The sequence below is a fragment of the Gigantopelta aegis genome, chromosome 4, assembly GCF_016097555.1.
Source record: "Gigantopelta aegis isolate Gae_Host chromosome 4, Gae_host_genome, whole genome shotgun sequence".
NCBI classification, from domain to species: domain Eukaryota; kingdom Metazoa; phylum Mollusca; class Gastropoda; order Neomphalida; family Peltospiridae; genus Gigantopelta; species Gigantopelta aegis.
This window is the reverse complement of record NC_054702.1, coordinates 61,021,849-61,093,937: the sequence shown is the minus strand read 5'-3', so window position 1 is coordinate 61,093,937 and position 72,089 is coordinate 61,021,849. Positions and strand designations below refer to the sequence as shown.

General features: G+C 35.8%; 4 protein-coding genes across 4 annotated transcripts in view; 2 read left to right on the top strand and 2 right to left on the bottom strand.

Annotated features, from left to right (window-relative positions):
* The window catches only part of LOC121372157, an 8,392-nt gene extending 4,646 nt beyond the window's left edge, over nt 1-3,746 (bottom strand). Inside the window, exons 1-2 of the mRNA XM_041498430.1 lie at nt 3,421-3,746; nt 3,030-3,132 (exon numbers count right to left, since the gene is read on the bottom strand). Coding sequence (XP_041354364.1) covers nt 3,030-3,132; nt 3,421-3,622 — 305 coding nt within the window. The 5' untranslated portion in view covers nt 3,623-3,746. The remainder of the gene's footprint in view (nt 1-3,029; nt 3,133-3,420) is intronic.
* A 12,959-nt stretch (nt 3,747-16,705) lies between these two features.
* On the bottom strand, nt 16,706-40,553 carry LOC121372156 (guanine nucleotide exchange factor for Rab-3A-like). The gene is made up of 11 exons (XM_041498429.1): nt 40,429-40,553; nt 29,289-30,065; nt 27,992-28,175; nt 26,490-26,585; nt 24,724-24,801; nt 22,677-22,907; nt 21,486-21,614; nt 21,036-21,115; nt 19,029-19,128; nt 18,562-18,628; nt 16,706-17,786 (listed from the first exon to the last, which is right to left on the bottom strand). The coding sequence occupies exons 2-11, from the start codon at nt 30,023-30,025 to the stop codon at nt 17,716-17,718; spliced, it is 1,773 nt and encodes a 590-aa protein (XP_041354363.1). The 5' UTR covers nt 30,026-30,065; nt 40,429-40,553; the 3' UTR covers nt 16,706-17,715.
* A 361-nt stretch (nt 40,554-40,914) lies between these two features.
* On the top strand, nt 40,915-47,639 carry LOC121372155 (5-methylcytosine rRNA methyltransferase NSUN4-like). The gene is made up of 6 exons (XM_041498428.1): nt 40,915-41,089; nt 42,582-43,176; nt 44,082-44,213; nt 44,671-44,807; nt 45,512-45,636; nt 47,291-47,639. The coding sequence occupies exons 1-6, from the start codon at nt 40,997-40,999 to the stop codon at nt 47,565-47,567; spliced, it is 1,359 nt and encodes a 452-aa protein (XP_041354362.1). The 5' UTR covers nt 40,915-40,996; the 3' UTR covers nt 47,568-47,639.
* Nucleotides 47,640-49,566: 1,927 nt separating this feature from the next.
* LOC121372154 (probable ATP-dependent RNA helicase DDX10) lies at nt 49,567-65,912 on the top strand. Its single transcript, XM_041498427.1, has 14 exons — nt 49,567-49,740; nt 52,434-52,494; nt 52,902-53,032; nt 54,138-54,296; nt 54,752-54,872; nt 56,126-56,240; nt 56,635-56,731; nt 57,534-57,638; nt 59,067-59,229; nt 59,776-59,860; nt 61,742-61,843; nt 62,682-62,769; nt 63,597-63,685; nt 64,632-65,912. The coding sequence occupies exons 1-14, from the start codon at nt 49,573-49,575 to the stop codon at nt 65,884-65,886; spliced, it is 2,739 nt and encodes a 912-aa protein (XP_041354361.1). The 5' UTR covers nt 49,567-49,572; the 3' UTR covers nt 65,887-65,912.
* Nucleotides 65,913-72,089: the final 6,177 nt, after the last annotated feature.

Here is a 72,089-nt window from a genome sequence, read left to right as displayed (position 1 = left end):
TACTTTTACTCTAGAAAAGACTTTCAAATTATCTTACAACAAACGTGAACGTTCCTCAGAACACTCACACGTAAATCTTAAATAGAAAAGGTGTTTTGTTAGACGGGATATGCTTGGCCAACATTTGTTAGCTTACTTCACTGGTTATATAGACCCAGTGTAGGATAACAACATAATGGCCTGTGAAGGAAAGTATGGCAGAGTTTTAGTATTAGTTTAAATAGATTAATATTAGAATAGTTTTCAGCATGAACTTATAATAATTAATAAAATAACGTAATTAATCATAATCACTGACGTATAGTAGTAGGCTACGCTTGTAAACCGAATTAATGGTCACTTGCATATACGGTGTGCAGGTCAGTGTTAAAAATGTTTGTGTTATATCACCCAAGTTAATGGGAGAAACATTGAGTTATTAGAATGATCAACGCTACAAGACCTTAATCAACGTTATTGTACCAGTCATTGTAGAATGATAATTACCTGTTAACACATTTGTTTTTTTAAAAAAACACCACTGTTCATACTTGCCTAGTGCGGTTGGTAACCAAAGTGGATTGTCCTTTTGCACGTAACATTTCCCAGGGGTGTTGTTACCAGAATGATGTGTGTTTGTGTTGTGTATGCTGTGGATGTGTGTTTGTCCCGGTGTGTGGTGTGTACTCGCAAAACTACCTTCCGTGGGCTTATAAAATAAGCATGGAAAAAAGTGAACTTACACCAACAACCACTGAATACTCGAAACCGTTACCGGAGACTCCAGCTACATAGACCAATTTTTCATTGATGGATCTGTCCCGGGTTGGGTTTCCTGGCTATCCAGATGCAGAATCCCGAGACAGACATACTCGGAACCTTTCGTGGCATAGAGCATGGACGATGTGCAATACACACACACTGGTTGGGATGTGCGAGAGAGACAGAGAGAAAGCGAGAAAGAGAGAGAGAGAGAGAGAGAGAGAGAGAGAGAGAGGAGAGAGAGAGAGAGAGAGAGAGAGAGAGAGAGAGGAGAGAGAGAGAGGAGAGAGAGAGAGAGAGAGAGAGAGAGAATTAAAGAGACAGAGAAAATAGAACACATACACACCCAACCAAAGAAAAGAACAAGAAGAAAAGATATATATATATTATATATATATATATATATATATATATCTATATATATATACTATAATATATATATATATATATATTATAATATATATTATATATATATATATATAATAGTGACTGATAATACATAATGAATACATTTTCTTGTTATACATGGTGTTCATAGATGTCCTAGTCTTTTTGGTAGTACAAACTGGATTTTACTTCCAATACTTTTGTACGTAAGGAATAGATATAATATTAGGAAGTAAAATGAAGTTTGAGCTACAACAAACAGTATCACGACCAGAAACACATTGATTATACAGACACTTATTTTCTAAATAAGAAAATGTATATAATATGCAATTTTACTATTTAAAAAGACTTAACCACAAATATCTTACAATGGCAATAAACTCACGAACGTTCCTAAGAACACGTCACAACAAAAGAATTTAGAAAGCAATAAGGTGTATCACTTTTGTTAGCCTGGAATATGTTTTGGCTACATATTTGTTGCGAAATATTACTTGACTGGGTGCATTTATTATATTATGCAGTGGTAAATGAATATCAATATACGCCTTTTATCTATATCACTGTATGTATGTCTTTTACAGTGTGACGTTTAGCATATAATTATCAAAACTAACCCAAACATATAATAAAGAGAACTCATGTTGACATTTTGCGCCAAACATAAACCATGTAGGCTACACATTTATCAGAAATGAGAGCATCTCTCATTATAAATACACAGTGCATACAACATACCTATTTTCAAAAGTAAATCATGTAAATCGTTAAAGAGTAATAGTATTAGTATTTGCATTAATATGAGTATTAACATTAGTAATAGTATTAGTAATGGTAATAGTAATAATATCAATAATAATAATAAATAAATAATAATAATAATAATAATATTAATAATAATAGTAGTAGTAGTAGTAGTAGCAGCAGTAGCAGTAGTAGTAGTAGCAGTACTGGTGTGAAAGAACATTTTCATATGTCATACATGCATACATAAAGTGTAAATATTGTTTTTTGTTTTGGGTTTTTTCACATGTTAAATGAGGTGAAATATAATAATTATTACAACAAGCAATTAAAGTTTAAAGTTTGTTTTGTTTAACAACACCACTAGAGCATATTGATTTATTAATCACCGGCTAAACATTTGGTAATTTTGATATATAGTTTTATTAGAGAGGAAACCGGCGACATTTTTTTCCGTTAGTAGCAAGGGATCTTTTATATGCATCATCCTACAGACAGGATAGCACATATCACGGCCTTTGATATACCAGTCATGGTGCACTGGCTGGAACGAGAAATAGCCCAATGGGCCCACCGACGGGGATCGATCCCAGACCGACCGTGCATCAAGCGGACGCTTTACCACTGGGTTACGTCCCGCCCCACGAGCAAATAATGCAAGAGTAACGAGACTGTTATCGTAACATGTTACCGAGTAACAGAACTTTTAAGGACTAAAATTACATATTAAATACATTTTTGTCTTATTTAGCAGTCTTTTAGTTGTCAAAACTGTATTTTTCTACCACTACATACGATTTTACCTCCCAGGTGTACGTACAAAAATGTACTTTTGGAGATAAACTTAAATTTTGGCATACTATTCCGTTTTCGTTTAAAAATATAAAATTACTCTTAGATGTATTTACGTAAAGCTTCATTCATTACAGTATAAACAAACTAAATAAAACGTTTACAAACCCGCACCCCAACCCGACCCCCCCCCCCAAAAAAAAAAACCCCAACAAAAACCCCCAAACAAAACAACAACAAACAACAACCCCCCCAACCCCCCTCCCCCCAAAAAAACAAAAACAAAAAACAAACCCACATAACCAATCAAACAAATCAACCATTAAAAGAAACAATAACAAACCGAAAAAAATAATACAAACCTGTACCAGAAGAATCCAGCTACAACTACAAGGGCAGCAACAACAATAACAGCGATCACACTACCTACGATAGCTCCAACGTTATATCCTGATGCTGCAGGTGCTATTATAAAAAGAAATCGATTACATTTAAAACGATACACTTAATAAAAACTACCTGACAAAATCAGAAAGGAAAATAATATTAAACGACACGCCAACGCGTTGTTTAAAAGTACAATCCTAAGTGTATAGCCATTGTAGCATGTTTTCGGCCAATGTAGCCTTTTTAGTTATTAAAATTTTAATAATCTAGCTTAGACTGAGAATAGCTGTATATTATTCATTCCATTTCTGGATATTTTAATGTAGCCTATATATAAATTTTGCTAACAATAATTTTAAAACATACCTTCATTTGTTGTTTCAGCAAAACACGAGTAGTGGACTACTGAATAGCTAGATATTTTCTTAGTACCTCCATTGACGATGCGCGTAGTCCGCGGAGCAGCGAAAATGCATTGACGTCTGTCAGAACATTTCCGAGTCAAATTTAGCATATGGCTGGTATTGTATAAAACAAACAAATCAGATGTCTTTAGAGAACAACACATATTGTAAGTGGTTTGACAAAGTACTCCCGTCCAACAGCGATCGTTATTCTTTATACCGAACGAAGCATTCAATATTTTTATGTGAACAGAGTTGCCATGGCAAGTCAAATTGTGAGAATTACACAATGGATCCGATCCGTAGCACGCTTTGGACGTTTTCACATCTTGGGAGACAGGATCTGATAATATACAGCAAAAAAAGAAAGAAAAAAGAAATGTTTTATTTAACGACACACTCAACGCATTGTATTTACGGTTATATGGCGTCAGGCATATGGTTAAGGACCACATAGATATTGAGAGAGGTAACCCGCTGTCGCCACTTCATGGGCTACTCTTTTCGATTAGCAGCAAGGGATCTTTTATATGCACCATCACACAGACAGGGTAGTACATACCACGGCCTTTGATATACCAGTCGTGGTGCACTGGCTGGAACGAGAAATAGCCCAATGGGCCCACCGACGGATATACAGCAAATGCATATGTAACAGAAACATTTTGCATGCGTATGTATGTATGACGACCCCCACCCTCTCTCCCTCTCTTCCCTCCCTCCCCCTCTCTCTCTCTCTCTCTCTCTCTCTCTCTCTCCTCTCTCTCTCTCTCCTCTCTCTCTCTCTCTCTCTCTCTCTCTCTCTCTCTCTCTCTCTCTCTCTCTCTCTCTCTCTCTCTCTCTCTCTCTATATATATATATATATATATATACTCGATGAAAAAAATCCTGTGCATCAAATGATTGCATATAGAATATAATTTACTTGAAATCTGGTTATAAAAATTTTAGTAACTGAACGTGTAATCACTCCCGTCGATATTCCAACGGTGTCCTGTCAATTGCACAAACTATTCATACTTTGTGATCACACTTGCATTACTAGCATTCTTGGTCACGTGCTCCTGTTTGACGTCATTTTTCTTATCATTGGACTTTAAAACTATTGTATGGATTCTCATCACTCAGAAAAATATTTTTGTTGGTATCCGATCGTCGTCAGTGTGATGCCACGCCTCCCAGACTCCTTCGAACGATGGGTATGATTGAGGTTATAACAGCACAAACGCTGTTGCTAGTAATTTTGGTATTCATTGGTGTTCATCAGAACACTATGCAATATCTGCGGAGATGTTCTCGACAGTTTAGGGATACTAGGGATCTTCCATGTTTAGGGAGTCGACACGTGACGCCACGTCAGCAAATCGTCAGTATTAAGCGAGTGCACATATGGAATGATTTGGAAATGATACGTTTAACATCCTAATGCATCTCTAAGTTAAGGCCAATCAGTGGAAGAACTGAAAGCAACCGTTTAGGTGATAACAAAGTACGACCATGACCGTACATCAGTACATCACCGCACCATGCATTGTGTAGACAGTACTTCACGTTCAGAAGGCAGGAGAGGATCACCGTACTTTTAACAGATAAATAGTACATCTATGTAAATCACAATATTTATAAATTTAAAAAAATATAAGTCCTACTGAAATTTTAATGATGCACAGGAACTTTTTTCCGTGAGTATATATATATATATATATATATATATATATATATATATATACAAATAAACAACTTAAGATAAAACAAAACGGAACGGATTTGTAAACATTTTCTATCACACGCCACTGTGAAATATTTGTATATGAATATTCATACAGATCTTTGCAGATCTAATATATCTGAACAAACTAAATGCATAATTAAATGTCTGACATTTAGCTACTGTCCTGAGTTTGTTTCCATTGTAAGATGTTTCCGACTACTATAGCCTTCCAAAAAACTAAAATTACACATTAAATATATTTTCCCTGTAATTTTGTATGCACGAAAAATTATGTATTAGGAAGGAAGGAAATGTTTTATTTAACGACGCACTCAACACATTTTATTTACGGTTATATGGCGTCGAACATATGGTTACGGACAACATAGCCATTGATAGAGGAAACCCGCTGTCGCCATTTCATGGGCTACTCTTTTTGATTAGCAACGAGGGATCTTTTATATGCACCATCCCACAGACAGGATAACACATACCAAAATATAGCAGTCGTGGTGCACTGGCTGGGGCGAGAAATAGCCCAATGGGCCCATTGATGGGAATCGATCCTAAACCGATCGCGCATCAACCGATCGCTTTACCACTAGGCTACGTCTCGCCCCTATGTATTATGAAGTAAAATACAGTTTGAGCTACTAAACATCAGGACAAGAAACATGGTGGTGTGTTAATGTGCTTTCTAAACAAGATAATTTGTATTTGTCTGTTTAGTCATTAAAATACAGTGGCAGCTGAAAAGGTGCAGTCTCTCAAAGTCTAGTTTAAATATGTATCTTTTGTTTACCGTAAACAAATAAGAATATTGTAAGAATATAAACCGTGTTTGTAATTAGGAACATTATTTTAGTGAAAAATATTATGAACAGATAGAAGAATGTGAAAGAGTGAGACAGAGAGAAAGAGGCAGACACCCAGAGGAAACTGACGGTATAACAGTTTGTTTCAAACTCAAAAGAAGTGAGACCAGCAATTAATATCGTTTCATGAATTTTATATTGTAATACTGTTCGTTTCAATCTTCAAAGGAAAATGTACTCAACCTTTATGAAGTTTTATATTGTAATAACCACCTCAATGGTGAAAATGTCATTACTAAGAAAACCTTTAGAGGGCCGTGGGGGCGGAAGTGTTTTGTCGTTCTCGTTACACATGGACAGTCAAAACGTGAGACGTCCTAGTCACACAATAATGTGTACGTTTTAGTAAACAAGGCACAGAGTCTGAAAGCTAAACACCTGCTCTTGACATCGTTATTTGTATGACCATATTAACCCAGTGTCAACTAGGAATAAAACGACGCCTCCTCAGCTTAAAAATAAAAAAGTACAGTTATTCACATCCGCATTGTACATCAAGCCCTACTGTATTTATTTAACGCTGTATGCACGAGGAGACAAGAATTGAAGTTGATATTCAATACAAGTTGATATTCAATACAATACTAACTACATTCAAAAAGCCAATACATCGAGAAAGGAAGTGTGTCGTTTCGTTGCATCGTCAAGTGTAGTTTATATACCAAGGCGAGTTAAGCAAGATAATGTTTATGTAAATTAAGTTTAAAACAAAAACCAATTTAAGTTAAGCAATAACATATTCAATACAATACTACACTGGTAGGTATTCATCCCAGTCGAGGCATATATCCAGATCGAAAAAGTGAAGTATGGGTAGGTTAATCACTTGCATCGTCAAGTGATAGTTTATATACCAAGGCCATGGTTTGTGAGTTAAGCGCAAATAAAAGATAATGCTGCCTGATGTGAATTAAGATTAAACAAATCTGTGTATTTACATTAAAGCAATGTGTTGAGGCATTATTTTTCTTAAGATAACTGATCCCATATGACCTGCGTAACGGCCTCGGTGTTGTAGTGGTTAAGCCATCGAACATAAGGCTGGTAGGTACTGGGTTCGCTCCTACCCAGAGCGAGTTTAACGACTCAATGGGTAGGTGTAAGGGCACTATACCGACTTTTCTCTCAATAACAAACTAACCGCTAACCCAGTTATCGATAGTTCATGTTGAACTCGGAGCATTTAACTTCCCATATTATAGATATTCAACAATATTGTATTATGTTAATAATATATATATCAAGATATTATTATTACTCTTTCCATATAATGTATATGTGATGATATTTTGACATTGTACGGTCATGATCTCAAGGCACCCCAACCTTGGCATGGCCATATTGCTCTGGGGACAATAAAAAAAAAAAAAAAAAAAAAAAAAAAAAAAAAGTTCTTGTTACGGAGATGCGTGCCCAGGACAGTGTGCTTGAACCTAATTGGATGCAAGTACGAAGAATAACTATAAATGGATTAATATGACATATAAAAATACATCCAGTTGGTAAATATCGTGCAGAGCTTGAGCTCCATACTTTAAATGTTAAACAATTTGTTTTGTTTAACAACACCACTGAAGCATATTGATTACTTGTAATTTATCATCGGCTAATGGATGTCAAACATTTGGTAATTCTGACACGTAGTCATCAGAGGAAACCCGCTAAATTTTTCCTAATGCAGAAAACGATCTTTTATATGCACTTTCCCACAGACAGGCAAACACATACCACGGCCTTTGTCCAGTTGTGGTGCACTGGTTAGAACGAGAAAAACCCAGTCAGTTGAATGGATCAACCGAGGTGGTTCGAAATTACAATTTACGATATTACCATCAGTGTTTCTAAATTTGGAATGGATACCATGTATGTTGATATTTTGGCTGAATATTCTTCACAAAGTAAAACAATACCGATTCTGTTGAAAAGTTTAATAAATTAAGCATTAAAAATATGTTCTTTTCAGTTGCAAACGACCTGTGTACATGCACATGCAAAGTTGTTACAAACCATTCCTAAACCCACGTGACAAATATTATAATGCACATCAGATAAACAAGTGGATTTTTATTTATTTTTGTATGTACAGGTATGAATAAACATGAAATCCAGTGTTAAAAAAAAAATATCATATATATATATATACATGCCAGTAACGTATAGAAAATATAAGCAATATAATACATACATGGTATATAACGTACATAGGAGCCGATATAAAATATTATTTTTTTTTACAATTACAATAATATTTATAAAACAAAAGCAAAGAATGTTACAATATTGGTACATAAAGTTCAACAGGAGTCGATGATATCTGTTTTATATCAATACGATTTTACATAACTGACAGAAAGTCATCGATGAAACCACCATAGTTCTGAGTTCGCCAAACCCTAGGGAGTAGCATCTGAGTTCGCCAAACCCTAGGGAGTAGCATCAAACACGATATTAATAATTGGGAAGACTGTCTAAACTATTAGGGTGAGGTTCAACTAGAACACCCACGCAAGTGTTGTGGACAAGTTATGAAATGCAAATATATTCTGATGGAAATAAATAAGGGATCACACAAATAGTAACCACAACCAAAAACCTCAATCCATTAATCTGAAGTTGACTGTGTTACTGATATTCAATACCACATTACAACTTTGTATGAAATACATTATGCATTACGCTAGTAGTCTACAATTCAATGTGTTCCCTTATTCCTTGTCAAACAGTATATATAAAATACATAACATTTAACTCGTGCTGCACACTTTATGGTAATACGAAAGTGTGTCTCTTTATCTACTGCCAATAAGGACATTGTATTGTGTTGGGTGCACAGCCAAGTAGGAATCGGGGGGTAATGAAAGGGAAGTTTCAACTCTCATCTGTTTTGTGGTTTGTCTCGTGTCAGGATTGGTGTGCCGTAACACTATTGTATACATTAACCAATATATATTTTCAAGTTGGCTAATTATTTGAACAGTGTAGTTGCAAACAAGGGTCATTCTGTGAAGCAGGTCTTGGGAGTGGCAGTCCTCTAACATGCATGATACATTCATTTATTCTGAAGGAGGATCCTCCACCTCAGTTTGAACATTGTGAGTGTACTTTGACGGTTCAGCACGTTGTTGAAATACAATCATCTTACGCAAACAAGAAAATATTGATATAAATCAACATTATTCAATGTATTAAGGTCACATAATTTTACAGGTGTTCGGTAAACATGCTGGGCATAATTGTTATGATATGGGCAAAAGGTATCAGGTATAATGTAGGCCCTCTGGATGAATAGGCAAAATGTCCATGGTCCAATGTCTAGGTTAAATTCTATGATCGATTCTTACGGGAAAAACTACTACACCGTATAAGCCAGCTTACTATGGATGAAGAAACATAAATATTCACTTGCGAATTGTATGAACATTGAGCAAGGGCATGCTCATGTACAATGTTGTTTGATTTGTTTTGTTTTTGATGATTTTTTTTTTTTTATATACTACATGCACTGTCCTTGTTCTTGTTTCTTTGTAATTCATACCATATTGAACTAGTATGACTTTTAATATATGTTTTGAACAATAAATTAACAGAAACAATATATTCAATGCACTTAATGGTCTCAAAATTAATGAAAACACATCTGCTGTCTGGTCTTTGTACATGATAAACATAATTGGCAAGAAAATACTGTTGGCAATGAAAATGACACATATACACCTTTGATTAACTTTAATAACAAGCTGCTTGCAGATATATTCTCTTTATAATTTATGTTCTATTGTATGTTCCATACATGTTCCATTATAATCTCTACTTATGTTTATTTTACACCTTGGCATGCATTTGTTATATTTTGTTATAAAAATACATATAACACTGATGAGCTGTAATTGCTTAGTTAAATAAAGAATTGAGCAATAAAGTAAAAGTTTGTTTTGTTTAACGACACCATTAGGGCACACTGATTTATTAATCATTGGCTACTAGATGTCAAACATTTGGTAATTTTGTCGTTATAGTCTTAGAGAGGAAGCCCACTACATGTTTCTATTAGCAGCAAGGGATATTTTTATATGCACCATCCTACAGACAGGATAGCACATTCCACAGCCTTTGATATACAGTTGTGATGCACTGACTGGAATAAGAAATAGCCAAATGGGCCCACCGACAGGCATCAATCCTAGACCAACTGTGCATCAGACGAGAACTTTACCACTTGTCTATGTCCCATCCCAGAACTGAGCAGTAACTAAACAACTATAGTCTGTTCCATTCTCGTACAAAAAGAATTTAATTTGTATTTAATTTCAGTTTGGTTTGATATAAGAAGAAAAGTAAAAGTATTTTAGAAATAAGAAAAAACACAATCTTTGTGTGCAATTTAGAAAACAATTGGCTCAGAAATAAACAACTTGTGGTAAATTCCATAGAATGAAAAAAGGCATTCCCTGTGGGAAGGGCTATACATGTAAGTACTATTTCAGGACCGCAGGGAACATTTTGTGTGGTGAGAAACAGCAACAAGCAACTATTAACCTAAGTAAGGAGAGGAAAACTGGAATGTGATACCAATTTAAAAAATCATGCTGAAATTATCTTCAAAAAGTGGAAATTTCTATACTACAGTTACATAATATTAATTTTTCAGACCAAATGAAGTCTACTTTGTGAAAATTATTTATGCAAATAAACTGAAATCAGATTTTAAAAAAAATACATTCATCAACAAATGCTCGTTAATCCTGACCTTAGTAATACAGCTACTCTCACAGGATTTGATAAGGAAAAAAAAACACACATCAAGTTGGGCAACTAATAAATTGGACCCAATATCTCCTCTCTCTATATATAATATAAAGTAGCTATGTATTACCAACAAATTAACAGATTAAAACATAATCTGCAAGTAACATTAAAAAGGTTTGGTACCTGCACATAAATACCAAATGGAGAAACATAATGACATGTTAACCAGAATATACAAGTGAATCTACAGTTCATCTATAACTTGTGTGTTGTCTATATACACTTGTGCCAGTTTAATCATGCTATAATAATAATTATATTATTATGTTCACCTTTAAATTCACAAGTGTAGGAAATGCCAATTACATATTCATATACTCAAATACTGAAACAGACAATGTTCTCTAGTATCAAAATACACATGTAAAATATTTTACAAACAAAAATGAAAAAAAAAATACAACATTAATATCAGCTACAGGTTTTCAATACAACTTAAATACAAATTCATACACAAATAAAGGACAAATATATAATATTTAACATCCATACCACATAAGTTATTATAAACTAAAAATAAAAATGACAAAGTTCTATCAATTGCTTTTAAAATCAAATAGAATCTCTCAATAAAAAGAAAGACAAGGATACTATTATACAACAAATATTTTAACCATAAAATTAATCTCAATTTCAAAGAAAATTAAGCTTTCACTGTAGTATGGCTATCAGTTATTTTGTCATTGTTTAATGGCACCACTAATTTATTAACCATTGGCTATTGGGTGTCAAACATGTAGTCATTTTTTATTCTTAGTCTTAGAGGAAACCTGATACATTTCCCCCACATCCTTTGATAAACCAGTTGTGGTGTACTAGTTGTCATCAGAGGATGGGTTCACTGAGTTGGTTTGACACAAGCACCTCAGGTAAGCCCTCTACCGACGACTGTGCTGGATCCTGCCCTGTATGACTATTATAATCAAAGCATGTTTTAAAACGTGAGTGGCTATAGGCAAGGGGATATTTAGGTGATATGGTGTTCTGGCAATTTATGCCAAGCGACATATTTTGTAAATTGAAAATCCACTTGTATACAGAGTTTTTATCATATCTACTTTGAAAGGCAAGGACTATGACTGCATTTTTATCAACAAATAGCATGTCATTAGCTTCTCTCCTAGTCTTGCTGCCGAAATATTCAGTAGAAATTGTAAACAAAATAATGAACTGTTAAGATACATGTATGTGACTGTATAAATGAATGCCATACATGTAGATTTAGAGTTACTGTCAGGGTTAGGATTACACTTAGGGTTATCTACAAAAGGTTCCCTTAGGGAATGAATTATCAATCAAATCTTTGTACATTTTATTCCAATCCATCAAGTAAAAATACAGAATCTACATGTGGTCATGGAGTATATGGTGTAAAGAAAAAACATTTACAGTAAGAAACGAATATTAATGACAAGATGTTCATATATATAAAGACCAATAACCTATTAATTTTGGTTCTTTTAAGGACTATGCTTCAAGGAGTTGTACCCCTTTAATATCTAGTCCTGGGTAGTTTTGATAAAAATAATTTCCATCTTAAAACATACACACCCACAAAACAAAAATGTGTCAGTTCACTGTTAAAAGAAATCCTCATGGGAGTTTTAACTCCTGTTTTAAGACATTACCAGAGAGAACACACACATACAAACACACACACACACACACAACACACACACACACAATTTAAAAATTGACAGGAAACAGGTAAAAAAAGCATTCTGAAATAACATAGAAAGTAAATATACACAATACCTCAAACAAGCATATAGACAAGCATATGCAATGAAATTATTTGTAAATACTGTGTAGTATGCAATACCTGATATTTACAATTGGGAAACAAAATCCCATAAAAACAAAAATAAAACATACAACCCCCCTCAAAAAAACAAAAGCCCTTTACAAATAGGAATGTCTTCACAGACAATTAAATTTAAAAATGAAAAAAAAAAAAAAAATCTGTGATTTTATTTAGTTTTTTGTGACTGAGCGTATGGGTTAGCTAGTGCAACCAATGGATAGTGGAATATTTTAACCTTTTTGTCTGTGCTAGCATGATGTTATAGACTGAGCCTTTTCATGGCGTCAAACTACTAGTGGTATGTAGCTGTCTTATCCACTATGTAATTGATTGATGGTGCACCATGCGCTGTCAAGCTACGTAAGAGTTAATAGTATAACTTTTCATTGTGTCCAGACATTTATAGACTCTACACACAGATTCTAATCTTCTATATTTATAAAACTTGTTCAATAAGATTTGATATTATCATACATTTAGTACACCAGATTTTTTTCTTTGATATTTTTATCACACAGTACCATTTGTGACAATAGCTGATGTGTTTTTTTGTGCTCTCATTTTTATTACTATTTAATTCTTGCACCTCTAGCTTAAATTTTATTCTGAAATATGCTTAATATAATACTAAACTATTGTTACCATTCTTGCTGATAAATTGTGTATAAAAATGTAATGGAAAGGAGTTAATATAGGCGACTGCCTATTCGCCAATCCCAACCAAAAAATTGGAAATTAATATTGTTTTAAAAAAATTAAAGTTAAATAATTTTTAATACAAATGCATTTTAGTATTTTCATAATATATACATTATAATTCTGTTATTTATTAAATTAAATTAAATTTTTTTCTTTTTTTTTATTAGCAAACTTTCATATATGCAAAATGGCACACATTTAAAGTGGTAATTTTCCTTCTTAAGATAGGACAAAAATTATAATGTAACAAAATGAATTAAAATAATTGTATGCTATATCAATTTAAATTTTAATGTGTTGATGAAAAAAAACTAAATAAATCCCATTAAAAAAAAAAAACCCACTAAAAACACCCATTACTTTATTTTAATTTTTGTGCTGTTATAATAAATAACTTACAAGGTATGTCAATCATATAATATAAAAAAATATATATTTAAAAAATAATTATACATCATATGAGATATATAATATCTCATGTATTAGGTACATTTACATCAAACATCACAAACCATAAAAGGTGGTATATCTGGAAATCCAGTAAAAACGGTGTTTCTTTATTAATTACACAAATGATCTTAACAGAATACTGAAACCAACATCTTTAAGGTCAATAGAGAAAACAAACATTCAAAGGACAAGAACAAGACATGATTTGTAATGTAGTAGATGACATCATACAACACTAAGTCAAGATATGAACTAAAAGTAATTAACATTCATTATACCATAATTTTGTTGTACATAACCAATAATGATGCTGTGGCTAACACATTTGCTTTTTTCTTTTTTTTTTTTTTTTTTTTTTCCAAAGGCCTCTGGCTGAACCATTAAAATATATGGACAATATTTTGTGTTAAATTACAGTCCAAACTCATATTTCACAGCCATCAGTCCTGAGATGTTATTTTACTATTGTCCCAAAACCTCCTGGTTTGTTGGCAAATAATCCAGGGTCCATATTTTCGAAGCTATATTAGTGCTACAAAATCATAAAACCATCATAAGCTACATGTATGACATCACTATGGCATGTGCTGTTGTGACATCACAGACTGCGATGGTTTTTCAGAAATGGTCGCAGGTACTGTATCCAATTTTTAAAAACAATTTTCACTGCATAGTTGTCTGCTTTTTTGAAAAGCATATTTAAGTTTATTCTGTCATGAATATTAGAAAAGATTAACCTCCCACATTCAAATTTCTAAAACAGTATAAAACATACAGTTCTCAATCCGTTTCCAACCACCCAGTATTTAAAGTGCTACTGTATTTTTTGTTTTTTTTTGTTTAGGAATTTCCCAGAACCAGTGGGAACCCTGCTCTCATACATTTTAACTCATTAGTATTTAATAATCAATATTTACAGTATTTAAGATCATAGTATATATATATATATATATATATATATTTCTTAAAAATAACATTGTGGAGAATGAAAACAATGAAGCATGTGACCAGCACATGCATAATAATATTAGTGAATCTTAAAAAAAAAAAAGCTTAAAAGATCTGTATAATATCCACATTATCACAGGTTTTCTGAAGAATTCAGAATCAATTTAAATTACTAAAACATTCACAAACAATCTTATTAACATTCAGTCTAATAAATATTTGGACTAGCGATAACTGTCATATATTTCTCAATCTGATTAAAATCAGCTCCACTGGGTCTTTAATTTCCACACTATAGTATAGGCCAATGGAGCCGATTTTAATCAGATTGATATTTCTCATGGCATCACCAATATTATTGATTACTGAAGAGAATACCAACATAAAATGTATGCGAGATCACTCTTAAATTTGACAATAGAAAGTCATGTAATGACAAACCAATAACATAACAATGAACTAGTAAACTAATAAACAGTAATCTCTCAAATCAAATTCCAGTAACATTATTCAATTCACTTACTAATACTAATTGAAACTAAATATCTTTGTGTTAAAAACCATCCTTTTAAAAAACAGTCAAAAGTTAACAAAATTTATATATTTTTTATCTTACAGTGTATGTTACAGACTTCATTCAGAGTACCTAAATTTAATAATGCAAGCCAAAACATGTATAATTCAATTTAAATTATATCTGTATGTTTTGAAGAATGAATATTTTTTTTTTTTTTTTTTTTTTTAAAGATATATCAGGATGAAAACGACATTATTTATTCATAATTGTGGCAAAGTAATTTATGACTGCAGGATTGTTATCAGCACAAACTGGTAAAAATCTTTGTTCAAATATACATCTCAAACAATGAAACGATCCTCAAAATGTAAGTCCACTTGGGCTTTAGGTCTAGGTTAAATAAACGTTAGTCGTATAATAGCAACTGGTATGGATCGTACTTTAGATACGACATTCTACACAAAGTAATAAAAAAAGGCAGTGATCCTTTTATACATATTATGTTGACATGTATGCCATCAACTGAACATAAAGGTAACACCATTTTCAGGAAATTTGCCACCTGATTAGTACAATGTATATAATATTATTTTCACATAAATTAATAGTAACAGTATTTTCAAACTGTTTCTGATTTAAATAATACATAAATAACGAAGTAGGGTTTTTGTTGCATGAAAATTAAGAAATAAATTTGTAAATTATTTTATTATAAAACATAAGTTTTAAAGACATTTCAAGGTCATACAGGACACATGCTCAAAACCAAGAGGCCCATGGGCCTAAACAGTCCGACACCCATTTTCTTGGAGGTTCAGATGACAAAATTCATGATTTTGTTTCTGAACGGGTCAAGGAAGCTTCCTACCAAATATAGCTGGAGACAGTGTCATTTTTATGAAATTAAAGTTTAAATGCATTTATCTAGTATACAATTCTATGAACTTCACAAACAGGGGACCCAACATTAATGGCATTCACAACTTTGATAAACGATCTAATGACCGTTATATATACGAAGACTATTCTATTATAGCATTGAGTAGAGAATTAGTTTTTTTAATTAGTTTTAACTTTATCGCTTTCAGGCCCCACTCCTCAGGCCCCTAGTGCATCAGAATGACCAAATTCAGAAATGTGTTTCTTCATGTGCAAAGGAAGAGCAAGAGAAGAAAGAAAGAAATGTTTTATTTAACGACACACTCAACACATTTTATTTACGGTTATATGGCGTCAGACATATGGTTAAGGACCACACAGATTTTGAGAGGAAACCCGCTGTCACCACTTCATGGGCTACTCTTTCCGATTAGCAGCAAGGGATCTTTTATTTGCGCTTACCACAGACAGGATAGCGCAAACCATGGCCTTTGTTGAACCAGTTATGGATCACTGGTCGGTGCAAGTGGTTTACACCTACCCATTGAGCCTTGCAGAGCACTCACTCAGGGTTTGGAGTCGGTATCTGGATTCAAAATCCCATGCCTCGACTGGGATCCGAACCCAGTACCTACCAGCCTGTTGACCGATGGCCTAACCACGACACCACAGAGGCCGGTTAGCAAGAGAAGAGTTATAAACATTGGGTTCATTTTCCCCCCTTTTGTGCTATGCTCCTTAAGGGACTTACTAAATGAACAATTTTCTTTCTGAATGGTTATTTGAAGTTATGTTTTTATTGCAATACTGTGACACTATATTACACCACAGACTGACATACTCATAGAAATTTTGAAGGACGAACTCCAGTGAATGGTCGCTAAAATATTTTCCATGTGTCTACCCCTGTTAAACAAACGGTAAAAATATCCAACAAAGCAATGAAACAATCCAGCCAGAATAACAAGAAATATATTGATCCAAGAGAGTGCAAAAAGGGGCATAAGGCAATATTGTCAACTGCTGGAGTTGTATTCAGAAACAAAAAAACAAAATTATTCTTCAAGATTAAAAAATGTAATTTTAAATTCAATGCCTACATATTTGTCATGAAAATAGTGTTACACGTATGTTACAAATTCATTGTGGTATGTTTTGACTTACACAAGAAGAGAAGATAAATGTGAATATAAGATTATTTTATCTTACAAAATATACTCTGTATATACAAATGATAATACTGAGTGAAATGTTCGTTGCACTCACTGTTCTGTTGTGTACTGTGAACCACAAAACAACAATGTAACATAACGCAATAATATTGCATCAGCTACTAAATGTATCTACCATTGCACAATCATCACAATCTAGTGGTTCTTCACAGTAGTAAGAAAGAAAAACAAAGAGTAAACATCCTCACACATATACATATTAAAAAACAAACTTCACCCATATACACAAAATATATTTGACTTCTGTTTAAAAATATTCAATGTGTGTGACTAAAATGAGACCTATGAAATCTAGAAAGACCTGTGGATGACAACTATGCCAGTCTATGGCTAACTTTATGCTAATCCAAGTCTAGTTAAAGCCATCTGTCGACGCAGTCGAACAATCTCAATAAATGCTTCTTTATCTATAATTGAAAACAAATAAAAATGCATTAATCATGATCAATAAAAAACAGGCATTTACTAACACAGCACAGCCACTTTAAAATCAAAAGATAAAAAAATACCCTAATTGGTTTTTTAAATACTAAACATGACTAAAAAAACTGGCTACTTGCCAGATGTAATTCAAGAGAATGAATGAATGAATGTTTAACGACACCCCAGCATGAAAAATACATCGGCTATTGGGTGACTACGGTAATGCAAACAAATAAGGTGATGATCAACATCATTATAAAAATTCAAGAATTAAATAAAAACAGTGTAAAGAACTGTGCAAAAATACAAATATCACAGATAGATACTGACTTTTACTCAAAATTTCAATTTGTGCTGTATTGGCCATTCTCAAAGAGAATGTTACACCCCTGCACCACGGAGAGGTTACAGCACGGGCAGGGGTAATTCAAGAGAGAAAGATATATCTACTGACATTGCACATTTTTTTTAGACAACATGGTAAATACAAACAAGTGTGATTTACACATGATTTAAAGAAGTGTAGTTAACTTCATAAACTAAATAAAGTTTCTTTTATACACACTTTGCCATACAGAAGAAAAATTCACAGCCTTTGGGCATAGACTGGTATCATGGTATAAGTTGCCTCCCTTAGCATAACAACATAAACAATGTCTATAATTTGTACAAGCCAAAGTATCACCTGACAGACAGAAAGAAATTGACTATGACATTCACCTTCTTAATTATATAAATATGAATAAACAAATAGCATACCTTCTGTTTTGACGAGTCCCTGACGAATATATCGAATATATGTGTAAAAATCACACACAGATGCTATCTGAAACACAAAAAATAGTCAAGTTATTGCAAGCTTCAGAGGTCGTTACACAATTTTAAAACATTAAACAGTAGTTGCTAAGGAAGTTTTAATTCACTACAAATATCGCCAATCAAGATTTTGAAAACAAAATGTTCCCTGGATCATTAACAGTTGCATTGGAAATATCTTTAAAAAATGGCATTGTCCCAAAAACATATCTAATACATTTTGTATCAAACTATATCTATTTTAGTTTAAAACATTAATAAATTGATTTATTTTTAACTTTTAACATAATATTAACCTTGCAACAACTACATTAACTGATATGACCATAAAATAAAAGCATCATGACAATCATGTACAAACTAAGAAAAACACTGTAGTTGATATTAATAATGATATTAATAATACTGACCCTATTGCGACACATCTGAGATATAGAGTACCAGTTCTGACCATCGTCCAGTCGGATTCGATAGTTACACAGTTTGTGTGTCTCTGTCAGCAAGCATTTTCTAAAATAAATCAAGTTACAACAGTTAACTAAAAAAAAATAAAAAAAAAATAAAGAAAAATCAAACACAAAATAACTGGAAGCAGGACATAATTTCATGAGAACAGTTGTTATGTTCGTGTGTCGGTTACGCAATTTTAAAATCACAAGAACCTGCCAATCGGTTACGTGGTGAACAATTACATTCTAATATTAGAAGTACCATATATCAGTAATGAAAATCAGTTTATGTTTTAAATACATTTGAAACATTATGATTGTAGCACAGAACCGTAGTTCAAGTGTTTTAGGATTAGGTAAACCTAACACATCAGTTACGAGAACTGTATTCACATAGCCGAACAATCGGTTACCTAAATAAAACTCACGTGAATTGACTTCCAGTTACCTAAGATTTTGAAATATTGTCTCCTGGGAAGCAGAGGACACATTGGAAGATTTTAGCCATCCCATTGGCTGTTGGGATATTTGGACCAAACTAACATCTCCAGGGGAATATGACATTGTTTGAGGTCAGGTTAAGTAGAAAACAAATATTGATGTTCAGAGTTTCTGTTGAAGAAATAACCTGTTATCAATCCTTCAAGTTTGAAAATACCAGTGAGTGATGAATCACCAGAGATGTCAGCCCTAGTTGGAGTGTTATAGGAATCCAGGCCTTCAAAAATAGGAATTCCCCCCCCCCCCAAAATAGGAACGTTATCAGTGATGGCTCAGGAGCACGTTTTTCGACATTTTGGTAAAGTCAAGTTCAAGGCTGTACCCAATCGGCAAACATCGAGGCTGTTGGGAAGACCGATTGCTAGACTGGTTTATTCTATATCGCCATGCTTGCTATGCTCGCTATTCGGAATCCTAAGTTTAAAGAACAAGGCAGGAAACCAATCTATGATTGTTGACGGTGAAGAGGGGAAAAGTTCCATTTCTCCGGTGTTAATATTTGTGCCTTCCAAAATATGATCCGACACCAAATACACGAAATTATGATTTTCTTTCTAAAAATTGGAATTTTGAACAAGACAATCGTGATAGCATAATCTATGCTTTAAATTTGTAATGATTCTGCCAAATTCGTAATGGTTGGCATCTCTAAATCACTCTCCATATAAGCTTCAGGTGAGTGATTCACATTCCATCAGGAAAATCTTGAGTAACGTTTCCACATATTGACAAAAAACCCACAAAAATGCCCACCCCCCCCCAACCTGACAGTTTTGAACAGCACTCATTGAAGAATCACTGAATCAGTATAATGTGTTACACTTTGTTCTATTGTGTTATAGAAGTGCTTACCTGTAACTTTAAAAAAGGTATAAAAAATATACAAACTTTGAAAAATAATACATATATTACCGTGAAAACATTGACTATATTTATGACTTAACATACTTTAAGTTAAAGTTATCGCAAAAATATACAGATGGTAAGCACAAGGGTTTGCTTATTGTTAAACAAAACAATGAAAATGTGGAAATAGCCATGCATGACGCAATAAGGAAGTTTGGCTCAGTAAAAGGTGGGTTTTAAAAGGTGTGGGGTTATATAAATTTATTGCATACTTTTACCAAGCGCAGTGCAACTTAAACCTAGTGATGATGCACAAAACTGGATGTGAAAACAATATGGTTTATTTGGAGACTGGTGAGGAATTTCTTTTCTTTTGAAAGTTCAGATAACAAAAGTATCATTGTGCTTAAAAATGAAGTGAAACATAATATCAATGCACAGAATGAAGCTGAGGAGAACATTTCAGATAAATGAATTTTGTTGTAACTTTATTTACATTTAAATTAATGATTTTCAGTGTATCAGTAAATATTTATCAGAATCTTCCAATGTTCAACTATCCACGAGAAACTGCACTGAAATTAGAATGATTACAAATAACAATTAAACTGTTATACGTACCGTGGGTAAGAATTCTGAACTGGAATAGGCTCTATTGTCAGAGAATTGTTATCCACACACACTTTGACCCTTTCAGACAACTACAGAAGAAAAAAGGTATCATTGAACAATTAATGGGATTTTTTTTCTGAAGTGTGGCATTCTTACACACCTGTAAACATACAATGAAAATAAAAAAGAAACCAAGATAACATATTTAAAATAAACTTCTCACAATATTTTAAATTAAATAATTCATTAAGCATAAATTTAATTGTAACTGTCTAATGAACTGATATTTGTTACAAGCTTTTTTCTTCAAAATTATGGATTTCTGAGCTTCCAATGGATTAAGAAGTAATAATTGTTTTACAAAGTGCTATATTTTCATCTTTAAACCAGTAAAATATTATGCACCCTACTGATTAGTTTTATTTTTAAAAGCCTAGTTCTTACTGAAATAATGCAAACCTTTTTATTTGAGAAATTAAGACAGGGGTAAATATCTTCCACTTTTACTCTCTGTACGAATACGTTAGATGTTTCCAAATCTTCATTGTGTCGCCATCGCAGAAATTCATCATAGCATACAGTGTCAAACTAAAGACAGAAAGAAAATATAGATAGTACCACTGAACATTATAGTATCAAAATAACAACGTATGTCAAAGTTTGTTTGTTTGTCTTGCTTAACGACACCACTAGAGCAACTGATTAATTAATCATCGGCCATTGGATGTCAAATATTTGATAATTCTAACAAAAGGTCATCAGAGGAAATCCACTACATTTGTTCTAATGCAGCAAGGGACCTTTAATATGCACTTTCCCACAAACAGGAAAGTACATACCACAGCCTTTGACCAGCTGTAGTGCACTGGTTGGAATGAGAAAAAAACCCAATCAGCTGAATGGATCCATCGAGGTGGTTTGATCATGCAACACAAGAACCTCAAGTGACTACTCAACTGACTGAGCTCAAAAGTAAATAATTTATTAATAATCAGTTATTTACTAATTTACTAAATTTGTAATCAAAATATACATTTTTTATTTTTACCAAAATATTTTTAAAACTTATTTTTGTGCATAAGGTTCAAGTATGCTGTCCTGGGTACACACCATGGCTATATGGGCTGTCTGTCCAAAACAGTAGGTTTAACTTAGTGGTTAGTTAGACAAATGTTGAGGTAGTGGCTTTTTACCAACTAAGCTGTTAAAATGCACTGGGAGATGGGTGGGAGATGGTACCTGGGTGCAAACCCAGTAACTACCAGTCTCAAGTCCGATGGCTTAACCACTACCCTAAAGAGGCCAGTGAAAACTTTTATTACCTCAGTTGATTACTTAAAAAAACTAACTCCGCTGCAACTGCACATTCAAGAATGCAATTACTGAACTTTTTAAAAGATTATTTTAGGGATCAAAACAGTAGCCTGCAAAATGCAAAAAAACAAAACCTTAGTTTATTGTTTAGACCTAGAAGGTGAAATAGAAATTTTTCAGCTAAAAACCACAAAAAAATCACAGGTCACTTTATGAGAACTGGATGTACATATAATATATAATATATCCCACAATGCTTTAAAATACATCTCAGATTAAAATGCCTAGAATATTGCTCTCTAACATATTTATTTTAATGCACTGAAAGGAAAATACCTCTTTACAGGTGACTGGTTCTTTCCCTTGCTGTGCCTCTGCCTGCTGCCTTGATTCCTTGGTGAACTCATGGTGACTAGTTGAACGTCGGTGGGTTTTCCAGAAAGGTTTCGACGATTTCTTTTCTTTGCCGTCTGCTATCTGTGGGTGGAGGTGCTTGTTCGGTGAGCTTGGTGTGGAGGTCAGGACCAGCTGTTTCAGTGCCTCGACCTCGGCTTGGAGGACCTCAATCTGAATTAATGACAATGGTCAAAACTAGTTTTAAAAATGTATCAGTAGACCATCATAAAACACTCAGAACTTTAGCATAGTCTCCAGACTTTTAAAGGGACATACCCTAGTTTTTAAACACTGCAGCATATTTTTCACTATTAGAGCTGTTTATGATCACTGAAATCAAACACTACTTAAATTTTATTGTTTAGATTATCCATTTTCATACAACCGAAGTGTTTCTGGTCATCCTGGTGTTTCTAATACCACAAAATGCATTTTTCATATTATTAAAAATGCACATGCGTCTGAAAAGTAACGGTTATGGAGTTGCGTTTTAATCTATTTTTAAGGGTATTTCGACGTCACATACTCTTGCTTCACTCTGTTGTATCCAAATTTGTTACAGGTTTGTAAATTGTCCATTTATACGGGTTGAAACTAGGGTCTAGGTGAAAAATATGCCTTAGTGTTTAAAAACTAGGGTATGTCCCTTTAATGTTAAATAAGAATAGGACTACAGTACTAGCTCCTCAAGTGAATGTGACCCCAACAAGAAGAGCTTACCATAAATTCAACAGTCTTCCCTTCAGTACATTTGACCATTCAAAGGCATTATTGTACCAAATTCAGGTGAGTTTTCAACTAACTAATTAAAATAAAATATACTCAAAACAATTAAGAGCCAGTAGACTTTTTATTAATTCTTTGTTAAGTGTCATATTGTTTCAGCAGGTTTTGATACAGATGACTTCAAAATATTGTTTCACATGTTTTTTTAAAATATGGTAACAAAAACAAATACAGCTTCTTCCAATGTAAGGTGTTGACTTCGTGGTATGTTAAAAAATGAATGGCTTAAACAACAATTTCGAGTTTAAAAACTGGTGTCATCAACAGAATTACAGTGATGTATGTTTGTTCATGAGAATTTTTGTTCAGATGGTATAAATGCTGCCCTTGAATTAAGTTGAGAACGAAAAGTCCGGTCTCGTATCGGTTTACGACTTGGCATTTTCCCATAAGGCCAGTATTTTTTAATTTTTAGGTTTACGAACAAGAACTTTTGTGCACAAAGGTAGGAGGAAGGAAAAAAACAAAAAGAAAAAATGTTTGGTGTTTATCAGTAGGGTTGATTTTTTTTTTTTCTCACTGTTACCTTACAAAATGCGCCACAATAGACTAGAATGGTAACTTTTTTTTTCTTTAGAGCTATTTGTGGAAGTCGGCAGCAAAAAAATAAAAAATAAAAGTGAACTATACAACTTTAAAAAATAATTATTTGAGCAAAATTTACGTCGGCGGGTTCAGAAACCGAATAATTAAAAAAATCGTGGCCTAACCAATGTGTCGTTTGCGTATAAGTTTTTATTAACTATTCATGGTATTTACAGAAGTTGGTGACAGAAGTTAATGTAACAAATAATACCAAATGAAATAGGACGTTCCTTTTTTTTTTATGGTGCTAAACAAATTCTTACTTACACCATTTTAATTGCATTTATTTATTATTTCTATGGATTTTTATCTTATGGGAATTAAATAGGTTTTACTAGTAACTAAATATCCAAACACACTGAAATTTACCGATAGAAAATTTTAATATTAAGTACGATCCTGTAGTATGATTCATTCATCCAATATTTAGTACAATCCATTCTGATAAGCAACGTATTTTGCCATCTAGTTGAAATTTTGAAACAGTAACTGAATTGATTACAAATGAGAAATACCATGTAATTTACTAATTGGTTATGCTGCCTACAACTTATTTCGAGGGCTGTAAATCTTCATAGTAATGGCAAACAATGTAACAAGGTCTGACTGCAGATACCTGTTGTGTTGCTTCTTGAAGCAATTTTTCAGTATGGATCCTCTTCACATTTGCATCCTGGACCATTTTATTAGCCTCCTACAAAGAATTATTTATTATTAAATAAACCCAGACTGATACATAAAATTTTCATTACAAATGTATGGATTTCACATAAAACTAATTTATACTTTTTAACATACATGTACATCCTGAAAAGCAAACCACAAGCAGAATATACACCAATATATACTCTTCAAAAAAAGAAACGCAAAAGGGTACAAATGGGTTATAACTCCGATTTTATGTTTCCTACCGGTTCATGCTTTGTGAATATAAGGTCATTGCATGTCCCAAACACATTCCCACGGTTACATTCGATAAAACGCAGCTACTGTACAATAAAGTTCCAAAATGTGAATATTCGCAAAAACGCAGCCACGTGCAAACCATGTCACCACTGCACGTGCGTTGTCTGCGCGTGCAACATGAACACCGACAGTATAAAAGTGCAGGGTGTTCGCTTGCCTGGCCTCTGTATCTGGCCGACAGTTGACAATCCAGGACATGCCACGTCTCAGTGAACCGCAGAGAAACAATGCCATCGGCCGACTAGACGGAGGCGAATCCAGAACGGCCGTTGCCAGGGCATTCCATGTGTCCGCAAGCACCATCTCCAGACTGTGGGACCGTTACCAGCAACATGGATCAACACGTGACCTTCCTAGATCCGGTCAACCACGGGTCACTACCCCCGGGCAGGACCGCTACATCCGGGTACGCCACCTTCGGGAACGATTGACTACTGCCACCTCCACAGCCGCAGCAATACCAGGTTTGTGCAGGATATTCGACCAGACCGTACGGAACCGCCTACGTGAGGTAGGAATTCGTGCCAGACGTCCAGTTCGAGGTGTCATCTTAACACCACAACACCGTCGACTCCGACTGCAGTGGTGCCAGATTCATCGACAATGGCCTCAACTGCGATGGAGACAGGTGTGGTTCAGTGACGAGTCCCGATTTCTGCTCCGACGTCATGATGGAAGATGTCGCGTGTATAGGCGTTGTGGTGAACGTTATGCGGCAAACTGCGTGCAGGAAGTGGACAGATTCGGCGGGGGTAGTGTCATGGTGTGGGCAGCCATCTCACACACTGGCAGAACTGACCTGGTCCACGTGCAGGGCAACCTGAATGCACAGGGCTACATTGACCAGATCCTCCGGCCACACATCGTTCCACTTATGGCCAACGCCAACGCAGTGTTCCAACATGACAATGCCAGGCCTCACACAGCACGTCTCACAACGGCTTTCCTACAGAACAACAACATTAATGTCCTTCCTTGGCCATCGACATCACCGGATTTGAACCCAATTGAGCATCTATGGGACGAGTTGGACCGACGCCTCCGACAGCGACAACCACAGCCCCAGACCCTGCCCGAGCTGGCAGCAGCCTTGCAGGCCGAGTGGGCCAACATCCCCCGCGACGTCATCCGTACTCTGGTTGCTTCAATGGGCAGGCGGTGCCAGGCAGTTGTCAACACACGCGGAGGCCACACCCGGTATTGACTCCAGATGACCTTGACCTTGGTGGTGTGTCCTATCACTTACTCACAATGGACTAGAGTGAATTGTGAACAATCCTGCAACATTTGGTAATTATCGGACTCACCATTCAATAATTAAATCAATTCTCCAAATGTTACGACAATGTGGTTTTGCGTTTCTTCTTTTGAAGAGTATATAATATAAACCTGCACCTACGAACATGAAAAGCTTACCTCAAACAGTGATGCAGTCAAATCATCCAGTTCTTGTTCCATCTGGTAACGAACCTTCGACAATTTCCCAACTTCTTCGTCTTTGAGTCGCAGATCCTATATATTAAGTAAATCAATAAAAATGCCATGAAAGACAATTAGAACAAACAACTCCAAACAAACAACTAAAACAAAAGTAGCACTTTAAATATTCAGTACCATGAACAGGGGAAATCAGGGATGAAAGTTAACATGAAAACCATGGTTGCCAGCAGGGCCAGTTGAAGAAAAAAGTTACTGGCCTTTCTCACATTCCAATTATCACAATGAAATTTAACTCCACAGCCAAATTCAAAACTAGAATGTTCTTTGTCAAATAAGAATCATGTGTTGACCATATATAGTCTGTTTGCGTAAAAAAAAACCCCAATAATAAATAAATGAATAAAGTTAAAATTCATATAAAAACATGTTAAGTTTTAAACTCATACCAACTGAAAAAAAATAAAGGAAAAAAAATCCATTATGAATTAAAAACAAATTTCCCCACAAATTACATTAAATTATATACAGATTAAATCTCATTTTTAATACAGGGGTGAAGACAAAATGCTAGAATAGCCAAGGTATGCAGCTTAACTTGCATTGTCTCTGAAGTAAAATATTGTGCAGTACAAAGAGACTAAAGGTAGAACTGCGTGTGTTTTAATAAAGTAATCTGGGAGTGGCAGTCACACGTGTGTGCTTTAGTTGGATATTGTAAATGCTACAGAAGTAGGCTATTAATAAAATAAATACCGAAAGAAAAGTAAATCTGTCAAAAAAATCAAAACAAACATTTTACCAAAATATACAATGTACTTTTGTCACATTCGAATCAGTTGATGGTCGCCCAATCTTTGTAAACTTCTTAGTCGCCCTTAGCTAATTTTCAACCCTGGGAAATAATTGTTGTTTTTTGTTTTTACGTATGTTCTTCCTTGTCAAATAAATAATAACAAATATGAGATATATTTTACATTGTGTAGATACATATGACTGAATTACATGTGTATATGCATGGACGTTTACCTGTATGCTCTATCCTTGAAATTGACAGTAAATTCCACTCAAATAAAATGCTTTTTCATAATCAGTTTTACTATCACCTTTTGTTTGCCATCTTATTTTTGATAGTATTCCAGATATACAAAGAATTCCTACTTCAGGAACAACAATATAAATCATAAGATTTTATCCATATCTGTCTCAAGTCTTCCATTTTGATGTTTATGATGTTTCACGATGTGTAATAATAATAAGGATCATTTCTAGACTAATTTCTAGAATTGCTTATCAGTTTATAACATTTGCTTCCAGATTAAAACTTGAGAACCAAACATTGTTTTCCAATCCACAGAATGAATTTTAAGCCTTGATACTGTGATACAAGGACGGGTCCACACTGGGAGGTGCATCTAACCACCACGTGTGAACTTTGTTAAATGTATGACGCCGACTTGAGATTTCTATTTTGTTCTTACTGTCTGGGCCTTGTCCAGCTCCTCCTGCAGTCTCTGGTAGGCATGCTCCTTAATCTCTGCCATCGACTGACTTCTCCTCCTGGCGTCCATGATTGCGTCTGTCTCAGAGTTGGAATGTTTCAGCCTATGACGATTACAAGACTTTCGCAACTCCACCTGAATGTCGGCGTCCTCAGCAGAAGAGCTATGTGTAGAGTAATCAGATCTTTTGTTAAAGAAAATCATTAACAATATGTAATGTAGGTCTGACTCGCCAACACGTTTTCTTGTTGTTTTAGTTGATACGCTATTACAAAGAACAGCTGTATGTACTACGTACAGGTTTATCAAATGCTGTATTACTTTACAAAGTGGAATAATTTGCATGGTTTATTCAGAACAGGCATCAAAATACATTTAAGTAGTTACCATACACTATGAGCCTATAACCTATACTCATTAGTCTGTAGGTTATATCACAAATTATTAAGTTTATAATTCCCATTATCATCCCTTTGAAAATACTGTGTATGCTGATACTTTGTTATTCATTCATATTACTGTTTTCATTTTACTATTACGTGTGAGTATAATTTATATTTAAACACACACGATTACAAAATTTAGGTTGTAGTGTCGTTGTTAAACAAATATTTGTGGAGAACAATTTTTATTATTTTTTGTTTTTGTTCTGTTTCACAACACCACTAGAGCACATTGATTTATTAATCATCGGCTATTGGATGTCAAACATATGGTAATTTTGACAGTCGTAGAGATGAAACCGGCTACATGTTTCTGTTAGTAGCACGGGATCCTTTATATGCACCATCCCACAGATAGAATAGCACATACCACGGCCTTTGATATACCAGTTGTGGTGCACTGGCTGGAACGAGAAATAGCCCAATGGGCCCACCGACGGGGATCAATCCCAAACCGACCGCACATCAAGAGAGCACTTTACCACTGGGCTACATGTGGAGAACAAAGTACGATTCTTGACTTTTTAACATGTTACCTACTGATAACTTGAAGGGGTGTTTTTGACATTTCAATGCCTGTCAGAATTACCACAGTTCAGACTTCTGTTTTTAAAACCCCCCAGAAAAGTGAATAATCACACTCCGCATAAAGACATATTGGGGTGAAAATGCACACTTCAAAGTAATCAGTTTGAGTAGAAACATGCAGAGTTTCAGTCAACTCATATTAAATTGATGGGCATTCAGTGTAGTTGTGCCCCTCAAAGAGATTGAAGTCTCATCTATCTGGTTACAAATAAACACATTAAACAAGTTAAAATAGTCATACTTACGTAGTCACACTTTCCAAAGAACTTGATGTCTGACATCCATTTGTCATATCAGTGTTACGAGAATGCTCCTGGACAGTACCAGTCAACTGCAGCCCAATCTGAATTCCTACTGTACCTAAACTGACGGTCTTCTCGAGACCTGACTTAATCCCAACACTTTCTGTGGCCGGAGGGGCATCTTTCTGAGCAAAATTTGCTGGTGCGCTGGAATGTGAAATGGATGACATCACTGTTTGTGGCTGTGGACTGGACCTGGACTGCGGAAAGGACTGTGCCTGTGGACTGGACCTGGACTGTGCCTGTGGACTGGACCTGGACTGTGCCTGTGGACTGGACTTGGACAGTTGCTGATCTTCTGATTGTGCTCCTTCGGGTAGTGGCCGGACTTGGATGTTGGTCTTGTTCATGGAACAAGATCGAGGCTGAGATTCCTCCTGACCGGGAGTTTTCCCTGCAGGATGCTGCCTCTCTTGTGAGTTATACAAAGACACAGAACTGACTGAATCAAGTCCAACTCCAGGCTGCCTCTGTCCCATGTCGATGAGGCCAATACCAGAGTCAAGACTATCGGCATCAGCTCGATCTGCAGTTGTCTGTTCATCTTCGCTGCTTCGGCATGGTGATGGGTGCACAACACTGACATTGGCAATGTGCCGATATGATGACCCTTCAATTGACTGCTTGTTTACTAGACACTGGTGAACATCATCCTCTGAGGTTTTCTTCTTCTCAGACATTGCTGTAACTGTTAACTAGTGCTTTAACCTTGCAACAATGCTGAAACAGTTAAAAAAATCTACTAGTATTACAAAAGAGAGTAAAGTTTGTTTTATTTAACGACGCCACTAGAGCACATTGATTTCTGATCTTATCATCGGCTATTGGACGTCAAACATATGGTCAGTCTGACACTGTTTTTTAGAGAAAACCCGCTGTCGCCACATAGGCTACTCTTTTACGACAGGCAGCAAAGGATCTTTTAGTTGCGCTTCCCACAGGCAGGATAGCACAAACCATGGCCTTTGTTGAACCAGTTATGGATCACTGGTCGGTGCAAGTGGTTTACACCTACCCATTGAGCCTTGCGGAACACTCACTCAGGGTTTGGAGTTGTTATCTGGATTAATAAGAGACAGAGACAGAGACAGAGACAGAGACAGAGACAGAGAGAGAGAGAGAGAGAGAGAGAGAGAGAGAGAGAGAGAGAGAGAGAGAGAGAGAGAAAGAAAGAAAGAGAGACAGAGGGGGAGAGACAAGGATAGAAACAGACAGACACAGTTCACACCACAAACAACCAAATGGGTTGGATTTAATTTCAATTACATAATTTATAAACTATTTTTTTCAAGTTGGGATTAAAACCTGTTAACTTCAGGCAGCACATGGTGCCTCTTTGTCTACTATTACTAGGTCATGATTGCATTTATTAAAAAAGAAAGAAAAAAAAAAGAGAGGTCCACTCATTCCCCTTTTGTGGTAAATATTGCATAAATTTCAACCCCTGCAGTTAAGAAAATTACCACGGCAAAAACAATGCCATGGAAAATAAGTGTCCACGGCAAATAAGAAGTACAACAGAACATACATTATGTCAATATATTTATGTGCTTGAATCTTAAAAATAATACGACCTTTGTCGTTGTGAGAGCCCGGTTTAATATGGGAAAATAATTTGATACTGCATGCAAAGAACCATTTGGCAACAGACAAGAATCATGTCTGTATATATAAATAGGAACTGTAGTAACATTAATGTTTCCATGGTTTGCTATTTGATGTGCACCATAATTATAATAATAAACATGTTTTGGTGAATTTTCTTGAAAAACAACCATCTATTTTGAAGTTTTTTTAATCGAAGCAAAGTTTTGAACATGTAATTTGTACATCTGTAGATACAATTTTAATTCATAATAATGTTGTTTGTGGCATATACGACCAAAGTGCAAGCATAATTACACTGATTTTGGATGTATTTAACTGTACGTTACAGTAATCAAGTTCCATCTTTCAACTGCCTTTGAAGATCTATAGGACTGCCCTACATGTAAGCATATTGGATTAACAATATTGCACATACAAATGCAATTGTAAGTTATCCAGGACAAAGTCCAGTAACAGAAGACAGTGTAATCAAACTTAAGGTTAAAAGGCGAATAAAGTGAATGTGGCCTCAATATAAACGATAGCAAGATCTATTAATTTTGATTAACTTTACAGTTAACGAATATTTGCAAAAGAATGTTGAACGTGAACATGACACAACACACACACACCAAAATATTAGCACAACATAGCACGCACAACAGAAGCTGAACATGACATAGCACACACAACACAAGCTGAACATGACATAGCTCACACAACAGGACCTGAACATGATACATAGCATACATAACAGAACTACCGGCCTCAGTGGCGTCGTGGCAGGCCATCGGTCTACAGGCTGGTAGGTACTGGGTTCGGATCCCAGTCGAGGCATGGAATTTTTAATCCAGATACCGACTCCAAACCCTGAGTGAGTGCTCCGCAAGGCTCAATGGGTAGGTGTAAACCACTTGCACCGACCAGTGATCCATAACTGGTTCAACAAAGGCCATGGTTTGTGCTATCCTGCCTGTGGGAAGTGCAAATAAAAGATCCCTTGCTGCCTGTCGTAAAAGAGTAGCCTATGTGGCGACAGCGGGTTTCCTCTAAAAAAAAAATCTGTGTGGTCCTTAACCATATGTCTGACGCCATATAACCGTAAATAAAATGTGTTGAGTGCATCGTTAAATAAAACACATAACAGAACTTGGCACATCAATGACAACAAGACCTGAACATAACATAGCAAAAAGCTGAACATGAGAAAATAATCACCACAGAAAATGAAACGTGAAATAGCACTTGCGACAGTTTATTTGTTTGTTTTGTTTAACGACACGACTAGAGCACATTGATTAATTAATCATCGGCTATTGGATGTCAAACATTTGGCAATTCTGACTCGTAGTCATCAGAGGAAACCCGCGACATTTTCCTAATGCAGCAAGGTATATTTTATACGCACTTCCCCACAGACAGGAAGCACATACCACGGCCCTTATCCAGTCACTTGCGACAGAACATGAACATGGCATAGCACTTACAACAGAAAAAAGAAAGAAGTGTTTTATTTAACGACGCACTCAACACATTTTATTTACAGTTATATGGCGTCAGACATATGGTTATGGACCACACAGATTTTGAGAGGAAACCCGCTGTCGCCACTACATGGGCTACTCTTCCGATTAGCAGCAAGGGATCTTTTATTTGCGCTTCCCACAGGCAGGATAGCACAAACCATGGCCTTTGTTGAACCAGTTATGGATCACTGGTCGGTGCAAGTGGTTTACACCTACCCATTGAGCCTTGCGGAGCACTCACTCAGGGTTTGGAGTCAGTATCTGGATTAAAAATCCCATGCCTTGACTGGGATCCAAACCCAGTACCTACCAGCCTGTAGACCAATGGCCTGCCACGACGCCACCAAGGCCGGTTAGCACTCACAACAGAACCTAAATGTAACAGAGAACTCACAACAAAACCTGAACATGACGTGGCACACACAACAGAACCTAAATGTGACATATAGTACACACAACAGAACCTGAAGAAGAACATGACAGAACACACATACAACATACCATCAATCTGATTAAAATTAGCTCTACTGGTCTACCAGTAGATCTAACAGCATTGCGTGGACTCCCATGTCCAGGTGACATTTCATCTATAAATAACAATTTAAATATCGACCAATTACAATTAGCCTTTTATAGCATTATTCGGGAGCATACAAATTCTAAAAATATTGGGGCGACATTATTTATTCAATAGGCGAACTTGTTGGTCTATTTCAACATTGAAAAAAAGGGGGAAAAGTGCAGCAATAAACTCTGGATTGTATACTAGTATAAACAGATTTTATGGCTATACCATCACGTTTTTTTTTTCATCTTGAAAGAATTTTATATAAAATTTTATAATGAAATTAGTTTCCGGCATACTTTGTAATTCACCTGAATCATTTCGTATACCCTCGGCATAATCCTGAATGTTTTCAAATTCTTTTCAAATCACTGGCATGATTTTGCAAATAAGGTTTTGTTTGGTCAAATGAAAGGTCAACTGGACATGAGCTCCACTGGCTGCTGTTAGATCTACATGTAATAGTGGAGCTAATTTTAATTAAATTGAACATACCATGATCATGATGTAACACACACAAGAGAACTTGAACATGACATATCACAACAGACTCAGAAATTTGTTTAGCACACACAACAGAAATCAGAGGATTAATCACTTAACACTCAATAAAACACGGAGAGAACACTGCACAAAACATAGTCTGGAGATATCACTGAACACACATCATACATAACCTGGAGAGATCACTGAACACAGTAGAACCTGAAGAGATCACTGAACACGACAGATCCTGGAGAGATCACTGAACACACAATAGAACCTGAAGAGATCACTGAACACGACAGATCCTGGAGAGATCACTGAACACACAATAGAACCTGGAGAGATCACTGAACACACAATACAACCTGGAGAGATCACTGGACATACATCAGAACCTGGAAAGATCACTGGACACACAACAGAACCTGGAGAGATCACTGAACACAACAGATCCTGGAGAGATCACTGGACACACAACGGAACCTGGACAGGTCACTGAACATGCAATATAACCTGGAGAGATCACTGGACACATAACAGAAACCAGGGAGACCACCAAATACACAACAAAACCAGAAATGTGCACAAAACACACAACAGAACCTGAAGAGTACACCCAACACACAGCAGAAGCTGTAGGGGTTACTGTTTACTCAATATAACCTGGAGATAATCAGATTGAAAATGGGTTACGTTTAGGGTTAGGATTAAGAAAATCATACAGTAACTAATTAATTTTGTCAAAAAGTTAACTTAAAAACATATTCTGCACAAATATTTGGGTATGGCACCATATCTTTTTACCACATCTCTTTGCCACATGTGTTACTATTGTCGTCTATGGGATTTGATTTGGTAGTATACACCCTATAGCACATATTTAGTGCAGAATAAAAAATATTATGATTTTGTCATTTTATTTAATTAAACTATACTGGCTGATTAATTAGCCATCACTCGACCATGCAAGTTCACAATGACCTTGACCTTGACAATAATCTCTGTACATGGCTCAGAATGGAGTTTGAATCAAAGTTATAGCACTGAAGAAAAGTTGGTTTTGGCCTATAATTCATACTGTAAAGATTTCAATAATTTCTTTGTACATGGTATTTGACTTGCCATATACAACTGCTCTTAAATATGGTATTATATATAGGTAACCTGAACTAAGATTTTAATAGCAATTTTTTTTTATATTAAAAATAGCATGTGCCAATAGTGGGTTAATGTCTTTAGTTTCCATTAACATTGTTAATTTTTTATACATGTATGAAATTCTGAAAACTCAAATTTGTAAAGAAGTTGATTTTTATTGTCATTTTGACATATTTATAGGGTGCTAAGTTATATTTTAGACAAATTTGTAGTTTTATGCAAAATTTAAAGTAAATTTGAAAAAAACCTTTACCAAAAACATAATTAAATTTGTTGTCACTATTGTGCCTTCTGTTCTTATTTGTACATAACAATAAGGTTGTTAAACATATACTTAGATCTCCAGATCATTTTTCTTCTTCTTAATAATCACTTAGTTAGCTCTCATGAAAAGCATTTTGAGTTTATACTAAATTCAGAACCATTTTTTCAGATTTGATTATCTGCCTTGGATTAAGTTGATAATTTATTTTATTGTTAAAGCTGTATTACCTAATGTTACTAGCTAAATAAAATGCTGGATTACAGATTGTAGGAATACATCTAATATACATATTGCATTCATCCGGATTAGAAAATAATGCAAAAAAATAGATGTTCGGGTAATTTTGTCATTTAAAATTAGTTTTTTTCAGTAATTAATCAAAAATAAATGTGTGAAAGCTGCATGATAATTCCAGATATCACAACTATTAAAACCTCCAACTACAGTAGACTATAAATAAAACATAGTCAGGAATATTGGTGGCTGCCAATGGTTTTGATGGCTCATTATGAAAATCAGCATGGCCGATGGATTTGAAATTCCCACACCTGGTAACTTGAAGACACCCACACCCAGCATACAGGATTTCATCCCAACACTAATATTCAGCACATTAAGTCATTACTTCATACAGGTACAGTCATGTTTGTGTTTCCTTCCTCAGACAGTGTATTTTTTTAATACTGATATTTCTTTGATGTGCCTGTTAAGGTCTTCATAATCTAGGGGTCAATCAAGTGCATGTGTTTTAATGGAATTCTTTAAAGGGGTAGAGGTACTCTGACTATCTTTGTTGTCTCTACATATATACCTGAGTACACACCCCCAACTGAAAGTAAATATCTTCAGGAGTTTTATTTTAAAATATTTTGTTGTTCAATACGACATATTGCATTTGTACAAAACTATATGCAATATATATGCTTTTTGAGGTGTACATTATATTAGGTTGCACTGTAGAAACAACAGTTTCAGTGAGGTTGTCAGTTTATGTCAGAATAGACCAGATCCTGGTTGTCATAAAGACACATAGCTGGACACTTTTTGAAAAATGTATGTTATCAGTATAGGTAGTACTAAATCAAATAACTTCCGGCTGTGTCAAAGTTCGAGGTGCACCCAACTTTTGATAGAGAAGTGAACACCACAAGTCCTGTGATTGGTTATAAATGTGAGTGTGTTGGTTGTAAAAAATAATAATTTCATCTGGGTAAAAAAAATATGCAATTTTATTTCATCTAGTACCAATGTGTCAAGTAGCCTTGTGCTTGAAACATGTATGGGGTACCTGTAAAAAAAAGTACTCGAATTTTGTGTGGAACTAGGGTAGTCATAGATGCTACCCGTTATCTCAGAAACGAGCAGCTTGACCCCAATTTTTTCTGATTCACTTTAAGTGTGAGGGGTGGTAGTATTTATATCCGTGGCGTTTATGTCAGTTGATACGTTGCAGGTAGGAGTTTTAGCCACATGTGTTACTATTGTCGTCTATGGGATTTGATTTGGTAGTATACACCCTTTAGAAGTGATGGTTCTTTCAGAATAAATATTCAAATTGACTTGATATACTGTTGGTTGTAAGTGATGCATTTAATTCAGTCAGAATAATTGTTGTAACTACAACTATTTATGCAAATAACTAAAACACCTAATATGCTATAAATACCACAAATATATACAAAGAAATTGTAAATATGTTCAGCTTTCAATGTCATTAAAAGAAATTCGACATCTTAACTACAGATGAAGAAAAACAGTTTTCCTTCATTATCTCGGCTTTTTAAAAATGAATTTTGATGCACTTACATCCTTTGATCTGGCTCTCATGCGACAAATTACGCAACCAGTCTCCCTTCCTCAACATTTTGTAACACGTCATTTGACCTACCGCTACAAGTTACGAACAGCTCTGACAGCGTTACGTCATTGATCTAGAACGGCCCCAATGTTGACAAAATCTGTCATTACAAAGGATTTTATTCCAAACGTGGAATGCCATAATAAAGATAATAAAGATAATAAAAAAAACCCCATAATTTTCGACACCATCATCAATGCGTAAAAAGTTGTCAAGTAGACCAGCGTGTGCATGCAGAATTCCAAGAGTAAAAATAATCTGTGACCCTGATAGCTCCGATTGGTCAATATGCCACAGAGTACTGCGTATCAAATCATGTTCCAGTTACATGGTCACATGAAATAGTTCACAAATGTTAGCGAAACATTTGCTGGTTGAACTTTGGAATTTACATATATTTCAGATTCAGATACTCGAGTAATAATGGAGCAGTTACTGTTTTAATATTTACTTTTAATCTGTTTTCAGTTCACAAAGTATATTTTGTTTTTTACAATAAGGAAAAAAAAATATATATATAGACCACGGCAAAAGAAAATTCTGCAGAAAATGAAAAAATCCACGGCATTGCCGATTGCAGCGGGCAAATGCAGGGGTTGAATTTTGCATAATATTGGATACCGAAATATTAACATTATGTTAGCATTCGTGAATGAAACGTAATCCTAACCCTTTAACCTAACCCTAATATTTATAATACAAAATAGAATTTTTTTTTTTAACAGAAACATTTGTTATGGGGGAACAGAAGGAACTCTTAACCTTATAGTCCTCTGAAGGCAATTTATCCAAAAACCTATCACAGCAGCCAAGTCTTCACCAGTAGCAAAATCAAGGCAAGCTGAATATCAATTTCCTAAAATGGTGCTAAGCAATCAAATGAATTTCAATTAAAATGTATTGTACATTAAAGCGATCAATCTGCCACTCCAAAACCTTTCCAGGCAAGTGTGGAGGGGATTGCCAGAGATCACTCTCCTTTAGTGGCTTAGGCTGTACAAGTATTCTTTCCAATAAGCTTCATCCTTTCAATTCTGGTCAGGTGATAAGAGCAATTTAATTTGCTCACTAACAAAAGTAAAATTTAATTTTATCACTAACATAGGTAAAGTTTTTGTTTGTTTTGTGTTCACACTGATTTATTAATCATATTGGATGTCAAACATTTGGTAATTTTGATGTAGTTTTAGAGAGGAAAACAAACTTGTTTTGTTTAATGACACCACTAGAGCACATTGAATGATTGATTTTATTTATCATCGGCTATTAGATGTCAACATTTGGTAATTTTAACAGTCTTAGAGAGGAAACCTGCTATATTTTTCTGTTAGTAGCAAGGAAGGGGTCTTTTATATATATATGTAATAAGACAGGCTAAGTCTGTTTATTGCAATTGTGCCTTTAGGACATCTAACAATGTTTATTTCTACTGGCAGTTTGGATGTTTCATGAAAATGCACGTGCTTGTTGTATCTTGTGTGATCCAAGCTGTTTGGAGGATCATGCTTTTCTTGTGGTTTGTTTTGGGCTATAAAATGGGGTGTTTTGTAAAGCCAGTCTCTTTTCATTTGGGAGCAATATGATCGTAAATAAAAGAGTTATAATAATTTGGAGGGTAATTTAAGTTATTGTGATAATGTTGGGAAGGGTCTTATTTTACTAGATTAAAACAGCTTGGATCAATTCAATAATATCTGTTAGTAAATTTAAAGGGACACGCCCTAGTTACGGCTAGTTGTTAACCATTACGGCATTGTTTTTCGCTATTAAACCCATTTTTTCACAAATAAAATTGTACTTTACTTACATTTTATTATTTAGCAATCTAATTAAAATTAGCTCCACTATTACATGTGGATCTAAAGACAGCCAGTTGGAGCTCATGTCCACCAATCAAAACCTTACTTGCAGAATCCTGCCAGTGATTTAAAACTAACAACACTGCGTAGTCCCCAATGTCCAGGTAACATTTCGTCTGTAAATAATAATTTAAATATTGACCAATCACACTTCGCCTTTTATAACGTTACTTGGGAGCATACAAATTCTAAAAATATCGGGTGAGTCTATTTTAGTGGCTGCAGTACAATGAACCATACCAATACGTACGGGGTGGGTTAACAGTCTTCAATTTTACATTAAAAATTATTTATTTATTTATAAAAAAACCCAACTAAATCAGTCTTCAGTTTTACACTACAAATTATTTATTTTATAAAATAAAACATGTTTTAAGGCATTCGTAATTCACACGAAACATGTCGTATACCCTCAGGATAATTCGGTATGTTTTCAAATTATTTTTAAATCACTGGCAGGATTCTGCAAGTAAGGTTTTGATTGGTGGACATGAGCTCCAACTGGCTGGTGTTAGATCCACATGTAATAGTGGAGCTAATTTTAATTAGATTGATTATTTAGAATACACATTTCCATTCACCTGAAGTGCTTTTTGGTAATCCTGGTAATCCTGATGTTTGTAAAACCACGAAATGCATTTTTTGTATTTCTTAACAGCAACGTTAAGAAAGCGAGGTCCAATCTATTTTTAGAGCGAATCTTCCTGTGTAAACGTCACAGACGTTGGTATACCACGTGACCGTTATCATTTTTGGTTCGGTTTGTTATCTCATGCACGGTTCGCGCAATCAACATTCGATTTGTTGTCGTTTGCTTGTTGTTCATTTGTAAGATTTTTCTTCACAGTTCATGAACATTTTCAGTAACAATAAAGTTCAGACAAGTGTCTCAATACAAAACGTTACAAACCCTTAAAACCAATAATTTTGCTAAGTCTTACGATATCTGGAGAGGGGATACAACCAGGACAGAACAGTTGGAACATGTCCAGGAGAGGTGAAAAGAATGCACCCCAAGTCTGTGCGCACTCTGTGAAATTTGTCGTGACGTAGGCATTGTTGTGCTTCGAGCGACATCTACCGGTGACATCAGAATACTAACTTTCAAAATTATTTCAAGCAATTGGGACATGGGGATTCCCATGGTATTTATCGATATAAAACCTGTTTTTTCACTCCATTTGATAAAAACGTGATCTAAGTGTGTTACAGGTTTGTAAATTAACCAAATTATAATTTATTTTCGCTGGATGGAACTAGGGTGTGCGGCTTTAATAAATATATCATTGTAAAACGTATTGTTTGTTATTTATTTTTATAGTTTATAGCAGATTTCCTTATTATTTCGGTTCATTACATATACACCATCCCATAGACAAGATAGCACATATCATGGCTGGAGGTAAAAATAGCCCAATCAGCTCACTGATGAGGATCAATCCCAAACCAACCATGCATCAAGCATTTAGAGAGGAAACCTGGTACATTTTTTCGATTAGTACTATATAGTAGCAAAGATTATTTTACATACACCATCATGTGATAAAGACAATTATCATTATTATTTATAAATTCAAAGTGACATACGAACAGTTTCGAAAATCATTTGTTACACTGTCAAAAAAACACAAAAAACATTTCCACTGCTCGTCACGAACGATGAAGGCTTGTGTCACCGTCGCAGTGTCAGTGCAACAATACGCTATCAAATTGCTTATTCTTGAAGGCGTAGGGTAGAATAAACACCAATTCAACTTAAATATAAATGTGTGTTGTTACCCTTGATTACACAGTTTCAAAGAGAACAGCCTTCGAGAACCATAGTAAGGAGATTATTTCAATAACAACAACTTGTCAAAATTTAATCTCCTGCCTGGTACATTAACAATCAACTGTGGCTGAATAACGTGGACCCCAAAGTGTTTTTAAATTAACATTGTCAAAACAATGTCTTAGAACCAGTCCATGGAAATTATTGCTTCGAAGTGCGCATGTCTGATGGGCGTTTATATGGTCTAATAGATTATCAGTCCATAGTACTTCGTCTATATTCGTAAGAGGCTGTGTAATAATCCTATTTTGCAAAAGAAAAATCTGATTCATTTATATTAATCCAACCGGATGTTTTACCAAAATTCCGCAAGCTGGTTATTAATTTTAAAAATGTCAAAAGCATTACAGATTTACTAAATAGCCAACATATTTCTCTTTTCGTTACGTGTTGACGAGTTCTTTACACCAAAGTTGTCACAGCCTCAAATTCGACTATTTTAAGTATTGTGTATACCGAGACTAATCATTGGATCGACCGTGTTCATCATTGATTTGTATATTTTCAAAGTCAACAATGCAAACAGCGACACTAATAAAGAATAGTCCTCTTTTGTACCAAAGGCATATTGACAAGATAATAAGGCGCTTTAGATACAAAAAGAAATGGGTAATACTACACGAATTTTTAAGCAAGCATAATGACACGACATGTGCTGCCCTGTCATTTGAAACATGACTTTTCATCATTTCATTTAATTTATATTTATTTTCGTACTTCTCTCCAATTACGGTTAAGTACCCTGTCCAGGACACATACACCTCAACTACATGAGATATCTATCCAGGACAGTGGTTTAGTGCTTAATAAGAAGTCGGTGTAGTGGCCATATCCATCGAGTTAAATTGTCAAACTAGTGGGAGCGAGCACCGGGACGTGAACCCAGTACCTATCGGCCATAATTATGATACTGTAGAGATATCCCTTACTGCTTGGTGATAGTTGTGAGCCATGAATACAGGTTCTTTAACCTTACTCACGGGCTTAGGAAGGTGCCAAAAAGTGTGGGGAAGGGGAGGGCACACACACACACACACACACACAAATGCATGTATAAATATTTAAAAAAAACCGCATTGCAGCTGCTACAAAGTGGAGGGACATGCCCCATGCCTCCCCCACTTCATATGCCAATGTTAGTAAACAAAGAGAAATAATTGATTCTATCCTGATACAATTGAGGGAGGAAATGAAAGTAGGGCTAGAGGGGAAAGGAATTTGTTTATCAAGACATTACGTCAGCTCATTTTTATCTCTGATTGTTTACGAACAGGTTTATTGTGACAAACTGTCTAGAAAAAGAGCAAACTCACCTGCCATGTGGGTGCTTGCAGAATATCATGGATCATTTGTATAAATAGGCCATATGTAGTTATACACAGACAGGACAGCACATACCATTGCTTTTGATATACTAGTTCAGTGGTTATGATTAAGATTCATTCACCATGGACAATCAATCTTACAATCCATCGCACCACTCAACCACCCACCCCCTGCGAGTAAGGATCCTAATGAACACCTTTTGCATGTAACTAGTGTTGGATATAATTATAAATGTATGTTGTATAGGGTTCTGCTTACAACTTAATGGGTAATAGAAGAAATAACATGTGAAGTGTTCCCTACAATATACCAGATACATAACATGTAACCAGGCTGTTAGTGTTACCTGCCATATCATCAGTAACCATTTGGTTTTTATACATTGCAGCTATTTCTTTGTTTTGCATGACATGCTTTGGTGCATTATAAACCTACTGGTAGCTTTATTTCTCTCATCCTTACATATACAAGATCAGACTACCCCATGCATCTATCCCACATGGTTACGATTGACAATAAGACGAGCTAATTTATAAGCTCGGCATTTGGCTTCAACAGGTTAAAAGAGCACCTTCAGTCGTGTCAATTTTGATGCTGGGACTCTGCAAGCTTCGTCTCGGGTTGACCATTACACTATCCTGGGTGTACTGGCAGCATGTGATGATTCTTAAAATGTCAAAGGTTCTATTTTGTAATATACCTGTTCATTAGTGTTGTATAATTAACATATGTTATTACATGTTATTACACTCTTATTTATTATTTATTTCCACAGGCCTTGAACCTTAAAGAAAAAACACCTTCAGAATTGGCTTTGGCACATTTTGATGCATTTTACAGACCTGTGTTTGGACCCCTTTGGCCGTCCATACGTATTTCTCTTCTCTCACTTCCAAAATACTGTGCTCTAGTCAATAATTCGGCTACACCTTCAGATTCATGTAAACAGCTGGAGAAACTTGGGGCATTTAACATTTTGAGAAGTGCAAGCCAACTGCCACCAAGAACATCTCATGGCAACAAGTATGAATATCTCGATGCATACATTCACCCCGATCCCAGTGCACCTAGACGTTTTTCAGATGACCATCATGAAGGTTACTCTAGCCAACCAGATGTCGATGAACCATTTGACTTGAATCCCAACACAAACCTGCATGAATTCATGCCAGTGGAAAAGGTGTATTCATCTCAAGAACTCCAGACACAGGAGATAGTGAAGCAGAGTGTCTTTGAGCCCAGAGACATTGGTGTGAAAGTGACTTCACGTAAAGAGATTACGGTACCAGAGCAGCTGATGGTGTATGCCTTTCCAAAAGGAAATGTGTCAGATTTTCCAGCACCAAAACCAAATGACTGTCGGTTGTTAGGTGTGTATATGGTCTTTCAAGGTTCGAACTTAACGACAGCAATTGCCGTCGTTGAGATATAAATTGCTGTAGGTAGAGATCATCTCCGATGGCACAAAAGTGCTGTTGGTAAAGCTCCTCAACTATGACAAAATGTATACACCTAGTGTATATTATCTGCCAGCATTAAACATTTGAAATATGTCTACATCCAGCAAAATAACCTTTCAGTCATGTTTGTTTGCTGCAAAAGTTACTTTTAAAAAACATTTGCCATAGGCAGGCTCAAAATTGCCATCGGTGGGCCGTTTCACCCATGACAATTCTTTACTAAATTGCTGTGGGAGATAAATTCTTAAGTTCGAGCCCTGGTCTTTGTTGGTTTGCTGCTAATCAGGAGTCCTCTGTGTGACATCATCCTGTATGTTAATCACACTATACATTGTTTACTATCTCTAATTTTTGTAAAGTTGTTGATTAAACAATATACTGAGTTGTCATTAAACCTTCTTTCTTTGTGTTTCCCATTCCTTTCTCCTTTTTCCTTTTTTTTTTTCTGTGCCATTTTGATGCCCACCCACCACCATTTTTGATGAAGTAACAGAATCTGGTACAATAAAACAAAAATTACATAATGATACACAGCCCCTGCAATTGTCCATGGCAAAACAAACATGCCATTGAAACACAACCTGAATATAGTCCAAGGCAAAAAAGTATGTTGGAGAATTAAAAATGTCACAGCAATCTCCAAAGCAATGCCGATTGGGTTGAATTTTATAGTATATACAAAAAACTTAAAAACAAGTGTGAAATATATAATGGATATTTTTCATTTACACTGTATTTATTATTTTAATCAATATACAACAGTGAAGAAACAGATTTGTAATTGAGTTTTCCATATAAGCTTTTTATCTATTCAGGTTATTACCTTCTTGATGCAGCCTCGATACTGCCTGTTATTGCTCTTAACCTTCGACCTGGTGATGTTGTCCTTGACCTGTGTGCAGCTCCTGGAGGAAAAACACTTGCCATCCTCCAGACAATGCTCACAGGTAAATATAACACAATGTTTAAAAATACTTTTAAAAAGTGGCATAAATATTTAAAAGAAATGCCATGTAATACACTACACTACATGCACATTTACGTTTAAAACAAACAAACAAACAAAAGAAGGTATGGTTTGTTGATTATCATATACTTCTACTTTCAGAATACCATATACTTTTGTAAATGAAATGCAAATTATATTATTGCCATGGACTACTTTTACTGACTTACAAGTAAACACAAACCAAATTATATTACTACAGAAAGACATTTTCCAATCATATTTACATATCTCAAATCTACAATCCATAATTAAAATACAATACATCGGTTGGATAATATATATGCACAACGAAATCCTAAAGATTGAGTTAAGAAATGAATAGACCTTCGACAGTTTTGGCAAAATGGATGATTAAATGGTAACTTTGTTCTGCTTCTTATTGGACATTTCTATAGACAACATCACAAGCAATGATTTATCTGGATCTCGACTAAAACGACTCCGTGAAATTCTTCGTTGGTATTGCCCAGAAAGAAATGTGACACTTTCTCAAGATGATGGATTCCGATTTAGGAAGCCTGACTATAATAAGGTACAGTTATTAGAACAGTTTTGGTTGCCGACATTTCAGCTATATATTTTGGGCAGGGTGTATATTTTGGCTTCATCAAAAATAAATAAATGTTTATGCTAAAAGTTTCATTTTCAAAAATTCATCTGTTCATTTAAGGATAATGGCTTGACTTTTTAATGGAAGACAATATAAAACACCATGCTTGGAAGTGTTTTTGAATATTGTGATCTATGTGTGTGTATATATATATATATATATATATATATATATATATATATATATATATGTACATGTATATATATATATATATATATATATGCATGTATATATATATATATATATATGTACATGTATATATATATATATATATATATATATATATATATATATATATATATATATATATATATATATATATATATATATATACATGCATCTACTGTATGTGATATACAGTATTTCACACACAAGCAAAAATTTTTTTGACTCAATATCATTATTGTATTGCAAAATGGAAGGATGGATGGATGGATGATGGACTGTTGGATGGATGGATTGATGAACTTTTGGATCAATGGATGGATGGACTTGAATGAATGGATGGATGGACTACCTTTACTGACTTACAAGTAAACATAAGCAGAATATTTTTGCTAATAGGTAAACCTTTATAACATTTTTTTTGCAGTCTGTTTATACAGTATGTTTTTGTATTGTTACAGGTTTTGGTTGATGTGCCATGCAATACTGACCGTCATGTGCTGAATGAGGAGGATAATAATCTTTTCAAACCATCTAGAACAAACGAGCGCCTGGAGATGACCAAGAAACAGAAAGACTTGCTTGTGTAAGAGTCATTTCAGTTTTAACCGATTTATTTTAATAAAGAGCAGTAAATATGGCCGTGTTATATGTTGACAATTGTTAAACAATGTTCTGTTTTTACAAATTCATCCAAAACAAAAAAAATTCTGGTCAGCTAAAACCATTCAATGTTGTTACATCATGTGCACCCGGCTATCCTCATGACCTTTCAGCCTCACATATACATTTATCCACCTCACAACTTCCATCCATCCATCCATCCATCCAATAATCCATCCATCCATCCATCTAGTCATCAACCATCCATATTCATTTATCCATCCTCACAACCCTTCTATCCAGCCAACCACCCAGTCTTACAACACATCCATGTATGATATGACATCCAGCCAGCCAGCCAGCCAGCCAGCCAGCCAGCCTTCCATCAATCAATCAATAAATCAGTCAATCAAACTAGCCTTTCAGCCATCCATCCAATAATCCACTATACATATCCATCTATCCATCTTCATGACCCATTCATCCTCACAAACCATCCTTTCATCCATCTAACCATTTATCCATCCACCCAGTCTTCTAGATCCTTCCATTCATCCTTACACCAATCCATTCATTATTCTATTCATACAATTATCCACCATCCATATCTGTCCATCTTGCAACCATCCTCACAAACAATCTATCCATCCATCTATTTCAACAATCAATCAGTTTATCCATCCATTCACCAATCCATCCATCCATTGTTCATCCATCCATCCATCCATCCTTCCATCCTTCCATCCTTCCATCCATCCATTCATCCATCCAACCACCCATCCATCCATCAACATCCATCCATCCATCCATCCATTCATCACAATATCCACCATCTACCCATCCATCCATCCATCCATCCACCCATACAGTTATTCACCCAATTATCCACCATCCACCCATTCATCGATTCATCCATCCTTACAACACATCCATCCATACATGCATGTATCCATCAATTCATCCTTCCATATATAGTATCAGTCCATTCATCCTCCCATCCATCCATCCATTCAACCATCCTCACAACCCATTCATTCCATCCATTCATCCATCCAACTATCCATCAATTCATCCATCCATCCATCCATCCATCCATCCATCCTTCCATCTACACATCCATCCATACATCCATCCATCAATCAATCTATCCATTCATCCATTCACCAGTCCAATAATCTATCTATCCATCAATCCATTCGTCCTTCAGCCAATCAGTCAGTCAGTCAGTCAATCAATCAATGTCATTCTCCCAGTCGTCCACTATCCATCCATCCATCCATCCATCCATCCATCCATCCATCCATCCAACCATCCATCCATCCATCCATCTATCCATTTATCCATCCATTTATCCATCCATCCATTTATCCACCCACCTACCCACTCATCTAGTCATCATTCATCCATCCATTCATTCCATCATACATCCATCCATGCTTCCATCCATCATCCATCCATCCTTCCATACATCCATTCCATCATACATCCATCCATGCTTCCATCCATCATTCTAACCATCCATCCATCCATTCACACATGCTTTCATTCATCATATCTGTTCTTCCATCATCTTCTCTTAAATCATTTAAATATAAAAAAAATTAAATAAATAAAAAAATTCTCATTATTTTCCACAGATCTGGGATTTTATCCTGCAGACCTGGTGGAAGTGTTGTATATTCCACCTGCACCCTGTCGCCTGCCCAGAATGATGGCATCATACAGGCAGCGTGCGAAGAGATCTGGGAAAACACACAGATAGACATTGAAGTGGAGGATCTGGCTTACTTCAGACAGACATTTGGCAGGACTTTCTCATTCTATGACCAGTGTCGTTACGGACAACTGGTCTTGCCAAAACTTTCATCTAACTTTGGACCAGCTTATTTTTGCAAAATAAACAGACTTAATTAAAACTGAGAAACACAATCCATGTATGAAGCAAATGAGAAGAAAATTAAGTAAAGTGATCTAATCATGAAAAAAGGTTTTTTTTTTGTTTGATCTGTGTATTACTTTTGTCCTGTGTGCAGTGAATAAGAACTGTCTAAACTTGTCAACTTTTGTCTAAAGTTTTGTGCATATATAATTACATTTCCTTTTTTTATGGTTCCTTTGTTTAATAAAATAATTTTTGATTTTATTTCTTAATACCACTTTTTGAATTATTGGGATATAAAATCCAGTTTCAAAAACATTGAACATACATGTACATGTAATATTCTAAGCAAGAAAATCTAAGTAATATGCAATCTTAATCATTAGTCTATTAAAGTTTATTTGTTTGTTTAAAGTTTGTTTTGTCAAGAGCACATTGATTTATTGATCATCGGCTATTGGATGTCAAACATTTGGTCTTCAGAGGAAACCTCCATTAGCTGGAAGGAACCTTGTATATGCATTTTTCCACAGACAGGATAGTACATACCACAGCTTTTGATATACCAGTTGTGGGGCACTGGTTGGGATATTAAAACAACTCAGTCAGTGAGTGGGTCCATTTAGGAGGTTCGATCCTCTGACCTAACACCTCTGGTGAGCAGTCTACCGAAAAGCCAGATACATATGTAGTTAGTGAGCTCTGTGATCTAGTGACCAGCCTCGGTGGCATCATGGTTAGGCCATTGGTCTACAGGCTGGTAGGTACTGGGTTCGGATCCCAGTCGAGACATAGGATTTTTAATCCAGATACCGACTCCAAACCCTGAGTGGGTAGGTGTAAACCACTTGCACCAACCAGTGATCCATAACTGGTTCAACTAAGGCCATGGTTTGTGCTATCCTGCCTGTGGGAAGTGCAAATAATAGATCCCTTGCTGCCTGTCGTAAAAGAGTAGCCTATGTGGCGACAGCAGGTTTCCTCTAAAAAACTGTCAGAATGACTATATGTTTGACGTCCAATAGCCAATGATAAGATAAAAAATCAATGTGCTCTAGTGGCATCGTTAAATAAAACAAACTTTACTTTTCCGTGGTCTAGTGGATATGCTGCTGGACAATCAAGCTGACAACAGTGGTTCAAATCCTGTCAAAGCTGGTTCACACTTTCATTTATCTTTCCCATCTATCACCCTCTGCCTATCATTCTCATTATCTTAATATAAAAAAGTTTACAATTTCTCTGACAATTTCAATCTCTTTCAACCCTGTCTGTCAGTTTTCTTCGACTCTTCTGAGCTGTCCACACCATCACCTACCTGTCTCAACTTCCTCCACGGGTGTAGTCTCTTGTCTACTTCCCCTGCACCCATCTGGTATCCTCATCGTCTGCCATTACTAAAGCTGGTCTTATGATCGCCGGTAGTAGGGGAGTATAGTAGGTGGTTACAAATGCCTTTTAACGATGCCAGCAGTAACTACTGAACACTCTCTGACGTGGTAGGATTAGTGAAAGAAGTTAAAACATAGGAGGAGCTGCAAGATCAGGAAGAAATGAGATTGAAGTCAAGGAGAGAAAGAAAATGGGGCAGCAAGATGAAAAAAATGAAACATATGCATGGATGGAGTCATGAATGTTCCAATAAGAGGCCAATGTGTTTTACATCTAGTCCACAGAAGTTAGCCTGTTAAATAATGAGATTAATATTTATCACCATTGGGTTTACTTTACCCACATATTATTTCCAGATTAAAAGACGTTGGACCATAACTAGCAACATGTATATTTAATCAAACAAGTAACAGCAGTGAGGATGTATTAAATTATATATATATATATATATATATATATATATATATATATATATATATATATATCGTTTTGAAAACGTCTATTCGGGAAATAATAAGCATGGATAAGGACAATAATAAATATGTAATGAGCCCAAATGGTATTTTTAACTCAGAGTTATTTCCCTTGAAGAGATTTTTGATATTTGAAGAACGCGATTATTATCATTTCCGGTACTCGTGTTTTACAATGAATCCGAAATTTCATAACTCAAAATTTGCCAAGAATAAAAAACACAAAGACTCGTTTAAGGGTCATAAGGGTAAAATCAAAAGAAAAGAGTTATACAATTCGAAACCTAAGTCATCGGCGATTATTGATGCGGAAATATCCGAGTTAAAAAGTCGATATGAATCTGTAAGTAGGCTTTGGCCAGCAAAACACGTGTTGTGACTGTTGCTCAGGAGTAGTATTCTTGTTCATGCTTTTTAGATGTGTTTTGGGTTTTTCCTCCCCGTTTTACGGTTTGTTGCACCCATTTTTGCGTTTTTCCACTACGCTTTAGGTTTCTATTTTCCCCCACACCTAGTTCATCAAGATGAACCTTGAGCTAGCATGGGATGATGGGCTGATGCCGATGGGGCGAGATGTAGCCCAGGCCCAGTGGTAAAGCATTCACTTGATGTGCGGTTGGTCTGGGATCGATCTCCGTCAGTGGGCCCATTGGGCTATTTCTCGCTCTAACCAGTGCACCACGACTGGTAGCCTGAGTACTCTGACTGTAAGAGAGCTAGACGGACATTTGGACATAAACATGCTCTCATTACAGTCAGAGATCAACCTATGTCTTTTTTTGGCAATTCCTGACTACCAAATGGTAGGCAACGAGTCCCGCTCTAATACCACAACAATCCTATGTTTGACGTCAAATACCTTTACATCAATCATTTTCGAGTTAAGTGATACAAAAAAATCCACATATTAATCACTAATACACTTACTACAGAAAGAAACCCGACAGCACCCACATTCAGGTACGCTTCGTGACACTCCGTCGCAACAATTGCAAAGCTCGGCGATCTATTTCGAGACGTAGACCACGTGATCGCGCAGCAGTTACAGGGGCCATCTCATATCAAGCGAAGTTACAACATGGAAGAGTTGGCTAATGCCGTTTTGGATGAATTTGGATTTCATTACATCATTAAACCAAAACAATTACACATTATTGATTCCATTTTGAATTTGAAGGATACATTTGGGGTGTTATCGACAGGATACGGCAAAAGTATGTGCTACGTACTGCCTCCTCTTATGAGATGACCCCTGTAACTGCTGCACAAGGCGGAATCGCCCAGTCTCGAAATAGATCGCCGAGCTTTGTAATTGTTGCGACGGAGTGTCACGAAGCGTAGCTGAATGTGGGTGCTGTCGGGTTTCTTTCTGTAGTATGTGTATTAGTGATTAATATGTGGATTTTTTTTGTATCACTTAACTCGAAAATTATTGATGTAAAGGTATTTGACGTCAAACATAGGATTGTTGTGGTATTAGAGCGGGACTCGTTGCCTACCGTTTGGTAGTCAGGAATTGCCAAAAAAAGACATAGGTTGGTCTCTGACTGTAATGAGAGCGTGTTTATGTCCAAATGTCCGTCTAGCTCTCTTACAGTCAGAGTACTCGGGCTACATGACTGGTATGTCAAAGGCTGTGGTATGTGTTATCCTTTCTGTGAGATGGTGCATATAAAAGATCCCTTGCTGCTAATCGAAAAGAGTAGCCTATGAAGCGGCGACAGCAGGTTTTCTCTCTCAATATCTGTGTGGTTCTTAACCATATTTCCGATGCCATATAACCGTAAATAAAATGTGTTGAGTGCGTTGTTAAATAAAACATTTCCTTCTTGTCATCTTGAGCTAGCGTACGCCGAGGTTTATCATGGAAATGCAAATGACCGTTGTTAAAAAGTGGGTGTTCTGACCAAAATTGCTTGGAAATAAATTGCTGTCAAAATAACGAATAGCATATACATTTCCCCAACCTAATCATGTAACAGTATTCAATTTCGAGCTTATGGAGACCAAGAAATACTTATGCCTATAATCTTCACTTTGAAGTAATTACAGGAAAGAAATTCGACAATAATGTGTTTTAAAAGCTTGATAACGACATGTTATGCTATCTTTATCTACTCTTTATTGGTGGGAAATAAAACTTGGAACAATATTTAAGTTAAAATGGATCTGAGAAGTAATTACTGGCTCCACAATAAAGGAAAATATGATGGTATTAATTATTTTGAGCCTAATTTTGCTTGAAATAAAACTTCTTCCTCAACATTTATCTTGATGAACTATTCCACATCCTGCTATATTTTTTCACATACCTTCATATATTCCTACCTTCCTACCACTTATGAAGAAATTGATTGGTACAAGTTTACATCAAAGGAAACGATCATCTTGTCGTGTTCTCTAAGCCAAACAGATCCAAAGATAACCATTCTGTATTATGTCTGTATCAAGTCTTCCTGTGTAATCTCTACTGTAAACTTGAAGCAATAAGCTGCTTAGCATTATAATTATCGGTGTTCTTGCTTGATGAAAATTAAAGGGTGGGGGGAATGGGCAAGGACAACCTGATGTTTAAAAACAAAAAAAAGACAAACAGAAAACAAATAAAACAAAACCGTAAGAACATTTCAAATTTGATGACCGTATATCGCCGTGTAGTAGCTGACTCTGGACAGGGTGACCTCTTATTTTGCCCCTCAGTACCTAGTAAAAAAAAAAGGTTGGTACAAAACTACAATGTATAATCTAATTCAACTTTTCTGGTGATTGTCATCGTGAATTTCGAGTGCTGGCAGTGTGAATTTGAAGTATGTACCCACAGATATTGTTCGAATCTCCAGCCTCGTGATTAGAGGATTATTTTGTCTTTAAATAATTCCTTCTCTGTTACAATGTACAGGTCTGTATCATGTGTCCAAGATTAATTAATGTTGGTAACAACTGACATTTCTGGACTCAACACTAATTACTTGGCATCAAACTATATGCATGTACATGTATAAATTTATAAAACTAATGTTGTTTTTCTTCTTTCAGATCAGCTCCAAGACTGTTCAAAAGTTTTCAGACTTTCCTTTGTGCAAGAAAACTCTTGAAGGTAAAAAAAAAAGAGTGTGCTTGTGTGTACATTAATTTTAAGTAGTAATTGTGTGTGATTTTTGTCCTTCTTGGTTAAATAATCTATCCATGAAAATGGCATTATTAATTATAAAATAAAATGTTAAAAATAAAAAGATGTTGCACTACAGTGTTTAATCAGCAACATATTATGTACATGTCTTTATTCAGATAAAAGCTCAAATTTGTAGAGCATTGATACATGTAGGTGGACTTAATTAAATAGTGAACGTTCATCTTCATTCATATAAAAAGAGCATGTGGCATTGTTAATAATCATATTAATTAGCAACAAAATACAGGTAATTATTCACAGTTTAACGTTATTTTGTGGATTGTTAATTTTAATACATGTATGATGTACTTTCATTTATTGTAAATTGACAGGCCTGCAGTCTGCTAAGTATGATGTTCCGACTGAAATACAAAGAGAGGCTATTGGACTGGCACTACAAGGACATGACATACTGGGAGCAGCACAGACAGGATCTGGAAAGACTTTGGCCTTCCTTATACCGGTAAGTTCAGTACGACACTGTGAAAACCTTTACATTCACATGTGATCTTCTGTATATAGATCAGGGCTAGCTCTGGGTGTGTATAGAAAATTTCGCCAAATTATCAACTCCGAAAATTGCAGAAATGCACCATTATTTTTAACAAAATGTTGACCATAGCATGAAATTCTTTTGCCACATTAAAATAAAATTCACCAGCTGTGTTTAAAATTGGCAATTGGCAAGTAGCAGAGGTAGCCCTGCTAGATGCACATGTATATATGGCCAATACATGCCTGTACATTTGTTATTCTTGTTGCATATTATGTAGTCATTACGTAAAAAAAAAAATTGAAACCTTGCAGATAAAATATTATGATTGTATATTTGTCAGAAACCTTGTAGTTAAATGCCAGTTTTTAATTTGCCAAACAATATATATAACAAGATTAAGGTTCTTTAAAGAAATCTAGTCAGTATGCCTTGGCCAGCTAATACATACATCTGGCAATGTAATGAAAGAAAAAAGAGCAAGGTGCTCAGTGTTCCAAAAGGAAGGAGTGGGATCTGGCTCAGTCAGTAGAGCACTTGCCTGTGGTGCTTGTGTTGAAGGGTTCTTTCCACTTGGTGGACCCATTCTCTGATTGGTTTTTTTACCATCCCAACCACATGTCAAAGGAGATGATATGTGCTGTCCTGTCTGTTGTACCCATTCTCTGATTATTGTTTGACCATCCCAGCCACATGTACAAAGGACATGGTATGTGCTGTCCTGTCTGTTGGGCCCATTCTTTGATTGTTTTTGTTTTTTACCATCCTAACCATGTCCTTTCTGTTGGGCCCATTCTTTGATTGTTTTTGTTTTTTACCATCCCAGCCATGTCAAAGAACATGGTATGTCCTGTCCTGTCTGTTGGACAGTGCATATAAAAGATCCCTCAGTTCCCTCTGAAAAAGGTCAGAATTACCAAATATTTGCCATTCATTAGCCAATCATTAATTAATCAATATGCTCTAGTAGTGTCATTTATAAAATAAAAATTGGAGGTGGCCTGCAGACAAAACCATATACTTGCATGTGACATATTAATGTTTCATTTAAATACAAATTTCTCTTTCTTCACAGATACTGGAATGTTTGTACAGACTCAAGTGGAGTCAGATGGATGGGATGGGAGTTCTGATTATCTCCCCTACACGTGAACTAGCATACCAAACATTTGAGGTTCTGAAGAAAGTTGGAAAATTACATGACTTTTCTGCTGGACTTGTCATTGGAGGAAAAGTGAGAGAAATTAGACATTTGCATTTAATAAAAATAAAAAATTGAACTTGTTTTTTATTTGAAAAATAAAAAATATAGTATATTTTCTGTAAACCTCCCCCCCCCCCCCCCCCCCCCCCCCCCCACAATTAGGTTAATAGCTGTTTGACTTTGATGCTTCACATATAGGTAACTGCTACATTTTAAATATAATATTATATAGCTATATATTTTTATATATATACTTTAGGATATTAAAGTAGCATATTGTGGCAGGTACTTTAGGATATTAAAGTAGCATATTGTGGCAGGTACCCATCAAAATAGGATCCATTTAAAATGTTCCTGTACCATACTGGATTTAGATATATATATATATATATAGATATATATGTAAATTTCAACCTTTCCCATTGTTATTTATCCCTTTGTTGTTTTATGTTTGAATATTGCCTACTTTGATGGATATTGTACAGTTTCTGAGGGAGGAGGCTGAGCGGATCACACACACGAACATCGTCATCTGTACTCCCGGCCGACTGCTGCAGCACATGGATGAGACGTACAACTTCACGGCAGACTCGCTGCAGATCGTAGGTCAGTTCGTAGTGGTCAGCCAGTTACGATTAAAGTGATAATATCATCATAAGACTTTTATCCTGCAAGCACTGTTTCTATTGGCCAATTATGATGCCCGATTAAAGCAAAGTCATTAATGTATACTAGCAGATTATGACTTTTGGCATCACGCATGTGACATCATAAACATAGCTACATTACAAAATCACTAGTTTGACCTTTAGATCATCATACAATGTAGATGAAATAATAGCTTTTCCCCTTAATGTTTATGGGATGCAGAATAAAAATAATAACCAGTTAATGATGTAGAATATTAACTTTATACTGTTCAGGCCGAATGTCCCATTCTTATCTTCACAGGATAAAACCTATATCCTGTGTCATTAACTACTTTGTAGTTATTCTCTATTTAATAATGTAGCATCAAGTAGAAAAGTACATAAACTTAATACAGTTAAATATTAAATGGAGTTTTCTGCGTTCAACTGTCAACAGAGGCAGGATTTATCTTGGTTAATAAATCACTCACCTGAGGTGTGTGGGTCATAGGGTTGGAGACCCTCAGTGGACCAGTTGGGTTTTTTCTCATTGCTACCAGTGCCACATGATTATATGTAGTGGTATTTGTTGTCATGTCTGTGGGAAGTACATATAAAAGATATCTTACTGCTAATGAAACACTGTTACAGATTTCCTATGAAGACCATTTCAAAATTACCAAATGATTGATAACCAATAGCCAATTATTAATAAATCAATGTGCTCTGGGTGTGTTGTTAAGCAAAGCAAAATTAAATTTTCAGTTGTCAGCAGTAGTCTCATCAGTACAGAAATAATAAAATGGTCGGTTTCTGCTATCAGTATCAGTAGTTCTTGATAGTTGTCACTGTAATTAAACTGAAATAGATTCAGTTTCATTTTACAGCACAATCCTCTACATTCACACATAAATGAGAGAGAGACAGAGAGAGAGAGAGACAGAGAGAAACAGAGAGAGAAACAGAGAGAGAGAGGGGGGCAGGGAGAGGGAGGGAGAGGGAGGGAGAGAGAGAGAGAGTGTGTGTGGTTGAACATTTTATAAACTGCTGGCATACACAGTAGAAGGTGAGTGATCCTTAAATTTAAAAATTAAAATGTTCTACCAAATCTCTGTTAATTGTGATGGACCCTCTTTTAACAGCTAAATTTAGAAATAAATCTATGCAAATTCTGGTGCTATCACTCTTTTACAGTAAACTCCATTTATGTATAAATGTCTGGTGTTTCAGTGTTAGACGAGGCAGATCGGATCCTCGACATGGGTTTTGCTCAGACAATGAATGCTATAATAGAGAATCTTCCCATTGAGAGACAGACGTTACTCTTCTCGGCCACACAGACAAAGTGAGTTTTAATATTTGTTAAATGTTCAGGCACAGATCCAGGAATGTTGCAGGGTATGGTCTACGTGCAGCATCTTAATGGAAGTTCTATGTTAGTGAAGAATGCTCTTTAAAATAAGTGGGAAACACATTTTCTTTGGTCATGACCTGGGGTGAGGTGTGTGACCCCCTTCCCCCCAAATATTTGTACCTGATTTTGTTAACAAGTAACAGGCTCATCTCTTCGCATTTGATTCCTGCATCGTATTACACATTATTTAGCTGTGACAAATAAGATGTAAAATTTAATGTAACAAATTAGATGTAGATAGACTTAGTGACACAAATTACTGATTGTATTAATGGTACAAAAACAATTTCTTGATGAATTAATTTACGTCCATTCTTTGTTTAAGGTCAGTGAAAGACTTAGCACGCCTCAGTCTCAAAGATCCCATGTATGTGTCGGTGCATGAACATGCCAAGCACAGCACACCTGCCAAACTTGAGCAAGTGAGTTGGTTAAATCCTGTTTGTGGAAATGCCACACCAGGTATTCTCCTAACATCATTCGACTATTGCTCAAATAAAGAAATGGGAATTTCTATATGCACATTTGATTGCTGTCATATTTTATGGGCAGGTGATAAAGATTACAAAATGTTGAAATGTAAATAATGTACTATAAAGTTTATTACATTTAATAAGGTTAACATACTAGGTACATACTAGGTACATGTATGTTATAGTCATCAGTACTTGTACATTGGGTTGATTAAGCTTAAGATTTGTACATATTTATTTATACCCCAGGTATTTCATTTTAATGCTGACTAATACAGATATAAAAGATTAAAATTCTTGCCTGTATTATATATTATATACTGATGGAAAGAAATAAAGGATCACACAGACAGCAGCAAGAAATAATGACTGCATCAAAAATCATTTCATATTGTCTGACTGGGAACATAGCATAGCATAGCATATTGTCTGACTGGCAGCACAGTCAACGTTTCAGACATTTAATCCCACATTACAACTTGGTATGAAATATAGACATTACTACGCTAGTAGTGAATTCAATTTGGTCTACAATTTGATGAGTTCCCTTATTTCTTTCCATCAGTATATATAATATTTTAGCATAAAATATACTGGGTAATGAATATACAATCTCTGTTTTTGGCACCACAAGAATGATAATTTCCCAATTATCTCAGTGAGGTTATGCACTATGAATAAGACATTAATTAAGCAACTTCATTATGAATGTATTTGTGTAATTAAATGTTTTGGTTTTCACTATATTCAGAGCTATGTTGTTTGTGATCTTCACGACAAACTGAATTTGCTGTGGTCTTTTATCAAAAACCATCTCAAGACAAAGATTCTGGTCTTCATGGCCTGCTGCAAAGAGGCAAGTGTTTAGTTAACTTTTATTGTAGCTGGGATTTTGTTAGGAATTTTATATCAGTTGTGAATTTGACTTTTATCCTACTTCTGTAGTATCAATAGAAACTATTATGACCTTTTAGGACTTTTATTTTAATTTGACAAATAGAGAATAATACATGAGTGGCCATTATATACCATTTATCTCACAACTGGTTGTTTTAAAATGTATCTAATGAGCGAAAGCCAGTTTGATACATTTTTAAACAACGAGTTGTGAGATAAATGGTATCTTAACGGTCACGAATGTATTATTTTATTTCTTACATATCCTCAAAAACCAGGTTTTAAGCAAATTTTAACATCTTTTTCGACCAAAAGTTATTTACAGCCGTTGCACTTGTAGCTGACTTATACGTCACAGACATATGATTGTCAGGTTAACTATACGTCGCAGTTTAATCGATTTTCATCGCGCTGGGTTTTTATTAGATGTATGGCATTGGTGACTTGGTCATCACCTAGGAGTAGCCAGTCGTATGTCTTGAAATTGTTAACACACGTATATGTTTTAACAAGTATGTGTAATCATAAATAACACATAGTGTTCTCACCAACGGGTATGTAAGAAATAATTTTTTTGCAATTGTTATTAGTAAATAACTGGGTTTTTGACATTTTTGAAGATTAAATTGATGATATGTCAAATGTTTCTGCTTGCCCTGACATGCACCGATTCGGGTGAATATTTCTACATGCTGATTAATATGACATCACAAAAGGAAGGAAAAGAAGGAAATGTTTAATTTAACAACGCACTCAACACATTTTATTTACGGATATATGGCGTCGGACATATGGTTACGGTCCACACAGATATTGAGAGAGGAAACCCACTGTCGCCACTTCATGGGCCACTCTTTTCGATTAGCAGCAAGGGATTTTTTGTATGCACCATCCCACAGACAGGATAGCACATACCACGGCCTTTGAAATACCAGTCATGGTGCACTGGCTGGAACGAGAAATAGCCCAATGGGCCCACTGACGGGGATCAATTCCAGACCAACCGTGCATCAAGCGAGCACTGTACCACTGTGCTAGGTCCTGCCCCTGACATCACAAAAGGGTCAGTCTGTGATGTCATTGCAGCGCACACACAAAAAGTTTGAAAATTATAAACCCCTGCTGATTTATGAGTAAAGTAAATAAGCACCATTTTAGCTACAGTTTTGATCTCTGCCAAGAGTTCAGAATCCCATGATATGATTGTTTGCCTTAGTTAGTAAATCGTAAATCAAAGAGAGCTAATTATTTCTCAGTTTGTTGTTTGGTTGAAAAACCCAAATACAAATTGAATACTTTGATCCAATTTACTAACCTTAAAGCTTTTTGTACAGAATGAGTATTTAGTTTGTTTTATTTCATAGAATAAAGTATATGGTTATTACAGGTGAAGTATCTGTGTGAAGCCGTCAGGAGACTAAGACCGGGTGTTCCAGTGTTGGCAATGCATGGCGGAATGAATCAACTCAAACGGGTGGCGGCGTACGACCAGTTCTGTAACAAACAACACGTCGTTCTCTTTGCAACCGATGTGGCTGCAAGGGGCTTGGGTAAATATTGACACTATGCTACAAGTAAAAGTTTACATTTTATTATCAACTTCATCCTGGTCACTGAAGTTCTGGACCCATGCTTTCAAAGCATTCTTAGTGCTACAAAATTGTAAAACCATCGTAAGGTAATGACATCGCTATAAGATTGCTTAGAAAATATTGGCCCAGGCATGGAAATCATGGAATTATGAACTTGGTCATAAAAAACATGGGAAATGATAACTGGTTGATAATTAACACATTTTTTCTTTTAATATTACATAAGAAGAGACAGACATTTTGCATCAAGATAGGGTTATGTTATTAAAGTAGGTTGATGATCTCCTGAAAAATCCTTAAAAATCATAAAGATGGTAAAGGAAAATGTCAAAAATTGTTAGTATTAGTTTTTGTTAGTGCAAGTTTTCAGTTGATGTTTCTTGTTTGGGGAAGTCACATGGTCATGTGATGTTTCCCACCTTATGCTTGTAGCTGTTAGTAAGAAGGTGTTACAGTAGATACAATTTATGTTAAATAACTCATTGTACTTTGAACGTTTTGCAGATTTTCCTGAAGTGAACTGGGTACTTCAGCTAGACTGTCCAGAAGATGCCAACACATATATACACAGAGTGGGCCGGACTGCCAGGTTGGTATGTCTGCAGTATCAGCATGCATGACTAGTATTTAGACTGTCCAGAAGACGCTAACACATATATACACAGAGTGGGCCGGACTGCCAGGTTGGTATGTCTGCAGTATCAGCATGCATGACTAGTAGTTAGACAGTCCAGAAGATGCCAACACATATATACACAGAGTGGGCCGGACTGCCAGGTTGGTATGTCTGCAGTATCAGCATGCATGACTAGTAGTTAGACTGTCCAGAAGACGCTAACACATATATACACAGAGTGGGCCGGACTGCCAGGTTGGTATGTCTGCAGTATCAGCATGCATGACTAGTAGTTAGACTGTCCAGAAGATGCCAACACATATATACACAGAGTGGGCCGGACTGCCAGGTTGGTATGTCTGCAGTATCAGCATGCATGACTAGTAGTTAGACTGTCCAGAAGATGCCAACACATATATACACAGAGTGGGCCGGACTGCCAGGTTGGTATGTCTGCAGTATCAGCATGCATGACTAGTAGTTAGACTGTCCAGAAGACGCTAACACATATATACACAGAGTGGGCCGGACTGCCAGGTTGGTATGTCTGCAGTATCAGCATGCATGACTAGTAGGTAGACTGTCCAGAAGATGCCAACACATGTATACACAGAGTGGGCCGGACTGCCAGGTTGGTATGTCTGCAGTATCAGCATGCATGACTAGTAGTTAGACTGTCCAGAAGACGCTAACACATATATACACAGAGTGGGCCAGACTGCCAGGTTGGTATGTCTGCAGTATCAGCATGCATGACTAGTAGTTAGACTGTCCAGAAGACGCTAACACATATATACACAGAGTGGGCCGGACTGCCAGGTCGGTATGTCTGCAGTATCAGCATGCATGACTAGTAGTTAGACTGTCCAGAAGATGCCAACACATATATACACAGAGTGGGCTAGACTGCCAGGTTGGTATGTCTGCAGTATCAGCATGCATGACTAGTGGTTAGGCTATGGTTTAATCAAACATTTTTGTGTGGTGAGGCCATGGTATTGGATAATCTGATGAGGGAGATATGTTGTATTTTAAACATAAAATTTAAAAAAGCCATATTGTTTGTGTTTCTAATAATCTGTATTTAGATTATGTCAAGCTTGTTTTAAAGAGCTCCTGGATATAAATTCTTTAGTACTTAGTCAGGTTTGGTGGCTTCCATAGACAAGTTTAACTATCATGGCATTTTTTACCATCTTTGGTCAGTCCTAAATATGTATAAGGGATAGGATCTAGCTCAGTCCATAGAGCTCTGACCGGTGGTGGCTTGGTCTTAGGATCAAATCCCCGCATTGGATCCATTATCTGATTTAGTTTTTTTCACCATCTCAACTAGTGCCTTAGGAATACTTTATTAAAGGTTGTGGTGTGTGCTATCCTTTCTATGGGAAAGTGCATGTAAAAGATCTCTTGCTGCTAATAGGTAGGTTTCCTCTAAGATTATATAACATAATTACCAAATGTGTGACATCCAGTAGCTAATGTAGTCTAGTGGTGATGTCAAACAAAATACTCTTAAATTTAAATAAGTATAATTTTAATTTTGTTTTGTTATGCACTCTCGTTTTTTTAATGTTGTGTTCTCTGTTGGTAAAAATGTATCTTTTGTAGATGTTTTCTCTTCAAGTTTAATGATGTATCAAAATTGTATTTATGCAGGGCTAGTGAATTATGAATTTTTAGCACCACTGGCAACAATTTTATTTTAATTTGGTGAAATAATTTTAGTATGGTAGGTTTAGCTATTTTTTAAGTTTTAATAGATAATTTGGCAAAATGTATTGTATACGTAGACATAGCTCTCTTATGGGCATATTTTAATATCTGCATATAACGTTTGTATTTGTCGTGTAGATACCACAAGGATGGTGAGTCTCTTCTGGTGCTGTTACCTTCAGAAGAAGACGCGATGGTTAAACAGCTACAACAGAAAAAGATTCCAATAACTAAAATCAAGTAAGTTGCTATCTTTATATATATATATATGGAGATAATCTATACTACACTGCAGTGAAAAAAAAAAAAACTTGTTTAAACGGTCACAAACTAACTTTTGTTTGTTGAAAAGATAACAGAGCAAGTCAAATTCTTTACTCCTAAACAAAGAAAAGGTGTCGCTATCACCTCAAACAAAATGTAATTATCTTCAAGTTGGTAAAAACAGTCTAATGCTAAGAAGTAAACCTGCTAAACACATTTTATTTCCTCATTTGAAATATTGAACATTAAAAACTCTTGTTAGTGCTTCATTATGTTTATGATATATTTATAGCAAAAATTTATTATTTATATTATTTTAGTTTGTTGTGGTTTATTTTGTTGTTTTGGGGAGTGTTGTTGGTTTGAGTAGGGTTTTTTTTTTTTTTTAAGAATTAGTTATGTAAATATTGTTTTATAAATTGGAGTCAAGCACCTGAATGCCATATTAAATTTATTGGTTGTTTTTGATAATCTTAATTACCATTCGTCTTTAATGTCACCAGGAGGGCGGGGCGTAGCCCATTTCTCACTCTAGCCAGTTCACCATCACTGGTATATCAAAGGCCATGGTATGTGCTATCCTGTCTGTGGGATGGTGCATATAAAAGATCTCTTGCTACAAATGGAAAAATGTAAGGGGTTTTATCTCTATGACTATGTTAAAATAACCATATGTTTGACATCCAATAGCCAATGATTAATAAATCAATGTGCTCTAGTGGTGTCTTTAAACAACAACAACAACAAAACTTTAATGTCACCATGTCACCTGTATTGTATGATGACTCTTGGTTGTTTTTGTTAATGTTCACAGAGTGAATCCCAAGAGACAGCTGAGCATTCAGGCCAAGCTCCAGTCTCAGTGTGCAGCCGACCGTGACCTCAAGGAGAGTGCCCAGAGAGTGAGTAAAAGTGGATTGGTTTTGTGCTCGAACTAAACAATCTATAGGTCATCTTCTGGATAACCTTAATTTTTCCTTCATTGGTTTTATGGGGTTTTTTAATAACCCTATGCTGGGCAATATTTTGCTGTTTCTCTTGTCATCATCTGAACAGTTATGCTGTTCCACATTCTATCGTAGGTCTGGGGCTGGATCTAAAGTCCGAACCACATTGTTAACAACTATGATAAATTACTCTCCTACTTTATTTACCAGTAGATTCCCCCACATTTTGTCCAGACAGAAATCTTGAAAAAAACATTACGATGACACAGATTCCACAAACTAGATGATAACTATGTCACCTGTATCGACTTTGCTGAGATCGCATAGGGCAAAAAGCATGTAATTTTGTGCCAGCTGTCATTTTGTTATTTTATGGAATACTCTCCAAGAGGGGTAAAAGGATATGATGTAATCTCAGCGCAGTTGGTTTGTGATCGATCCCCTTTCTGTGAGCCATTTCTCGTTCCAGCCAGTGCTCCACATCTGGTGTAGCAAATTCCATGGTATGTAATATCCTGTCTGTGGGATGGTACATATGAAAGATCCCTTGCTGCTAATTGAAAAGAGTGGCCCATGAAGTGGCGACAGCAGGTTTCCTGTCTCATTACCTGTGTGGTCCGTAACCATATGTCTGATGCCATATAACCTTAAATAAAATGTGTTGAGTGCATCGTTAAATACAACATTTCCTTCCTTCCTTTCCAAATGACACCTAGTGTCACTATGTGTTTTTAAATGCTACATGATACTACATGGGTTTTTTGTGTTGTTTCATTACACAGGCGTTTGTCTCCTACCTTCGAGGTGTGTACCTGATGAGCTGCAAGGATGTCTTTGATATCAGGAAATTGGACACCGACAGTTTTGCCAGGTGAATAAACTGCAGTTAAACAATTAAGTATTAAGTAACTTGTTAAATGCGTGAAATAAGACATTAAATGCATTATTCTCTAAAATGTATTAAGAAATAGTATGTTTTTGACATACAATAGTTTTATCATAACAGTTTTTATCAGGCAATCTCATGGATCTAATTTTGTTCATGATTATATGTTTTCAGTTTGAACATTTCTGAAGCAACAACTTGAATTATGAAATGTATATCAGATATCTCATTGTCATCAGCGGGCAGGATGTAGCTCAGTGGTAAAGCATTCGCCTGATGCACGGTCGGTCTGGGATCGATCCCCGTCGGTGAGCCCACTGGGCTATTTCTTGTTCCATTCAATGCACCATAACTGCTATATCAAACGCTGTGGTTTTACTATCCTGTCTGTGGGATGATGCATATAAAAGATCCATAACTACTAATGGAGAAATGTCGCAGGTTTCCTCTCTAAAACGATAAGTTATGTCAAAATTACCAAATGTTTGATATCCAATAACTGAGGGGCGGGACGTAGCCCAATAGTAAAGCACTCGCTTGATGTGCAGTCGGTTTGGGATCAGTCCCCATTAGTGGGTCCATTGGGCTATTTCTTGTTCCAGCCAGTGCACCACGATGTATATCAAAGGTCATGGTATGTGCTGTCCTATCTGTGAGATGGGGGGATATAAATGATCCTTTGCTACTTATGGAAAAATGTAGCAGGTTTCCTCTCTCAAACTATGTCAAAATTACGAAATGTTTGACAACTAATAGCCGCTGATTAATAAATCAATGTGCTCTAGTGATGTTGTTAAGCAAAACCAACTTTACTTTTCATTGTCATCATGTCAGTGGCCTGATCTTTTTGCTTTGATGATAATAATTCCATTACCTGTTTACTGATATATTCAGACATTTACTCAGAAACCTAGTTCTATTTGTCTTTCAGTTCCCTTGGCCTTGCAATACCACCTAGAATTCGTTTCCTGCAACGTGATGAGAAGAAAAGACAGGAACGACTGGCTTACAGCGAGCAGCAGGAGAAGAATCGGGTTAGTCGGAAACAGGACAAGAATGTGAAAATCCCTTCACAGGTCAGAAAGCATGCAGATGATGATAGGATCTTGAAAGAAGATAACTCTTCCTCTGATGAGGAATCGGACCGAGATGAGAGCGATTTTAGCAGAGACTCTGATGAGGAACTTGACAGAAGAAAAAGCAGCAATAAAAACCAAAAAGAAAATAAGATTTCCAGTAAAAGTGTTCCTATGAAAATGGCTTCACAAAATAAAGAAGCTCCGAATTTAGATAGTGACAGTGATGCAGCTGATATTGTGACTAGGAAACCGAATAAACTAAATTCTAGTGATTCAGAAGAAGAAACTGCAGATTTGGAAAAAACAAAGAACATTAAGTCAAGAACAGGGGATACATACAGGTTTGATGTCTGTGAGGATGAAGATGAGGACTTGTTCAAAGTGAAGCGCAGAACAGATTTGGAGGAAAGCGATCATGAAGAAGAGTTGATCACTTTGCCTAAAACCAGCAAAAAAAGCAAGAAGAAGGTGACCAAAATATCTGAAGCCAAGAAGTTGTTGAAGAAACAAATCAAACTGAACACTAAAGTAGTTTTCGATGATGCTGGGGAAGTCGTGACTGATCCCCATCGAGTTCCTCAGGCCACTGTTGTTGATGATAACGCTGATGATGTTGGAGGACTGGACATCTCAACAGCAAGGAAAAGATTGGCTGAAGAAGACAAGATTGACAAACAGCTCTTCCACCAGAGAGTCAAGCAGACTCATAGAGAAAAGCGTCTGAAAGAGAAGGAGAAACGAAGAGCCAAGAGGAAGCGAACCAGTCCAGATGCTGAACCAGAAGCAGTGCTAGACGTTAACAGTGAGGAAGAGAAGTCTTTCCTCGATGACCTCCCAGACCCAGATAAGATCTATGGCCCAAAGGCTGACAGTGGAGAGTCAGGAGAGGAGTTTGAGAAGACACAGGAAAGTGAGGATGAGGAGGAAGATGGTGATGCTGGGAGACCTCCAGTTAAGAAACAGAAGCGACAGTCGGTGGCTGAGTCTGAACCGAGCAGTGATGAAGACATCTCTGAGGATGAGAGTGATGAAGGGGACTCGAGACTTGGTGTCAGTTCATCACTCTACGATGATGAAGCTATGGCACTTAAGCTACTGGGAATGTGATTGCAAAATAAAATATTTTTACTAAATTGTTGCTGTTTTGCTTTGTCTTGCTTTTTAGGATATGCCTTTTATTTTAATTTGTTTAGGTCACTGGTAGCTGTAGTGTTATTTTATCTGTCTGTGTGTGTTTCGCTCTCTCTCCCCCCCCCCCCCCCCCTCTCCCTCCCTCTCTCTGCTCCCCCCTCTCTCCCCTCTCTCTCTCCTCTCTCTCTCTCTCTCTCTCTCTCTCTCTCTCTCTCTCTCTCTCTCTCTCTCTCTCTCTCTCTCTCCATTCTCAGGATTTTCCTATTCTGGCCAGTAATCCACATTAAAGGACATGTTATGGGAAAAGTGCATATAAATGACATCTTGCTACCAATTCAAACCAGCAGATTTAATAGCTGCAGTTTTTTCTCCCATTCTTTAAAGCTTTACAAAGCTAGCATCAGTTGATACACACACATTTCATCATGTGCTTTGATGTCTGCATTTTGTATTTCTCTACAAATATTAGATAATTCCAATGGAGTTTGATGCGTACTAGCAACACCGTAACCATACAGCTCTAGATCAGCTGTCATCAGATATTGTCTGGTAATTTGGTAGCTCATTAAACAATGTTCTCAGTTATACAAATTTAATATCTCTTGTTTTGTTTTTTTCTGTGTTCCATGTTGTGCTGATATGTTCAACTGCATACTGACAAAAATAAATAGTCTGACCTTTCATTATTGTATAATATACTCAACTCCATTGAAAATGCAGTAGTTATTGCTATCGTATGTGTGGGGTTGCTATAAAATATACAACAATCCTAACACTTTTGTAAAGTATAAGGGTTATTTATTGCCTTCCAGAATTCATCCAGTTATGCAGATAAGTTGAATGTTGTTTTGTTTGACTGGTGCATTTTCAGTTGAGTTCAGTATATTATATTTATATTTCATTTGGTCATAGGTGTTATTGACTTACTGACAAGAAGTTACAGTAAAATAGCTAAAAGAGCATTGCTGGTTTTGTATTTGTAACCAATAGCCGATGATTAATAAATCAATGTGCTCTATGGTGTCGTTAAAGGGACGAACCCTAGTTTTTAAACACTACAGCATATTTTTCACTATTAGAGCCGTTTATGATCACTGAAATCAAACGATGACATTTTAATTCTTAATTATCCATTTCCGTAGAACCGAAGTGTTTCTGGTCATCCTGGTGTTTGTACTATCAAAACTTGCATTTTTTCATATACTTAAAAACGCACCTGCGTCTGAGAAGTAGCGGTTTATTGATTCGAGTTATAGTCTATTTTTAAGGATATTTCCTGTTTTAACGTCACAGACGCTTCTTTCACTCTATTGTAATTTTATCTAAATGAGTTGTAGGTTTGTAAATTAACTAAACTTGGTGTCATTTTTTTACGGGTTAAAACCAGGTGTCTGCGCCTTTATACAAAACATACTTTAACTTTTGTATCTGCAGTTTGTATTCTTAAAGAAAATTGTGTATACTTATGATATATACGATTTCACTTATATGTAGTTTGTTATGTAGAACGATATTCCCTCTCTACACTTGTTGGAGCGTCATTCAAAACGATGTAACACTATGATACTGTTTTGACAAAGACTGCGTAACAAGACGTTGTATAAAAAGTTGTCTAGTCTAATATTTCTATCTTTAGGAGAGACAGTAAATGGTCATTAATGGATGCATTCTGGAATATTTTAAATCCTTTGTAATATTTTTAGAAATGGATCTTTAATCTATTTGAATTATTGTTATTGCTTTTGGTGTGTGTGTGTGTGTCTCTCTCTCTCTTTCTGTGTGTGTGTGTGGGGGGGGGGGGGTGGCTGGACGTAGCCCAGTGGTAAAGCATTCGCTTGATGTGCGGTCGCTCTAGGATCGATCCCCGTCGGTGGACCCATTGGGCTATTTTTCGTTCCAGCATGTGGCATGGTGCATTTAAAAGATCCCATGCTGCTAATCGAGAAGAGTAGCACATGAAGTGGCGACAGCTGGTTTCCTCTCTCAATACCTGTGTGGTCCTTAACCTTATGTTTGACGCCATATAACCGTAAATAAAATGTGTTGAGTGCGCCGTTAAATAAAACACTCTCTCTCTCTCTCTCTCTCTCTCTCTCTCTCTCTCTCTCTCTCTCTCTCTCTCTCTCTCTCTCTCTCTGTCTGTGTGTGTGTGTGTGCGTGCGCGCGCTGCGGTAATCGAAGCACTTTCATCATGTTACAATTATATGATGACATTTATGGAGAGGCAATGATCTTTAATCGATCATAATTCATTACTATTACTGTTAATAATATATACGGTTTTGAAAGTTGACCGCGAACTTATTGATTGGAGGTTCAGCTATTTACAACAACAAAAAAGGTTGGCGAGTATTTGTTATATAAAGAAACAAGTCAACCAGTTACATGATCACATGTTTGTAAAACAGGTTTACCATTTTAGCAAGTAAATAAAACTGAAGATGAAACATCTTATTCCATTGTGGTTAATCCAGACGATTTTCTAGCATGCCCGCTATAGCGAACCCGTTTCACAGCAGGTTGTCCACGCGTGGCGTTAATCCTTTCTGAACGGGAATTCGTTATTGATGGCTTTATCCTGGCTTTAGCCATCTTTTTAAAGAGGCGTTTAATCCGCTTGGCCGTCGGTTGATGTGAAACGAGGAAGCTAATGAGGATTAGTGCGCGGAGTGGACAGTGTCTCGTATGACCAAACCCATTACCATAGCGTCGTTACCGTGCACTCATTTTCTCAGACGATCATTAAAAGTCTTCTCTTCTTTTTCTTTTTAATAACACTGTGCATAAATTAAAAAAAAAAAAAAAAACCCAAACAGTGTCAGTGATAAAGTTATAACATGGTTACATGCGCAAGACTTACTGGGAAAATGAATAAATAAAATATCTGTTGCTCTGTCTCCCACTTCCTCGGCGAACCCTTTGGGTTCTTTTCCCGTCCCAACCAGTGACCCATGACTGGTATATCAAATAAAATGTCGTGGCATGTGCTGTCCTATCTACCAACCTCGGTGGTGTCGTGGTTAAACCGTCGGACTACAGGCTGGTAGGTACAGGGTTCGTAGCCCGGTACCGGCCCCAACCCAGAGCGAGTTCTTAAAGGCTCAATGGGTAGGCGTAAGGCCACTACACCCTCGTCTCTCTCACTACGGTGCGTGCCCAGGACAGCGTGCTTGAACCTTAATTGGATATAAGCACGGAAATAAGTTGAAAGGAAATGAAATGAAAATGTCCTATCTTTGGTAAAGTGCATGTAAAAGATACCTTGCTGAGGACAACATATCAGAATGTTGTAATTACAGTGTTCAGCAGAAAACCGACGTAGATTGAACTGTTTTTGGGGGGTGTCGACTGACAATATCCGTTAATAAAAGTTCATTGTGTTTTCTTTCAAGTTTCGATCATTAATGCAGAGTAAGTTTTAGTTTTAAATACTAAGGTAGTTGGATTAATGATTTTGTTGAACAAAACATATTTGTTCGCTCGGCTGGTATGCTTCGAGTCAGGATCGAATCATTCGCTGGATCCATTGAATCCCTCCTCCTCCCCCCCCCTCCAACCTGTCTCAACCAACACCCTACGGCTGACATATTAAATGTTATGGTATATGCTGTTCTATCTATGGGGAAACTGCATATGAAACATCCTTTGCTGCTAATGAAAAAAATTATGTGCTTTTTTCAAAAATATGTATCAAAATCATCAAATGTTTTACATCCAGCGGCCGATAATTAATTGGCCATTGTGCTCTAGTATTGTCATTAAAAGAAAAACCTAACTCTCCTTGTTCATTAAGAAGCTTTTGGGGTTTAATAATATTATCATAAACAAAATTACACCCATTGCGCAACATTACTGTAAGAATAATAACACCCGTATTCCTGAATAGAACATTAAAACAACAATAATATTAATTCCTCCATGCTTGTCGTACATTAAAAGGTAAGCCTTGATATAGTTATTTAAATCCAGCATTCCTCGGATATTATGTCTAGACCTCCATAACAGTATTAGCATTAAGCCAGAGGAAACGGTTTGACCACATAGTTAGAGAACAGAAGTTAGCAGTCATGCGTTAACAAACAGCACGTTATGAAATGGTAACTTACTTTACGCAGATAAGGTCGTTATGGTTTACTTACTGCCTGTAACGAAATATAAACTGTTTTGATAATTTACTGTACAGATGAATGAAGTAATGCCTTGTTTTAACTGTTACACGGCAGTCTAAAGATTTAAGCTGGGAACACACAAAAAAATAGTGTTATCATATCTATTATTCTTAACCTAAATAATGTAACAGAATAAAGGTTGATAAAATATGTCATCTTTTTTTATGAATTCATACGAGGTGTTGCAAAAAACAACAACAACAAAACAAAAAGCTACAAACAAACCGACAAACAAAAACCGAGACTGTCAGAAATTTATTTATTATAGAAAAATTAATAAAAAATTCAAGAATTCAAAGATTATTTCCTTCAGAATAACTCCCGTGGGCTTTAACAGTATCTTCTTCTATGGTTCAAAACTTTCCTGGAAGTCATTTTCTAGAACGTTATCTAGATGGTCTTTCGTCCATCTTTTCATTTCAACCACGTCATCAAAATTAGATCCATGCATGGAACTTTTTAGTTTGGGAATAACAAAAATATCACATTTGACAAGAACTGGTAATGGGAGGGAGATGTATTCAGAATGTTTGGTTCTTTTCCAATTCGTTTTAAAAAATATGCAAATTTAGCCTCTTTTTCTGTTTTTGATCAGTGAGAACTGTGAGAATATTCTCTTCGCACGCACCTTCCTTATGGCCAAATCTTCAATCAAAATCTTACGAACTGATTCCTTATTCATGTGAAGCATCTCAGCCATCATTCTAAACGGCGAGCATTGCGCACTGGATTTCAAACTTTTTCTTCTTCCTTTTTTGTTTGTTTGTTTGTTGTTGTGTAGGTTGCACTGGATTTTGAATCATCGTGTGCGCTTTTTCGACTAAATCACCATAAATATTTTTCATTACACCATAGGTTTTTGTTAGATCTAACTATTGTGACGGTACCTCTTTACTCTTTGGTGCCAACACTTTAATTAATTTCGTCTCTTAAAAATAAATAAATGATAAAATAAAAAAATAAATTTAATAAATAAATAACAATAATAAATGAATGAATGAATAAATGAATTAATGAATGAATGAATGAATTAATTAATAAAATAATGAAATAGATTTACTCCGTATAACGCAACTTAATTTTGTAGGGAGAAAACTGTCATTTGTAATTGAACTCGCCGTCTGAGAACTGTAATTGAAATTATTATAATCCGCCTGGTCTCTACATAGGGCCTAGTGTTCGGAAGCACTGACCCGTCGTAATGTTTTCAACATCTGGCCACCTGTATGAACATTTCACCTTAATTCTTAAACACTCGTCTATGTTTAAAATATTTCCTAAACAGGTGCTGATCATCAAACAAGTATATATAGGTGACTTACCTAAAATGTATTTTATTCCCCAGACTGCCTATCGCGGGCATACGCAAGCTTGCAGTGGGTATATGCATGCACATATTAAATTTACTGGATTAAACATTTAATTTATTCTATTTAGGATGGATTCCTCAACTGATGTCTGAAATTGTGCCTCATTACATGGGGATAATTGAAAACAAACACTTCTGGGTTTGGTATATTTTTCGTGATTCAATTCAATAAGGTGAACGGAATACCTTGACACAACTTAAAAACAGTAAGTTCTTAAATAATGATATTTGGTTCCATCTACATCTTTGTTTGTGTCTCCCAGCAACTTCTTTAAAGAATTGGGAGCGTTTTTTCATAACCCTCTTAGGCCTACAATTAAAACTGTGATGCAATTTTCCATCCAGCTTTTTGTCTGATTTCAGCTAACTTTCTCTTCTTTATTAACCTTTTTTTTTCTGTTTGTTTTTAAATAAAATATTTTTCACAAAGTAGAATGGATTTCATCTTTTTTTAACCATGGTAGTCTTCAGATTTTAACAGATAGTTTTATTTTTTATTCGTAAATGGGTGTCACACATCCTATTAAAAATATCTGTAGGATGTTGGAAGACATATTTTAACCGTTGTTTATTTACAATATTGGGGATAAATGTAAATATTGTTGTTCCACGAATACAGGGAACCCTACCATATAGATCTA

Bases quoted from the DNA above. Each gene is read 5' to 3' on its own strand.
- LOC121372156 (XM_041498429.1), bottom strand. From the start codon at position 30,025: ATGTCTGAGAAGAAGAAAACCTCAGAGGATGATGTTCACCAGTGTCTA. The intron at 26,586-27,991 runs GTAAGAACAAAA...CTTAATATATAG, and splicing joins AGCTGGACAAGGCCCAGACA to GATCTGCGACTCAAAGACGA. The intron at 21,116-21,485 runs GTTTGCATTATT...TTTCTTCTGTAG, and splicing joins TTAATTTCTCAAATAAAAAG to TTGTCTGAAAGGGTCAAAGT.
- LOC121372155 (XM_041498428.1), top strand. From the start codon at position 40,997: ATGCAAACAGCGACACTAATAAAGAATAGTCCTCTTTTGTACCAAAGG. The intron at 41,090-42,581 runs GTAATACTACAC...TTATTTCCACAG, and splicing joins TTAGATACAAAAAGAAATGG to GCCTTGAACCTTAAAGAAAA. The intron at 44,808-45,511 runs GTACAGTTATTA...GTATTGTTACAG, and splicing joins GGAAGCCTGACTATAATAAG to GTTTTGGTTGATGTGCCATG.
- LOC121372154 (XM_041498427.1), top strand. From the start codon at position 49,573: ATGAATCCGAAATTTCATAACTCAAAATTTGCCAAGAATAAAAAACAC. The intron at 53,033-54,137 runs GTAAGTTCAGTA...CTTTCTTCACAG, and splicing joins CTTTGGCCTTCCTTATACCG to ATACTGGAATGTTTGTACAG. The intron at 61,844-62,681 runs GTAAGTTGCTAT...TAATGTTCACAG, and splicing joins ATTCCAATAACTAAAATCAA to AGTGAATCCCAAGAGACAGC.